This window comes from Rhinolophus sinicus, chromosome 15 (genome assembly GCF_057876585.1).
Source record: "Rhinolophus sinicus isolate RSI-liver-muscle chromosome 15, RSI-T2T, whole genome shotgun sequence".
Taxonomy (NCBI): Eukaryota; Metazoa; Chordata; class Mammalia; order Chiroptera; family Rhinolophidae; genus Rhinolophus; species Rhinolophus sinicus.
The window spans coordinates 78,714,005-78,766,129 of record NC_142515.1 but is presented as its reverse complement, the minus strand read 5'-3'; the positions used below and the strand labels follow the sequence as shown (position 1 = coordinate 78,766,129).

The window sequence follows — 52,125 nt, the reverse complement described above, 5'->3', positions numbered from 1 at the left end:
TTCCCAGTGAGGTGTCCTCTTCCCAAGCAGCAGGCAGGCAGGCACCATCTTTCCTATGTTGAGCCCACCCTTCAGGCCAAATCTGAATCTGATTGACCTGATGAGCTCCACTACTCTGCCCTGTTGACTCAGGTGGGACCCCACCCCACCCAACTCTCACACCACCTGAGGCACTTTCTCCGTGAGCAGCCAGCCCTGCATTGCACTTTCCTTGAAAACTATCGGAGTCCATGGGCCCCCGGCAGGCAGTGACTGGCTCGGTGTGCTCTGAGACTTTTGCTGAGTAGCTCCAGGCTCAGCACTGGCACCAAACCAGAGTCTACATTAACCTGGTGACCACAACTCTTCCCACTCCAATGACTCCCTGAGACCCTGACTCACTTAACTCGCAGACTGAACAATTAGTGGCTGAAACTTAAGGGGGCCGGCAGGTGGCAGCAGGCCTCTGCATGTCCTTGCTTTTTGTGGAGTTACCCCAGGCCTGGTACTTGTGGCAGCCATCCTTGGTTCACAGAGTGACCTCTCCCACTTGCCTCCAGGTTTTAGCACAGGCAGCAAATAACCACAATCACTTTGTAGATCCTATGGGGGCTACACTTTTTAGCCCCTGGCCAGTCACAGGCAGTGGGTGACCTGAGCCTGTACTGGAACCTCTCCCAAGAGGTCCCAGAAACAACATACTTGGAGGTTGGTTTCAGACCACAGCAGAGCACCCCCCACAAGTGGCAAACACAAAGGGTGGGCTCAACAGGCTACAAATGCTAGATTCGTGTGCAGCTCTTATGTTAGCTGTTCTTAATCATTGTCGCTGTGACGTGCTGTGGGAAACACGGGGGTGAGAATGACTGTTTCCTGAGTCGGGGAAAGCCTCCCAGAGTACATGACACGTGCGCTGGACTTAAAAGATGAGCATGAAGTAGCCAGAGAGGTGATGGGAAGTCAGTCCAGCCCTGAGGAAGGACACTGTATTATTCAAAGGTGGATGGCTGGACATGATGTGGCTTCTTTGGGTCACCAGTTGTATTTTGTTGCAGCTTGAAAAGGAGTAACGTGTAGGGTGGGTCTGTGTGTGTGTGTGTGTGTGTGTGTGTGTGTGTGTGTGGCAGGGGTGGGGCACAGGAAGGGAGAGTGGTGTCCATGGTGGGCCTCCGGGACACAGTGAGATTCCAACTTTTTCCTGTGGGTGCTGGGGAGCCATTGAAGGTTTTAAAGGCGGGTCAAGGTATGATTAGAAGCAGGTATCCCCCTCTTTCTCTTCCCCCGAGTCCCAGCGCAGTGAGGTCATTCTCTGTATGAGACAAGGATGCCAATGGCGGCCTCACTTCCGCAGCTGTGGTACTCATTACATAAAGAGCTGCAGCCACCTGTGGTCCCGGAAGGACAAGCCCAGGTGTCCCTGGGGAGCTGAGGGCATCATTGGAGTCCTCAGAGCCTCAGCCACCAGGATAATGTCATGCTCAGTGTGACCTGAGTCCTCCTTCCCCTGGGGACGGCATTCACTGTACCTGTTACCAGTAACTCTCTCCCCAGGCAGAGATCGTGCCCACAGGCAAAGGAAGGCCCAGGCTGGAGAGCTGAGATTCTGGCTGAGACAAAGGCCCCGAGAGGGCTGTGTTGTTTTCTGAACATTAACATGAGGTTGGCAGTGCTTTCCATTCTCTCCATTTCTAGATTAGCTGTTAGAGAAGTGGCAAAGTGACACAATGACAAGCCCTCTGTGCAAGAGCTGTGAGACGGGTCCTATTCCCTTTTGGCCCATTGGGCTCCCCCTTCTATTTCTGTATAGCCTTCCTCTGAGTCCAGGAAGGCCGACCTTAAATTACAACAGGTTGGGTTCTATCAACTCATCTGGGGGATAGTTGTTCCAAACTTGAAACACATAGCCCATAAAGTAATAACAATTTGCTTCCATTACTTTGGAATGTATCCATTTACTGCCTCTGTCCCCAAAAGTTCCCATCTTTGTTTCTCTCTTCCTGGGATGTTTCTGGTATATTCTGGGCTCACAGCCTGCGAGGTTAATCCCCAACACCTGCACATGTGTTGCTGTTGAAATGCACCACCCAGTCCAAGGAAAAGAGGGAGCAGATGGAGACTTCTGACTTCTTTCTTCTCTCCGGACACCTTAAGAAGCACGGTGATGCCCCATGAAGGGGCCTTAGATATGACCCAGCTCAACCCTCTCGTCTTACAGGCTGGGAGCGTGAATCCCCACTTCCTCTCTCTACCCTGGAGAACATCTAGGCCCCCTTCTGCATTGAGTTCGAGGACCAAATTCTTGTGCAACAATTGGGGTTTGCAAGGCCAGTTCATTCCCTGTCATTTATTCATGGCTTTTTCATGCCTTTCCTTAATTCCAGTTTTTGAGACTCGGCCAGGTGCTGAGATCCTTGTAGAGAATAAAAGGCTAATAAGTACTTGTCTGTAAGAAGCTCACAGTCCAGTGGAGAGACAGGTAAGTAAAATATACTGTGAACATTGAGTGTCAACATTCTGCCTGAGGCCAGAGAGGAGTGGGGTGGGATGGGGAAGGCAAGCAGTGTCCCACACTGAGGAAGGAGGGAGCAGCAGGAGAGTGTGGGGATGGAAGGAGGATGGGGTCACACCTGCACTGTCTGGAGTCTAAACTCCTTAAAGGCTTTTGGATTCATGGATTTTGTTGCCATGATATCAACCTACATAGAGTATTTACTCCCAGGTCCAGCACAGCATGGAATCCTAGAACAAGAAAACCTGGGGGGGGGGGGGGCGCTGGATGGCTCAGTGGGTTACAGCGAGCTCTCAACAACATTGCTGGTTCAATTCCCGCATGGGATGGCGGGCTGTGCCCTCTGAAACTAAAGATTGAAAACGGTGACTGGACTTGGAGCTGAGCTGCGCCCTCCACAACTAGCTTGAAGGACAATGACTTGGAGCTGATGGGCCCTGGAGAAACACACTGTTCCCCAATATGCCTCAGTAAAAATTAAATTAAATTAATTTTAAAAAAGAAAACATGGATTCATCATTCAGCTCCTGTAGGTAGCAATGTGACCTTGGCCAAATCAGATAACCTCCCCGAAAGTCAGATAACCTCCCTGAGACTCAGTTTCCTCATCTGTAAAATGGTAATAGTCATTCCCAACATACAGGTTTACTGTGAAAATTAATGAGGTCATCTATGTCAAGAACCTCGCAGAGTCACAGACTCTGTAGGAATCAGAATGCAGCAGCCGATGCTGGTATTGTTTCAGGCTGAGATTCCAGGAAAATAGGGCCAATCACTCCCACATTCTAAAGTGAGGAGTAGGACAGATGCAGGGTATGTGACGCGACTGACAGCCTGTTTTGCAAACCTCAACTGACCTCCCTCTTTCCCGACCTAAAAGAGAACTTGGGAAACCAAGGGCAGGGCTGGGATTAATGGAAAAATTTCTCTGAGGAGTGTTGTTGGGGTACTATGGGTCTCACTTTCCCTCCCAATCCCCCCAGCTCCCCATCTGTGCTTCCACCACCACACGGAATGAAGGCTATGCCATTCTCTTGCCCCATGACTAAGGAAAGGAATTTCACCGGGACCACCTGGAATACTTTCTATGTGACCTCTGGAACTCAGAGGTCACAGTGGCTGGCATCTGACTAGTGTTTGAGGACTCAGACTGGAACATTACCTGCTCTGATGGCAGAGTAGAGACAGGCTGCTGCATAAGGGGCAGCCTGAGCCATAGGTTTGTTGGAAGAAAGGGTGTGAGTGAATCTCCTGAGGACCAGATGTGGCCGCATGACAAGCTGCCTGGAGTTGTCTTAGCTTCTGCCCAAGGGTGCCACCTAGAGGGCAGAGATGCCCCAACCCAACATAAAGAAGCTGGTATGTACCTTCCCTGCCCAGGGGCTGCTAGAGCATGAAGGAATCAGATAGAGAGGAACCCACCCACCCACCGGAACTGCAAGTGAGAAAGGCCAGAAGTGGGGTGTGGGGGGTCTGTTTGAAGAATCTTCCAAAGTGCTCCAAGGGAAAAGTCATCTCTAAAAACCTTTGAGGCCCAGAGGGCAGCAATTCATTGTCAGGACTGAGGCATCCTCAGAAGACCCTACTTTCCCCACTCTCCTCTCCCTTCACCCCCATTCAGTCAGGAGGGGAAGGAAGCAGAACAGAGGGATGGAGAAAGAGCTGACCGTAGCCCCAAACACTCCCCAGGCAGGAGTACGGGGCGAAAGTGGTAAGTGATAACAAAGCTGAAAATGTTGATGACATGTACTAATTACTGATGAGGCTGCTTTGGGAACTGAGAAGAGCGTGAGCAGGAAATCAGGGGATTTGCCAGGCTTTTCATCCATGAACAATTGGTTGCCTCTCACAGGTCTTACGTGTTCAACTTCATGATGATTTTGCTGTGATAGTTCACTGAACACACCACTCAGTCAAGCCAGTGCCTTACACAGGCTCATTTCTCTGCCTTACGTGCCCTTCCCACTCCCGGCCTCCTAGCGAAACCATGTTCTCCCACCCAACAGCAAGCCAACCACTGTCTCCTTCAAGAGTCTCTCTTGAACCTCCTTTGATCTGCTTTCCTTTGTGGAGAGAGAGAGGTGCAATTCCCATCAATGCCTCAGCTTTGGGGGATAGACACTCTTCCCTTATAATTTCTTTTTTCTGCTATTTCCAAGCAGTGGGGTTTTTTTTAAATCAACTTTACTGAGATGCAATTTACCAACAATAAAATAAACTCATTTTAAGTTCAGTGAATTTTGATAAATATATAAACCCACAAAATCACTACCACAATCAAAATCTGGAACATTTCCATCACCCCCCAGTTCCCTGTGCCCCTCCCCAAATGACCCTCTCCCCCACCCAGCCACAGGCAGCCCCTGACCTGCCTGCTATCCCGGCAGAGACGTCTTTCCTAGAGCTTCCTATAAATGGAGTCATACACGACACTGCAAGTTTAATCAACAAAAAGCTGTCTAGATAAGAAGCAGCCAATTTCTTTCCAGAAAACAAGAAAATCCGTTTAAAATGTGAGTTGTGTCCTTCTAACAGGCTAGCCAATATTCATTCTCTCTAGAAAGTAAACACACTGAAATAAAATCTTTTTTGACTATATGTTCTAATTAGCTCAAAATCTCTGCCTCCTCCCTCTTCTTCCATTTATGTTTCCATGTTCCTCTGATGTCTTATTTATTTCACTAGGATGTAAAAATGCTATTGGCATTCTGCTTATGGGCATTTTTAATTTCCTTGGACCTTTGGACACAAATTGATTTTTCATGGGCCAATACAGCTCCAAGATTACTTGGCTTGAATTTGGCTTGTTCATTGATCTAAAATGGTTTTGAAGCCACTGAGCAGAACTAGGCAGATCCTAACCTACGTGGTGAATGAAAATCACTGCAGCTTTTTGTCATTGTGGTGGGATTGTATGTGTTTCTTCCTATTCTGCCCTTCTTTTAAATCTATCTTTACAGTGTTCTAAGTCCCTTAAACCTAAATTCTGCAGGAAAGAGCAAGCTGGCTCTTTCCCCATTGTTCTCTCTGTGTCCCTCTGTGGGGCTAGGAGGGAATGTGCCAGGAGGACTCAAAAGTCATTCCAGCTTCCTGGTTCTAGCGCTGTCCACACACAGAGTAAGATGCAGCAGCAGACAGAGCTCCATGGCTGGCTAGCCATGACCGTGGCTGAGGGGACAGGTGGGCCCCTCATCTCCCAGCCCCCAACACTTCAGACACCCTGTGTTTGAAGCATCACTTGTTAGCTCCCTCTCTGGAAGGTTGGGCCCTTGGAAATTCTGCACTGAAGACAGCTGTAGTACTAGAGGCCAAGATATGCAAATACTTTTCCCATCCCCAGCTTTTCGCTTTTTTGCCTAACCGGATTCAAGTGTTCTGCCGTTGGCAATAACCCTTTCTTCAAAGGCAATGAGCACAGTATTGCTGTGTTATTATTAATCACTAACAACCCTGATGGAGTATCCCGTGGGATGTCTGCTCAGCGCTCCTTACTGGCCACGCCGAGGAAGTACCCTTACTCCAGGCAGATGCTACTTGCTATGCAACCCACCCCCTGGCCAAAATCTTTGCCATCGGACACACACACTGACTGAAATTGGGCCAGATGGGTTCTCTTGCCTGGACATTTGAAATTGGGTTGAAAGAGGGTTAGTCTGTCTCTCTGTCACCCCTAGAAACATGGGATGACCGGTGCTCAGAAAGCAGAGAGTCTGTCATGGAGATGGACGGAAATAGATTTGTGGACAGATGCAGAGGTGGACAGGAGTGGCCACGGGGTGCTAGGGGCTGGGGGCACACCCAATTAAGAGAGGGAGGGGCGTGGGGGAGACAGGAGGGGGAGAGAGAGGCCCAGATTCTGTTGGCTTCCCGCCCAGCTGTCCTTTTGTGTTGGTTTCTATGTGATCTCCCTTGTAAACTTGAATGAACTTCCTCGTTTTGCTTGAGGTAATTTGGAATAGTTTCCTGTTAATTTGCAGCCAAAAGACTTTGAATAACATGCAACCTGCTACTAGGAAATGAAGAGGCAAATAACTGGCCCATTTCTGGGCTTGGGTACAATAAGGATTCCATCTTTCTAGGATGGGGAGGGGGAATGTTTGTGCAACACAGACTGAGACAGCTGGGGAAATTAGTCAGTTACTTTGAGGATTTAGGACATTTTCCTCCTGAGGCTGAGGCTTTAGGATGTCCCACTGTGCTGGCTCCTTCCTGGGGCTTCAGAAAGGTTACAGGAGACAGGGACCAGTCTGAGGCTGCCTGGCTTAAAGTGCATAGGGGAAAACAGGTCAGTTATGCAACTCTGTTCCCGGCATCCCCTTCTGCTTATAGGACAGGAGCTGAGAGCACTTGGAGCTCCTTCTCGAAATGCATCATAGGACTTACTGAGACGCAGCACCCAGCACTGTGCAGCCACCTACATTGAGAACTGAATGTGGCACCAATTATGAGAGGGCGAGGCCTCGCCATTGGTACAAGGACAACACCCGGGGTTTTGGGGACCCTGATCCTTTGATCTGATGCTTTTTCCAAGTCGGTCTCCTGCATCCTCTTCTTGCAGGACAGAGGTGGTGATGCCTGCCACCGGGCCGCACACGTTATGACCAGGTTTGGGATGCCCCACCGGGCGAATGAGGGGAGGCAGGCTCTCCGCTGCCCTCTACGCCCTCAGGTGAAACCCGTTAAGCAGAGAACATGGGCAGGTGTCCTTCTAAGAAACGAAGCCCCTCAGACATGGTCAGCCTCTGGCTGGCCAGCTTAGCGAGCTGTCTAGAAAAGGCTTCCAGCAAATTGACTCTCTCTAAATTAAATTGAAGGGCTGCCCATTAAGGTTTTATAGGACTTATGCTGCCAGAAAAACCTCAAGCCTGGGGAACAGGGTCTACAGAGAGACACAGATCCACACCACGGGCTTCTCAGTCTTTCAGGGGAGCACAGGCCCAAGTTCAGAAGCTGCCAACTCCATTCAGAAGGTATCACATGCCCCACAGCCAATTCCTCCCCAGTTTGCTCCCAGGGGTGGCCCTGGAGGACCCCAACAAGGGCCATGTCCTGGGGCAGAACCTGGAAGCTAAACAAGGAGCTCCTCCCGGAGCCTGCGGAGACACCACCCCACGGCCACAAGCTTTGTCACGTACCCTGCAACCAACACATAGCTGCTATCTTGGAGGTCCCTTCTTCCTTCATTTTTTTGGGAGCTTTGTGGTTATTGTCCAGTCTCTCTCCCAAAGTTCTACATCTGGTGGGATAAAGATGGCAGATATTATCATTCCTCCACAGACTGGACCAGCTGGAGACTGTCTTGGAGGAGAAAGGGGCATGGCATGTGATCAGGGCCTTCGTGGGGGAAGGGGAAGGTGTTTCCAGGGGCAGGCAGGTCTGTGCTGCTGTGTGACCCCCACTGCCACGTGACGAGGCATGGAGTCCTGGCCCAGACAGGGCTGGTTGATTTTGTTTTCCTGGGAATTTTGAGTGGAATCAAGGAGAGAGCTAATGGATTTCTCTGGGTGGCTCAACTGCAAAGGATTCCATCACTGCCAAATGGCAATGGGTTCCTTTGTGGCTGTGAGGCAGCCATGTGCAATGGCACAGCAGAGATGGTGGTCTGCAAAGAGAGAGGAAGGAAGTAGCAAAGAGGTGGAGGGAGGGCAGGGGAGGGGGAAGGGGAGAGAAAGAGAGAGAACATGATTACTTTCTTGGTTTTTGTTTTGGGAGGAGGGGTTTCACTCTGCTTTGGGTTCCATGAAATACCCCTGACACTCCCTCTGCCTTTAAAAATTTTTTTTTAATTTTGAAATAATTATAGATCCAGAGGAAGTTGCAAAGATAGCGCAGAGAGGTCCCATGTACCCTTCGCTGTTTCCCCCATGGTTACCATTTACATAACTCTAGTACAGTATCAAACCAGGAAACTGACACTGGCACAACGTGTGCCATTTTATCATATATGTAGATTTCTGTAACCACCACTGCAATCAAGATATAGAACTACCCCATTCCACAAAGATCTTTTTACTGCTACCCTTATATTTTCACCATTCTTATCACCATTCCTAACCCTTGGCAATTTACAATCTGTTTTTCATTTTTATGATCTTGCCATTTTGAGAATATTCTCTAAGTGGATCATACAGTTTGCGAACTTTTGAGAATGGGTTTTTTTTACTCAGCATAATTTCCTTGAGATCCATTGAAGGTGTCGTGTATATCAATAGTCCATTCACTGTTATTGCTACCTTGTATTCCGTGTATGGAGGTGCCACAGTTTGTTTAACCATCTACCTATCAAGGGACAGACGTTTCAGTTGTTTCCAGTTTGTGACTATTACACATAAAGCTGCTATGAACATTTGTGTGCAGGTTTTTGTGTGAACATGTTTTCATTTCTCTGGGAATAATGCCCAGGAGTGCAATTGCTGGGTTGTATGGTCAGTGTATGTTTTGGTCTTTAAAGAAACTGACAGACTATTTTTCAGAATGGCAGTACCATTTTATATTGACACCAGCTGTGTATGAGTCTTCTAGTTTCTCTGCATCTTCACCAGCATTTGATAGTGTCATTTTTTTTAATTTTTTTTTAAGATTTTATTGGGGAAAGGGAACAGGACTTTATTAGGGAACATTTTGTACTTCCAGGACTTTTTTTTTTTTCCAAGTCAAGTTGTTGTCCTTTCAATCTTAGTTGTGGAGGGTGCCGTTCAGCTTCAAGTTGTTGTCCTTTCAGTCGTAGTTGTGGAGGGCGCAGCTCAGCTCCAGGTCCAGTTGCCGTTGCTAGTTGCAGGGGGCGCAGCCCACCATCCCTTGCGGGACTCAAGGAATTGAACTGGCAGTCTTGTGGTTGAGAGCCCACTGGCCCATGTGGGAATCGAACCGGCAGCCTTCGGAGTTAGGAGCACGGAGCTCCAACCGCCTGAGCCACTGGGCCGGCCCCTGATAGTGTCATTTTTTAATTTTACCTAGTCTAATAGCTATACAGAGATATTTCATTATTTTAAATTACATTTCCTTTATTGTTAGTAATATTAAACATTTTTATGTGTATATATGTTGTCTGTATATCCTCACTGAGAAACTCTCTCTTCATATCTTTTATCCATTTTCTAATTGGTGTGTGTGTGTGTGTTTACTGTTAAGTTTTGATCTAAATTATCATGTTTTGTGAACAACTTTGAAATGGGCTTCTGTTACTTGCAAATCTGTGGATATTCTACTTTTGTCTTTAATGACAATCACAGTAACGATGAGCATTTCCTGAGCATGTACTTTGTGTCAGGCACGTAAGTGCCTTACAGGTCCCCGCTCACCTCATATATGTTGTTTTTATAAACATCATACATTATTGGTCTAAACATTAACAGCCATTACAATTTAGTTTACAAATAATTGTTAGCATAAATAAACAGCTTCAGCAATCCATCATGGCCTAAATTCAAATTTGCTGAGTTTGTGTTTCAGTTGATTGAAAAAATCGAAGCCACTGATGTCACAAGAGTGCACAGGTCATGACAGCTGCTCTTCAAGTGAAATAACAGTTTTAAAAAAATTACATAATTGTGGGGACAGAGCCAGGAGTGCAGTTTCCAGGCTCTCGGCCTCACGTGGAAAGGTGCTGGCTCAGGTAGTAAATGACCATCAGCTGTGGCTAGTTGACCGTCAGCTGTAACCAGTGAGCCATTGGCCACTAATATAACGGCCGTGGCACGGCTAGCAGCAAATGGGGCCTAGCAAGAAGATGGTGGTTGGCAAGCGCGGATTGCATTTAGCACAGTGGATTGCAGCTTGCAAGTGAGGTTGGTTGGCAGAGACAAGTGGACGGCACGTTGCGGATCATGTGGCTCCTGCTTCCTGTGTCTCCAACCCAGCCACCAGCGAAACTATAGTGGCGTGACTGTCCTATCTATGGCTCTATGGGTGTTCCTTTTTGGCCTCACCATGTCCTGCATCCTTATGTGGGGAGCGGGAGCTGAGACCCCGCATGACACCCCGCGTGACAATAATGCACTTGTTTCTATTTGTCTTAAGTAAATACCTGACCATGTTCAGTTCAACATATTCTACAGAAGAAAAAAACAACACTTAAACTTGTCCCCTCCTGAAATAAAGGCAGAAAATACGTGTCCATTTGCTTTATATAGTTAAAAAACAAACAAACAAAACTCGGTCGGTGCAAGCAAAGCAGATCCAATGCAATGATCAGATATTCTGAATTCACGTGTGAGGCTAGGACTCTAATTCCTGAGGTCTGAAAAGATCCAGAGGCTTGTGAGGGGTCCCCAGGGTGACTGTGGCAGTTGGCCCTAGAGCAGAACAACCTCTGCGACAGGCTGGGCCCCTCTGGGGACTGGGCACTCTCCTCCATGTCCCAGGGGCAGTAACTGTGAGTCATTGTGAGTCACCACGTTGAGCAGGGACTGCCCTCACAGGCCTGGCTTCTGGATAATCAATCATCTGTTACTGTGTTTGCTGCTGCTTCTTTCCACACTTTGAAATCACCAGGAGGATGCAGAGTCCCCATTCCCACACACTAGACAGTCGTTCCCAGCCTTGGGAGAGGTAAGTGATGGCATCGCCACAGTGCAACCAGGGAGGACACGGTGATTTGGAGAATGACCACACCCGCCCCACCCCAGTGTCATTGCCACAGCACAACCTGAGCTGTGAAAGGTGGCATCCGCAGGTCTGTGTGTCCCTTTGACTAATGTCCAGCTGCTGCATTTAGATGGATCGATCACAGTCAGGTGGACACCTCACAGCTGTCTCAGCAGGTCCAGAGACAGCCTCTGCTCGCCCACCTTTCTCAGTGAACCTCACTGCAGCTTTGGACATTGAGGTGTGTGAGGCGCGGGCCCATCCGCCTTCCCCCCCATCTGTTCCCTGATCGTGACCCCCTACCCTCTGAACTTCCCAGCTTTGACCTTGCTGATTTCTCTTTTGGTTTGGGTCTCTCCTCACCCTTTACCCTTTGGATTTGCTGCTTGGCACATTTTCCTACACAAACCATGTTTCTTTCTTTGTTCCATCACCATATTTCTTTATTCTCCGAGGTGTCAGGGAAGCCCTGGGACGCTCCCATCTGGTGAGACCCCAGGAGCCATGGCTCCACTTTCTCTCCCTCTTCCCAAGAAGATTTCCCTCCCCTACAAAAGTTCAAATCTAGCCTCACCACTCAACAGCCAGGCTATTTGCAATTTACTTTTCCTATCTGACTCTAGAAATGGGGAGGCGGGTGAAGCCCTTTCTCACAAGACTGTTGTGAGTTTTACTGATTATATATTATCGGGGGTTGTAGACAGAGGGGAAGTGGAGTTATTGTTTAACGGGTACATAGTTTCAGTTTGGGAAGATGAAAAGTTCTGGATGGCAGTGATGGTAGCATATATATGTGTGTGTGCGTGTGTGTGTATATATACACATATATATATTCTCACATCACAGCTTAGTACTCAGATGTTAGCTAGCTAATTCTAGAAATGGGGCAGCCCTCACCATTATCCTTCTCCCCCACCCTGGTCTCTGCTCGCAGGTCATGATATCCTGCCCTGTCTGTTCCAAACCCTCTTGTGCCAGCCCCGCCCTCCTAGCAGTCAGTTAGGGGGATACAGACACAGTGCTCCCCTGCCCTAGCAGCACAGGATCTCTCATTGGCTGCCATCACCATGGCAACTCACATCTCCTCCCCCATCCACTCACTTTCCAGAGCTGGCAGATTTGTGGAGTTCCCGACTTCTTAGGGCTGGGAAGGAAGAGAAAAGCGGGATGGGGGAGGGGAGAGAGGATCCCCTGACTGCAAAGGCAGCCACCTGGTTCAGGTTTGCTTGGATTCCAGCCTGGTGTGCAGGGTGGCCTCTATTGTCTCCCCACGCTGAGAAACCATCCTGATACCCTTAGGCATTCCTGATCCCCTCTGAAATGGGCCAGCTCGGAGGAGGGGCCTGGGGTAGTGGCATGTGGCAGGCATGATAAGCGTATTATTCAAACAGAAGAATGGTTTTCATCCTGCTGTCCTTGCAGCACTACTGGGGGTGACATGAGAGCCCCAGTGGGAGTGAGCTTTGAAACCCCCAAAGGCAGTTGGGGTCATTCGTTATTCTGGCCACCCCTGGGTGTGGTTGGTCAGAGGGGGCAGCGTAATGGGTGCTCTCCCTGCCTGATGTAAAGTGGGGTGCTTGGAGATACAAGTCCACATGGGACCCCTGCAGAACCACACAGGGCACTGGCCAGTGAGATGCCAACCAGTGGGTCTCAGCTGTGGGGTACAGGCCAGGGTCAGTGCCAGGGCCTCAGAACCTACTGCCTCTCCAGCCACCTGCAGAGTGACCACATGGCATGCCTATACATGCATGAACTGTGGTATGCAAATAAATGCTCATTGGTGCTCTTGCAGTTTAAAAGCATCATTTGAAAGCATGGGCTGAATTGAAGGTAAGTTTTTGTCATTATGTGTGTTCCCAGTTAGCAGGGGTGTGATGGCAGAGAGTGAGGGTCCATGAAATTGATTGTAGTTGAGCAAACCCTCCTTTAAAAGGGTGAGGTCATGAAATTCTGATACACGCTATGATGTAGATGAACTTTGAGGATGTTATGTGAAGTGGGGTAGGCCAGAAACAGAAGGAAAAATGTATGATTCCACTTACATGAGGTCAGACATGAGTTAATGAACTTGCCTGTTCTGGACAGGCAAATTCATTGAGACAAACGGAAAGTAGATTAGGGATTGAGGGGGATGTGGGGAGGGCGAACGCGGAGTGAGCGTTTAATGGGGACCGAGTTTCAGTTGGGGAAGATGAAAATGTTCTGGAGATGGATGGTGTGATGGTTATACAACAGTGTGAATGTATCTAATGCCATAGAACTGTACACTTAAAAATGGTTAAAATGGTAAATTTTATGTTATGTATATTTTACTACAATAAAAAATTTATCCCCCCCCTCAAGAAAAAGGGGGTGAGACTAGGCTGGGTGGTGGAGCCGTCTGTACCTGCCACAGGAGTGGAGACTAGAGGACACACCCAGGAAAGCTTTGATAGGGAGAAGCATTCTGGAGAAGAGGGGCTCGCTCGACAGGCGGTCTCCCCCTCAGCTGCCTCCTCCTGCCACCTCCAGCTGCCTGGCTGAAGATAGGCAGATTGAAAAGGTTACAGCAGAGGCTCCCTGCACCCTTTCCCTGAGGGAACTAAAAAGTTGCCTTGGATAACCCATCACCTCCCTTCAAGGTTCCACTTGTTTAGGAGTCTCCGGGGTAGGAGTGACGGCCCTCAGCTGCACTCATGATCTTCCTCCCTCTGGAAGGCCCAGGTGGTCTGGTTGGGTGTGAGGACCAACCAACGCTGGGCCAATAGCCACAGCACAGGTGAGGCCAATGTCACAGCGAAGTGGCCAGAGGGAAGCCCTGCCCCCCTGGGAGCTCTGGCAGCGCCCTCCCCAGCTCCAAGCCCTGGGGTGCGGCAGCCCCTCCTTGCCTTCTGAGTCACTGTTCAAACCCACCAGCCCTTCTGACAGAGCTGGAATCAGGCACCAAGCCCTCCGGGAAGCTATATTTAGGATTCATCTGTGCTTTCTGATTTCTCCCCTAGATCCCATCCTCTCCCACCCCCAGATCTGAAAGAGCTAAAGATGCTGGAAATCATTCATCATCCCCCCTCTCCAGGCGCTCTCTTTCACTGGGTGGCTTAACTTACAAGCTGTGCCTTCACCCCCACCTTTCCGTACCACTCCCTCTTCTTTCTTCATCCCCACTCTCACCCGCTGGTTCCCCAGCTTCACGGGCAGCATGGAAAGCAGGCTATTTGTCTGACATCATCTTCCACTCCCTGGCCTGCGAAGAGTTACTCACTCAGGCAATCCCTGGTCCGCCAGAGGAGACTGTCCAATTGCCAAGCAACCCACTGTTGGCCAATCACAGAGCTCAGAGGTGATGTCATGGCAAGAGCTGATCTGCGGTGCTGATGTGGAGAGAAGCCCAGGGTACTACTAATTGAGGGAGTGAGGAAGGAAGCAGCTCGCTTCTAACCGGACTGCAGGTAAGTAGAAATGATATGCAAATTATTTGAGGTTTTTTAAAGGAAAAAACGAAACAAAACAGCAGCGGCACAGAGGAAAAGCAGCAGGGGTCTGACACCTATTGTGTTGCCTTTTGGTTTCACTCAATCAATTAAACTTTGTCAAATTCTAGGGTAAACGGGGTGAGGAGAAAAGAATGCTTAGCAGAGGGGTGAGGGTGGGCTACAGGCGTTTCTTCCATTCCAGAGCTCAGGAGAGAGAGGACAGGCAGGAATCGTCTGGGTCAGATGTCCACGGTGAGCTTTTTTCTGCCTAAAAATGTTTTGTTGATGAGGGAGAAAGGTTTTGTTCAGAGTCCAGCTTCCCTGCAGCTGGCTCTGACCCCCAGACCCTTTTCCAGCGAGAAGCTGCCCTGTGTTTTACATTTCCTTTCTCAGCCCCGGCTTTTCTCCTCTCCTTTTCCCATTGTATTGTCCTTTTCTTTCTTCTCTATCTATACTGGCTTACTTTTTTCTCTTGGTTCTAAAGATGCAGTGAGATCACCACCTCTTCCTCACCCCGCCCCACCCTGAGGTCAGCCTTATCCTACCTGCGCAGGGTGGCTGGCTGTAAAGCTGCAAACTGCGGGGACCCACAACTGCCACGCCCTGGTCGCTGCCTGTGGCCGAGCCAGGACCCTCTTTGCTCAGCCCGCCACTTTCACCTGGAGTTTAGGCACTGTCCTCTTCTCATGTGGGACCCAGGGATTTGCTGTCCAGTGGCCAGCTCTGTCCCCACATGGTGGTGCTGTCTTTGTTTTATTCCTCCCAGGAAGACACAGGCAGGTGTGGAAGAGTCCCATTGTCCTGAGAAAGGGCAGGCAGGTCTCCTGAACTCCTTGGAAGGCTCCGAAATATTCAGGCTGCTTGTTGGAACACCGGGGCAGGCACGCCCCATGTTTCAAAACCAAAAGAATTGCAGGAAGGATGGCCAGTGGTGGCCTGCTGGAGTCCTGCAGGGACGGTAGGAGGTTTAGCAGGAAGGTGGGGGAAACTGTCTCTGCTGAGGCCCCTCTAGGGGGAATGAAACCTCTCCTATAGGCGGGGAGTCTGGGTGCCAGGGGGATGAGATCATCTGTCAGATGAGGAAATAATCATAGTGCTGGAGCAAGCGATGAGGAGGCAGAGGGGAAAGCTCCAGTCTCCCAGGGACATTGCCCTATCCTCTAGGGCCAGCCCAGCCCCTCTCCTCAGCTTACCCCAAGCTCCCACCTTGCTTTCTGGAACTATGCCTTCGCCCCTCCTTGAAGCCGACTTTCATCACCAGCTCCTGAGCCCCTGTCCGTGGGTCCCAGCCTTTCTGGGACAGGTTTGGAGTGGGTGAAGATCTTTAATTGTTAGATAGAGCCACCATAGAGCATTGTAAGGAGTGAGTTCCCCATCACAGAAGGCATTCAAATCAGAAGTTGGATGACCACACAGCAGGGTAGCTAGAGAAGAGATTTTTGCATTGTGTTAAAGACTGGTCTAGATGAATGCTTTTCAGACTGCTGATTGAGACCCATTAGTGGATTATGAAATCAACTTGTGGATTGTAACTGGTATTTTTTTTTTAATAAGATGGGATAAAATAGTGTAGAAAAAAAAGTCAGAACACATCCCATATAGTAGAGTAAACAATGTTTCCTGTACCATTTTTTAGTTATATATTTATGTTTATGTTTCAGTTACATGTATATTCATGTGTGTGCACGTCTGTCTGCCTGTATGTGTGGGTATCAGTGACCATATACATGTCAGTATCGTGACATATACATACCAGATTATTATATTAAAATGTAGCTCTTTATTGTGGGTTCCAGTAAGAAAAAGGTTTTAGAAACATTGGGGTGAAAAACCTTCCTTTTTCTAACTATAAGACTGGAAATCTATAGATAACACTTCCTGGACCGTGGATGTATTTTTATATTTTTTCATTTTCAGTTGTGATAAAATACACACAATATGCAATTTGCCATTATAACCATTGTTAAGTGTCCAGTTCAGTGGCATTAAGTACATTCACATTGTTGTGTGACCATCATCACAGTCCATCTCCAGGACTGTTCGCCTTTTTCCAAACCCCGTACCCATTAAACAATAACTCCCCTCCCCCCAGCCCCTGGCGGTTACCATTCTGATTGTGTCTCTATGAATTTGACATGTGAGTGGAATCCTGCAGTATTTGTCCTTTTGCGACTGGCTTATTTCACTGAGCATAATGTCCTCAAGTTTCATGTTGTAGAGCATGAACTTCTTGAAATGAGAACTGTCTTGTTCATAGGTGTCCCTATTATCAGGTACAACATAAGTGCCCCAAACCCAAGTATTGTCTTACATGGAAAACTATGTCTCTTTCGGGAGATACTTATTCTAAAGGGCCCATCAAAGAGAGACAAGTGTGGTCCCCTGAGCAGACTGTTGAGCAGACACACAATTGGTGGTGGAGTAGTGGGAGTGTCTTGTAGCTTTGGCTGAATGTCTAGGTTTCATTTGGCTCCAGAAAAGAAATCCAAGAGCCAAGCAAGGTTGGCTGCCCTCTCTCATCCGACCAGGCCGTTTTAACCACATTTGCCCAATAGGACAGAGTGGGCCAACTGATGAGATTTAAAACAGAGTAGCAAAGATTGATGAACAGAGATCCAGAGAGTAAGGCAGTAGAACAGGAACCAGGGATAGAGAGCAAAGAAGGAAGAAGGGAGGAATGGAGGGAGAGAGAGGAGAGAGAAGATAGTATCTACCCTAACCCAACCATGTAGAAAGAAGGGGAAAATGCAGATCTTCCTGATTTTAAACAATTGGATATTTAAAACATCAAGGTCATAAGCAAAGAAAGGCTTAATTTTTCCTGAGCCCTTAAGATCCTCTCCCTAATTTCGCTTGATGTTTTTATATTATTTCCTATTTACCTGGAGATTCCCCTTTGGAGACATAGAATTCCCAGAGATTTTGAAGTCATGGGTGGGTAGAAATGAGACTTTTTTGGGGGGAAGATAGAAATTTTGGAGAAAATTATAAAATATGCAAAATGTAATTTTTATAATGCCCTGTAGGGAACCAAACTCTCTCTCTCTCTCTCTCTCTCTCTCTCTCTCTCTCTCTCTCTCTCTCTCTCTCTCTCAATGGCTTGGGAAATAAACATTCATCATGTACAATTTCGTTTGCTTATTAAGTTAGAATTTGCTATATTTAGAGATGTGATAGTCTGGAAAAGGTTACTTTTTCTGTTTTATTTTTTGGAGAGGAGTAAGGAAAAAAAAAAATCTCTCCTGCCATTTAAAAAGGATTTTTACAGGTTTTTGCATTTTCAGTCTCCACTAGGAAGATAGACAGACACACAGATGTAGTTATATTACACCCCACCTCCCCATACACCCTTCTTCTTCTCCATCAAGCTCACTGGCCTTTTTCATCAATTATAACTGACAGCCAGCAGGGTGTCCACCCCTTAGGGTCCTGCTGTCAGAGGTAGGTGGTGGGAGGCAGGAAGACAGAACGATCAGAAGGGGCAGGAGTCTGGTGGTTGGCCTAATTTATGACAGGGCACAGGCAATCTGAGCATAGACTCTAGGGTGAAAGACCCCGTGGGGGAGGGGAAGGGGGATGGGCCGAACGCAGAGTTCCAGTGGATCATTTGGGTGTTGGTGCCCAGAAATCCAGACCGGGCTGGGAGCAAGATTCAAACTGAGCACAGTAGTCCCCACCCCTCATCGGTGGTTTCGCGTTCCACAGTTTCAGTTACTCTCAGTCAATAGTAGTCTGAAAATATTAAATGGAAAATTCCAGAAATGAAGGGTTCATACATTTTAACGTATGCACTGTTCTGAGTAGCATGCTGAACTCTCACGCCGTCCGCCTCTGTCCTGCGCGGGATGTGGCTCATCCCTTTGTCCAGTGTCTCCACTCTGTGTCCTTGCCCCTCCCACTAGTTACTTAGTGGCTGGCTCGCTTACCACATAGACTGCCGAGGTATCCCAGCTTGTATCCAAGTCACCCTTATTTTCCTTAATAATGGCCCCAAAGCGCAAGGGTAGTGATGCTGGCAGTTCCGATATGCCAAAGAGAAGCCAGAAAGTGCTTCCTTTAAGGGCAAAGGTATGTATGAATAGGAAAAACATTAAAACATTATATATATATATATATATATATATATATATATATATATATATATATATATATATATATATATAGTGTTCGGTGCTATCTACACTTTCAGGCATTGACTGGGGGTCTTCGCGCTTATTCCCCGTGGCTAGGGGAGGACTACTCCACGTGGAAACAAGTGGAAAGGCTCTGTCTGCTGACAGAGCAAACACAACTTGACTAGTGATGCTGGGACAGGTCTGTCTTCTGCACCTGCCACCAAACCGGAATTAAGGACTCGACAAGAGTCCTTCCTAGAAAAACATGACTCCAGGAGTAGTAGTCTAGCTCATACTTTTTTGAAAAAAATTTTTAAATCATATTAGAGAATTCAAGTTCAAAAAGGATATTGATAACAGTCACGAAAAAAGAAAACACTAGAATTTAGAGTCATCTAATCATAATCAACACGTTTACAAAACTAAATGCAATTGTCAAATGACTTCAGACTAGGGAAGATGTCTATTAAATTCATCATTTTCCTTCCTAGCATCTCCCATAGAGCATATAGTAGGCTCTCAATAAATACAGAGGGAGCCAAAAATATATATACACATTTTAAGGAAGGAAAAAACTATTAAAATTGTAATACTCAATATATACTGATAACAAAAGATGAATACAAGTCACGTTTGACTTCTGCAATTACAAGAGGTGGTCAAAGTGGTTACCCTCCGCGTAATTTTAACACAGTTTTTTCCTTGCTTAAAATGTGTATACATTTTTTTGGTACCCTCTGTATTTGTTGAATGAAATGTAAGAAAGAAATCGATAACGGCAATCCAGAACTGAAAATTTAGATCATTGTGACGAAACCAGAAGATTCGTAGGGCAAGGAAGTAAAACTATACTAAATCTCTCATCTCACACAGAGAAAACTGTTAGCTACTGTTTAATTCTTAATATAGTGAAATATAGGTATAAATGATTCTAACTTAAAGATAAAAACAAGATGTAAAACTTACAAAGCATTGGAGAAGAATGAAAGTACAAAGAAAACAAGAGTATTATGTCAAAAGATAAGAGTCTCCCTTTAGGTAGCTAAATGCAGGCCTGGCCACTGGCTGTGTGACTCAGGCTTAATCTTAATAAAGGCACAGAACATAATCAGCCCTCTCTCTCTTCATCTGAAAAAGGGTGGGAACTGAGAATGCTAGAGATCTCTGTGGCTCCACCCATCTGTGGGCAGAGAGGTTGACTCCTGAAAATGTCTGCAGATTCTATTGCTTGTGCTCTGCTGATATGAAAATTATTTCATTTGTTACACTTGGCAGGTCATACATGTGCATTTTAACAGGGGCTTTCTGAGGCAGTGCCTGACACAAAGGAGAGCTAGAGGGTGAGAATTTTAAGCACCATTTTAAGACCACCCGTAGTTGAGAGGCAGATTTGGAATAGATGAGCCTTTGTGTACTCTGCAAACACACGCCCTAAGCAATCATCTATCTTGCTTCCATTTATGCTTGGCCTTGGATTTGAGGAAGTACCATGAGACTTTACTGAAAACATCATGGGCTTTGATGGAAGAAGACTTGGGTTCAAATCTCATTTCCTCATTTTCTACTTGTATGACTTTGGACCAATCAAATCACTTACGTGAATTGACCAGTCGCATAGGTATAACAGTATCTATTTCATAGGAATTTGGGAGAATAAAATGAATATATATATATATATATATATATATATATATATATATATATACCTCCATATTATAAATAATAGGCATAAGAAAAAAACTACAAGGAAATACCAAAATACCAATAGCAAAAAGTAACAAGATGACAGGGATTTCATTTCTTTTCTGTCACATACATGTTCTGAAATATGATGTTAATATGTTTGTAATTAAAACATTACATATACACATAAAATGCACATATGCATATATGTATATGAAAGTGCCTGCTAAACTGTAAAACACTATGAAATATTCCCACTGTTGTGACTAAGAGTAATGTGACACAGGCTTATTCCAGTGCTTCGACCCCAGGACCCCATGCGCTACCTGGGTCACAAAGCCTTGCAATTCCATCCAGTGACACTGAATAGAAGTCTGTGCCCTTGAACTTCCAATATTTTGATTCTTATATATATATATATAGACTCGAAATAAAAATAGCCCAGAAAATGCCATCACTGTGGATTATTTGGGGCTGTCAATTTTCCTGGCTTAATTTTCCTTCTCTGGCTTGCCTCTCAATGTAGCTGTTACCTCAAGGGGCCTCTCAGACTCAGCCCTGCGTTTGACAACAGGGAACCCCTCCTTATTTCCTAGAAGCACAACTGAAGCCTGTTAGGTATTGGCTGGAAGTTGCTCTTGACCTCGGCTCCCGTCAGCTTTTCCTCATGAAGGTTTAGAAGCAAACCAGAGAGGAGTGATTAGACAAGCTCTAGTCCCTCAATGCTAGTGAATCACACGCTGCTCTGCTTTGTCCCGTTTCCCTCTGTGTGTCTCTCTCTAGCCCTCGGCCTGTGATCTAATACCCACCCCTCTCCCTTTATAACATGGTCCCTGTGACTGCCAGGGACTTGCCGAAGGCCCACACAGCACCTGTGAAATTTCCAGAGGCTCCAAATTCCCACCCAGGGGACCTGTTTCACTTTTTCATCATCAAAAAACCCTGTGGTTCTTTGAAAACCTAGCCAAAGGCTTGGCACAGAACTTAATATTCAATAAATATTGTGCAAAGAATGAAAACCACATTCATGAAAAAATAATGTACCTCTTAAAAAAAAAAATCCAAATAAAGACATATGGGTGCTAATCAGAGCCTTCCGGTTGCCATGAAATACCCAGGGTTATTGCACAGAGTTATGATTCCATGACATTTAAGTAGATGGTGCAGCTTATTTCACGTAAAAATATAACTTCAACAGGACTTTTAAAAAGACTGTTAATTGGCATGGACCTAAAGAGTCACCTTCCTGTGCTGCTTGCGGTCAGAGGACGTGGGTCAGACTCATTGCTTTCATGCCCCGGTTCTGTGCAGACTTCCTAGAGTGTCTCTGATCACATTTGGCAGGGATCACGCTATTCAAACGACTTAGATTTGCATTAGCTTCTTAGCCCTCAGAAATAGTCCACATGGGATGCACACATCCTGGTGGCATTATCTGGGCATTTCTTGCAGTGACAAAATGCTTGCTCCCTCGGGCCAACTGTCAGAGGTGCCACAGGAGGTCAGGTATGCACCCAATCAATGGCCATTTAGCATTTGAGAACTGGTTGCATTTCTCTGTCAGCAGCTCATTGACGGCGTTACAGAAAGCCTGGCAGTCTGACTCATTCTCTCTGGTCACAGAAATCCATCCGTCTGCTGTGGTGTCCCTTCTGTAGCCTCCTCTTCTCATTGCTGCTCTGAGGGGGTCCCCTGGAGGGCTGTTCCCTCACACTGTCGTGTGGGGGGGAGAGAAGGGATCAGCATGAAGGCAGAGCACAGACGCTGAAATCCAGAGGCTTGGATTCTGCTCTCATCTCTGCCACCAACTCAGTGTGACCTCAGGAGCTTTGGTCACCGGGGAGGAGGCTATTGGAATTTTGGAAGGGACAGTTGTTGTTGGTTGTGTGCAATGCACGATGCTTAGCCTATCTGGCCCCTGCCCAGCAAATGCCTATAGGATCTCCAGTCCAGTGCCCATCAAAAAGTCCCACGGCTTTTCTGGGAGGGAGGCTGCCCGTAGTTGAGAACCATTGGCTCGTGATTGCTAGTTCTCTCCATCTCTGACATTCTGATGTTCTCGAGGAAACTGAGGGACCCATGAGATCCCTCTTCAGTCAATAGCCTTTAGTCTAGACCAGGGGTGTCCAAACTGCGGCCCGCAGGCCAACTGCAGCCCACAATCCATTTTTAATTGGCCCGCAGCAAATTCCCAAATTATATTTAGTTTACTTAAATAAACCAAGTGAGGCAACACGTACTTCACCTCGAGTGAGTGGCCCGGCTGTTTGTGTATTTTACCTCATATGGCCCTTGATGAAAAACGTTGAAAAAAGTTTGGACACCACTGCTCTAGACCTTTGCTATCAGCCATCCCCACCCCCAATCAAAAGTTACTCATTCTATGTCTTATCTCTTCTTGGTGGGGCTATCGCTAACGAATTAATTTTACTAATTATGCTAATGGATCCATCCATCAGGAAAAATGTGTGATTACTCGCTTTGCCATATACAGACTCTCGGAGGCTGGAGCTGGGGGAAAGAAAGGTATGGAATCGGTTTGCAAACAGGAAAGCAGTCATGGGTGGGCTGCCAACAGTCCATGGTGGGACTCGTTCTAAGCAGGTCCTCATCACTTTCGACCTGGCCTTGGCTTCCAGCCTCCTCCTCCTCATCTTTGCCCCAGCTCATGCTGCCGGATGAGTCTTTTGCACTAGTAGCATAACCTAAAGACAAAGCCAAGCTGTAGGATGGAAATCCCAGCTTGGCCCCTTACTACCTGTCGGATATGGTGTAATTAAGCTCCCATCTCTTCATTATAAAAGAACTTCATAGAATAAATGGAGATAATGTCTGTGGTACAAAGCAAGGGCTCAATGAGTGGTGGCTATTATTATTGCTATTATCTTACCATCACCATTTCCTCTCCCCGTGTTCAAAAGATGTCAGTGGCTTCCTACTGAACAGAAGATAAAGTGCAAACTCTTTCCCTGGTCTAGAGGTCTCTGATCTTCCCGTTCTTATTCCAGCAATCAGTCTCAAAGCACCCTGCATGCAGCCCAGCGCACTCCTCTCTGTCCCACAATAAAACCCAGTCACATGCACAGCGTACAGTCGAGTTTAGAGGCATCGTAAGACGAGAGGCGTTGCAGAATCTAACGTGCGTAAGAACCTATCATACTCTCACCTTTGCCATCTGAAGCTTGAGTTCTCTTACCACCTGCCATGCTGGATCAGTGACTGACAGCACATGCCATGCTGGATCAGTGACTGACAGCGCTGGGCTGCTCAGGGAGGCCCCGCCTGTCGTCTACATCCATCAGAAGTCCTTGGGAGGGAGCACTGGGCAGGAGTCAGGAGACCACGGTCCTGAGCTCCAGCCCTGGTTCTGTGGTTATATCCTGAGTGACTATGATCGACCTTCAGTCGGGGGCCCTTTGGATCTTTGCTCCTGCTGAATGCGATCAGTTTGCTGATCTTCCGTAGGGGCAACCCAAGGCCTGGGATTGGCCTCTGCCGTAACGGAGCACATGCAAGGAGCCTGTGGGAGAGCCAGAGCTTTGCTTCTGCATGGGGTTTTATCCTATGATGCTATGATGTCTGATGCCCTCCCTGGAATCTCCCTCTGATGGGCCTGTCCCCGTGGCCTCAAGCCTACTTTGGCCTCCATTGTCTCTTAACCTTCATCTTTCCTCTGGGAATTCCTGGCATTCTGTTCTCTTGGGCAATAACACCCTTACTGCCCCCTCTCTGGAAGTCCCAGGATAGGCCTGGTGGTCCCGCTGCGTTGTGTGTGTTGCAGGCATGACAACATGACTGAAGCCACCAAGCCATTAACAGGTTTCACAGCACCATGAGAAACATGTAGGGCCCAGGCCTCTAGGACTAGGACTAGTGTGTGGGCCTTAGGGTTGATGGGACATGCCCAGGAAAATGACTTGGGTGGTTGGTGTCCAACATGGGAGAACAGAGACCTAAGAGCTGTTCTGAAGGGCTTCCAGGACATGGGTTAGCGTAACTAGAGCCTCTGAGTGGTGTGACTTCAGTCCAGGTCTAACCCAGAAGACAACATGGAGTTCTCACAGCCAGGCTGAGTGCTGGAGAGGCAGTGTGACCGGCCCTACCCAACACTGATGCCACAGGTCAACGAGCAATAAAGTCAGGCTCCCTGCTGTGGCTGCCACCAGCCAATGGCCTAGGGCCATTTTTGTGTGGCTGGGCCTTCCAGAAGAGTCTTGCCCTCCCCCCTGCTCCCTTACATCCTTTCTCACAATGTTCGATGGGCAGCAACATTTTTTGGGTTTGAGTGCCATAGAAGTGATGTAACTATTGGCCTGAGGATTTATAAGGGCCCCATGTGCCCAAAGGTACACCTATTAATAGTATCTTGAGGAAAACATCAGACTGTATATATAAACACTGGTAGATGAGATCCGGTGAAAGAATCATGGGTTTGAACCCTGGCTCTGTCATTTCCTGAGTGCATTAGTTTCTTATGACTGCTGTAACAAATTACCACACACTTGAGAGGCTTAAAATAACAGAAATTCATTTTCTCACTGTTTTGGTGTCTGAAAGTCCAAAATCCAGGTATCAGCAGGGCCATACTCCCTTCCAAAACTCTGGTGGCTTCTGGTAGCTCCAGGCTTTCTTGCCCTATGGTAGTCTCACTCCAATCTCTGCCTCCATCTTTGCATGGCCTCCTTCTCTCTGTGTGTCTTTCCTCTGTATGTCTCTTATAAGGACGACTGTCATTAGATTTACATGCCAGGTAAGATAAAACGATTTTGTCTCGATATCCTTGACTTAGTTAAATCTGCAAAGACCCTTTCCAAATAAAGTTACATTCACAAGTTGCAGGGGTTAGAACGTGGATATACCTTATGGAGGGGGACACCATTCAACCCGCCACACTGAATGGCCTTGGAAATGTCACTTAGCCTGTCCGAGCCTCAACTCCCACATCTACATGGCAGGGATAGTAATTCCTATGTCACAAAGTTATTATGAAAATTAAAGTGAATACATTTGTCACACAATAGATGCTCTCTAAATACATATTTTTAATTATGCAGATTCCAACCCTGTGAAACTGAGTTTTCTCAGTTACAAATCCCTTGGCCATACATACCTCTGTCCATCTCTAGGATGTCTCCTGTGCCCTGCCCTGGTCTTCCTTCTGTGCCCCTTGGACTTGTGTTCTCTACCTGGTTCCTCCTGCTCCTAAAACTCCTAGCCCAGTATCTTCCAGAGAATTATAGAAAGCACTCATTACATGTTTTAATTAAGTCATATCCTCAGGCCAGATTGCCTTTCCTGGAGTCCCCAGGACCATGGAGGAACCAGCAGTTAACATCTAGTCCCTCCACTGGCCACAGGGAAGAGCTTACAAGTCAGAAGACCTGGCTCCTAGAGCCAGCTCTACCACCAACTAGCTGTGTGACCTTAGCCAAAAATCTTACCTTCTCTGAGCCCCAGGTTCATCTGAAAACAAAGCTGATGATGCCTGTCTTGTCGGCCTAGCCCAGCCTCGTGCAAATGCAGATGACAGGGACTGTCAAGTGCCCTGTGAGTGTAGGGTCTTAATTATTATGCCCAGCTCAGGCTGAGGGGCATGGTCCCTAATGCCACTCCTTTAGAAGAAGCTCAGCTCAGTCTCCCTTCTTTTTCAAGGTGTCCTCTATCTCCCTTCACCTATTTGGACCCCACTTCTACTCCAGTACCTACATTAAAGTCTGAGGCCACTCCCTCTCCTGGCAAGGGCTCCCTCTGGCAGCTGCCTCAGCTATCAGCCTGGTAGTGAGTGGAGACTGTGTAGAATGTGGCCTCCTGACCAGGGACGTCGCACCCAGGCACGCAGGCCCACCTCCCTGTTCAGGGATTCACTGGTACTATCAGGATCAACTTGACTCTGAGGAGAGAGGCCCATTGTGCTGCACTGGGAGGGATGTGGAAGGCGCCTCTGGCTCCAAAGCACAAGGAGAAGACTGAGGAGACGCTGCGGGACAGAGCCCTCTAAGGCCCGCTGACCCGGCTTCAAGTCTCTGCGCTTTCACTTTCTAGCTGCAAGCGCAAAAATCCTCGGAGCCTCCGTTTCCTCATCTGCAAATGGGGACAATAGTCCTTACTTGCAGGGCTGGTGAGAACCAGGGGTAATGACGCTGAAGCAGGCATGTGGTAACTGGTAGCCACCCTGATGAAACAGGCAAAGGAAAGGCACCGAAAGGAACATTTTTATTAAGCACCCCCTTTCTGCTGGAGGCTGTACATAGGCAGCTCTCATTTAATTTATACGACTCGGGGCAGAATTAAGGGGGCTCCGGAATGCAACGTCAGGCCTGTGAATTGACTTGTGACAGCTAGTAAGAGAGATGAAGTGTTTGTCTGACTCCATTCAGGGCGAGCCCTAAAGCTGAGGCTCAGCCCACTGCTCCCATCCCCTCTCCTGCTGTCCCCAGCCAGTAGGAATGCTGGTCCCTGAGGGAAAACATTTCATGTAGGAGGGAAAGGGCTTCTACATCAGCCTCAGGGTCTCTTTGTGTCATGAGGATGCAGGCAGGGAAGCTGTAGGCTCACGCCCCTCTCCACTGGCACAGCGACCACTGAGGTAACTGTTAGTCAGGGTTCTCCAGAGGGACAGAACAAATAGGATAGATAGATATAGACAGATATAGACATAAATATAGCTATAGACATAGATAGATACATTGAGAGAAATGTATTTTGAGGGATTGGCTCCTGCAATGATGCAGGCTGAGAAGGCCCATGAGGAGCCATCTGCAAGCTGGAAGCCCAGGAAAGCTGGTGGTATCATTCCATTCAGTCAGAAGGCCCCGGAACCAGGAGCTTACCCATGTCCGAGGGCAGAAGAATATGGAGGTCCCAGCTCAAGCAGAGAGCAAATTTGCCCTTTCTCTGCCTTTTTGTTATACTCAGGTCCTCAACAGAATGCATGAGGCCCACCCTCACTGGGGAGGGCCATCTTTGCTCAGTCTATCGACTCAAATGTTAATTTCTTTCAGAGACATTCTTACAGACACATGAAAAACAATGTTTTACCAGCTATGTGGGCATCCCTCAGCCCAGTCAAGTTGACACAGAAGTTAACCATCACAGTGGTCAAGGATCAAGTGGTTGTGACAGCCACTCACTGCTATTTCTCACTCCATCGAATGAATAGTAGCCGTCAGTACAGGCCCATTACCTACCATCCGCCAGACACTCTCTGATCTGCTCACTCCTTGCCTCTTGTTTCCACCTGCTTCTCCTTCACACTTTCTGGTCCAGCATCAACCAGCTTGAGATCCTCATAGACACCAAGCCTTCTCAGCCCTGCCCCTTGTATGTACTATTTTTAGCAGAATGCCCTCCCTACTGTCTCCTGCCTAATGTAAGACTCAGTTTAGGTGCTGTTAATACCAGGGAGCCTTCCCTGGCTCCCCCGTCCTCCTGCAGAGTACAGAGTCCCTTCTCTGTACTCCCACGGTCACCCGCACACCAATCACCATATCTGCACTGACCACGTTATGATGACATCATTCCTTAAGACCGTTCATTCTTCTCATTGTCAGAGGCCATCTTACCTGGGAATCAAGGAATGCTTAGGGCAGTGGTTCTTGGAGGGAAGGGAGTGAGAGGGCATATGAAGGGGTATTTGGACATCCTGTGTCCAGTCCCCTCTCACCCATATCGGAATGGGCTGCTGTGGAAGGAAGCTCCGTGTGGGTGTAGGCAGAGATTCACAACACAGTTATTTTGTGAATGTCTCCCATGTAATTTGGATTTAAGATTAATCTCTCACCCTCATCCTTGCTTTGGGCCAGACCAGTGAGCTATGCAGGGAGACAGATGAGCACCCTTTGATTCATACAGTTTGGGGAAACCCATGTCTGCACACTCAGGGGGCTTGAGATTGGGAGCCAATTAAGAAACTATCATTAGCCCATGGAAGCTGAACTTGACTGGGGTGATGTGGGAGAGGTGGCTGGTGTCTGGGAAAGAGAGAGTAGGTGTGGGGATGAGGCATCTCTTGGGGTTCTTGCCCCGCTTGTGTAAAGACTTTCCTTATGGGAATAACCCGTCAGCGGTAAAATACTCTCTTTTTCTCAGACTTATGACAGTGTCCTGAGCTGGTGACAGACCTCATCTGTGGCTTTCAGTTGGATTCAGCTCTCACATTCCAGAAAACATGACCCTGGCTGGTAGGTATAAAACCATGTACGTGACGGGGGCACCAAAGCACAGGGTATTTCTGTACATGCATATAAGTACTTACACACTCACAGAAAAAAAGACGGATGGGAATGACAGCCAAGAGTTAAGATTGGTTATCTCTAGACAGTGGGTGGGACCCCAGCCGAGCTCTCCTTCCTTTTGCTCGTGTGTTTTAAAAGTTTTTACAATACACATGTATTATTCTTGCAGTTAATTATGTTTTTAATTTGGAAAAGAAAATGAGGAGGAGAGTGCCAGGGCAGCGCGCTGAGCGTTAAGCTGAGAGAGCCTGAGTGTGCCTGGGCTTTAAAAATGGTGTGCTGCCCCAAGGCTGTGGGGGAGGTGGGTCCTGCCAGGAGCACAGTGCCAGGGTGGCAGTGGGCTGGCCGTCGACACGTCAGCTCTGATTCGTGACCTTCTGGTTTGCAAATCCTCCCCAGGCACAGGAAGACTAGACAATGGTGGTGGTACCGTTCCATGGTGTCCTCGTGGACACCAGCCCCTCTGGCTGTGACCACTGCACTGGGAAGGTCAGGGAAGGCTCACAGGCTGAGCTCACCACCCAGGGAAGGGTGAGACCAAAAGGATGGGGGTGAGCTTCCTTACCCTTCAGGGAAGCACTGCCAAGTACTTTGAGTAAAATGGAGTGTGGATTTCCTGCCGGCTGAACATCCTAGGCAAGTGTGGGGAGAGAGCTGAGTCCAGGGTGCTAGGCTGGGGTGAAAGCGCTGGTGCTGGGGGTCTTTCTCTGGACATTTTGCATTTCACACTGTGAAGGAAGACGATGCACTGAGGGAAAGATGGTGTCATCTGGGTGCTCTGGAAGGCTCAGGTTCTCATAGGTGACAGAAGCGGGTCCAAATCACACACAGGACTCCTAAAGAGGCTCACTTGGGGCAAAGAGGGGGTCCCCAGCCAAAGGGTAGGTCTGGGTGCCTCTGTGGAACCTGGGGACCCCCAGCTGCTTGGGCATCCAGCCTCACAGGGCTGCTGGCTCTGAGACTAGGAGGAGAGAGCATTTTCACCTCCTGGGTGTTTCCGCAGCCTACAAAGAGAAGATGAAGGAACTCCCGTTGGTGTCCTTGTTCTGCTCCTGCTTCCTGGCCGACCCCCTGAATAAGTCATCCTATAAATATGAAGGTAAGTGAGGGCTGTCGTTGGGAGAGTAATGGCTGGAGAGGTCCCGTGGCTCGCATTCATGAGTACAGCACCCCCTACCTCAATTTCCTGACCGCCTCCTCCTCACAGCACCTTTTCTCTCCCCGAGCCAGTAAAACCACTGCAGCTAACTCTGAGGGTCTAGGCAGCCGGTGATGGCAGGCGTGGGGCTAGGCCTGGGGGAGCAGGCAGCAGGGGAAGGTCTGAATAGAGCTGCTGCAGAGAGCTCTTGATTTTAGCTTTTGTTCATTCACTGAACAATGGGTGCTGAGGAAGATGGAGAAGTGAAGCAGAGCTTATGCTCCCCCGGAACACCTAGACTAGAAGAGGAGGCAAGACAGGTGTAAACTGCTAGATTCCACGGTCGCCAAGTCTCCTGCGCGAATGGTAGAAAACGCTCTGGGAGAGTCCAGAGGTGGGCAGACGACTTGCACCTGCAGCCACCCAGGGACGCTCTGTGATAGCCGTGCTGACAGGTTCCCAGGACACCGTGTCCCAGGATGCGAGCAGGGAGCCCCGGATGACCACGTCCTGATTAGGGGTGCTCGGGGCACAGGCCGCCTCTGAATTTCCTGGGGGTTCAAAGAAAGGGATGGGTTTGGTCTGGAAATGAGAACTGGAGGTGCTCGGGTTACCTGAGACTGTTTTTCTCTGTTGTTTAGGCTGGTGTGGGAGACAGTGTAGGAGAAAAGATCAAAGCCAGCGGAAAGACAGTGCTGACTGGAGAGAAAGAAGAGAGCAGGGTAGGAGGGAGAGGGGGAGAGGTGTCAACAGGCTGAGCCATCAGACTGGTAGTGGGTTGGAGAGTGGACGGGTGGTGGGTGGTGGGTAAATGTACCACTCTCAGCCACCATAGATGACAATTTGAGTAAGAGCTCAACTATGAGAGGAACCTTGTGGCAGAAGCAAAAGCAAAAGCAGCTGCTACAGCCATTATTAGAAAACACATATCCTGGGACTCTAAACTGGCAACCTGAGACGCCACTGTGGCTACCAACCACCAGCCCCATCAGAGCCCACTGACCCCAGGTGTCATGTTCAGGACAGACCTAGAACCCTGGTCATTGGTTTGCCTTGGGGACCCCAGATCTCCTACGTATGTGTGCATGCTTTATGGGTGCCCGTGTAGTCTTCAGGGGGTGAGCAGCCCCTTTTCTGCTCTCTGCAGCAGACACAGTGGACCTGAACTGGTGTGTAATCTCTGACATGGAAGTCATTGAGCTGAACAAGTGCACCTCAGGCCAGTCCTTCGAAGTCATCCTGAAGCCGCCTTCCTTTGATGGGGTGCCCGAGTTCAATGCCTCCCTACCCAGACGGCGAGATCCATCACTGGAAGAGATACAGAAGAAACTAGAAGCAGCTGAGGAGCGAAGAAAGGTAAGTGCTGTGCTTTCTTCTTTCCATTTCAGCAGGAGGGGGAGGGAGCTGGAGAAGATAGGTGGTGGCCCTGAGCTGGGTAAGGTTACCACCAACCCACACATACTTAAAACAGCACCTCCCATGTGCAAGGCAGAGCATGAGGCACCACTGAGCAAAACAAAGAAGTAGAAGTCCCTCATCTCTAGGAGCTTACAGTTTGGTTAGGAGGATAAGGCACTGCATTACATACCTCCAAGAGGTGGCCTTATATGTACAGTGACAAGAGTGAGCCATAGACAAGCACTGAAGATTTAAGGAAAGTCTAGACAATTAAGAAAGGGATCCTGGGGCTGGCCCAGTGGCTCAGGCGGTTAGAGCTCCATGCTCCTAACTCCGAAGGCTGCCGGTTCGATTCCCACATGGGTCACATGGGTCAGTGAGCTCTCAACCACAAGGTTGCCAGTTCAACTCCTCGAGTCCCCCAAGGGATGGTGGGCAGCGCCCCCTACAACTAAGATTGAACACGGCACCTTGAGCTGAGCTGCCGCTGAGCTCCCAGATGGCTCAGTTGGTTGGAGTGAGTCCTCTCAACCACAAGGTTGCCAGTTCGACTCCCACAAGAGATGGCGGGCTGTGCCCCCTGCAACTAGCAAGGGCAACTGGACCTGGAGCTGAGCTGCGCCCTCCACAACTAAGACTGAAAGGACAACAACTTGAAGCTGAACAGCACCCTCCACAACTAAGATTGAAAGGACAACAACTTGACTTGGAAAAAAAAGGCCTGGAAGTACACACTGTTCCCCAATAAAGTCCTGTTCCCCTTCCCCAATAAAATCTTTAAAAAGAAAGGGCTCCTTAGTTGGTGTGCCTGCCATGTTTCCCATTAATTCTGTAGGGCCCAACTCTGACGCCATCTTTGTATAAGCTTTCTTCATCTTTCAAGCAGAAAATAATCTCCTCCCTTGAGTCCCTACAGCACTTCCTCTCTACCTCTTAAGACATACGTCACATGCTAGTCTGGGTTAGAATTACTTATGAATATCTTATCTGTACTATACTTTTTTCTTCCCCAAGTTGTTAGAATAGTGCCTGGCACATGGTATATGGTCACTTAGTATTTGTGAATGAGTGAATGAATGAATGATGGCAATGAGAAAAAGACAACTGAATGTGTGGTGGGAGAACCCAGGAAGTGTCTATGCTTCCTGCTAATGGACCAGAGACGCAGCTGAGGGAGGGGTGTGTTCTGGGTGTGGAGCTTTTAGGTCGTGATGGTAAAAATATCCCTGCTCTGCTCACCTTCAAGGGTCTCTTTCTGCCTTTGTACTTCCCCAGTACCAGGAAGCTGAGCTCCTGAAGCATCTGGCAGAGAAACGAGAACATGAGCGGGAGGTGATCCAAAAAGCCATTGAGGAAAACAACAACTTCATCAAGATGGCCAAGGAAAAACTAGCCCAGAAGATGGAATCTAATAAGGAGAACCGGGAGGCTCACCTTGCTGCCATGTTGGAACGGCTGCAAGAGAAGGTAAGTGGTCTTGGATCAGCGAGGAGACTCCTGGGATACTCTCTTCCTTCTGTGGCAAGTATAACGGATTTATATGTCATTTCAGGGAGCAAGCAGCGTCAGGCAGGAATGGGGGTATTTCTGTCAGGCTGGGTACTTCACGAGTTCCAAGGGATGCTTTGGGGAATCACAGACAAGAAACACAAACTGAGCGCTGGCATTCCCTGGGGGATGTGCTGCACAGCTACACAATTGAAATTTCTTATTATCTTAGGGCAATTAGACCTCTTATCATCTAGAGAAAGCCTGCCTGATGCAAAGGAGGAGGGATAAACAAGCAGTTGTACACTCCTGGCTTCGTCCTTGAATGGACTGGTTCAATTCACTGGAAGATGCTGACTTGAGCTCTTGGCTCTAAGCCAAGGGCATGATGCGCTGAGCTGCCCATTGAGCAGAAAACATAATTTTCTCCAAATCTCTTGACATGGACTGAGGGAGTCACAGGTCTTTCCAAGATGCTGCCTTTTGTCAATAAACTAAACGGTGTCACCTGAATATGAGAAACATGAGAGACTGGGGTTGGTCCCACGTGTCAGCAGAGTAACAGCCCGTTCTGCTGAGAACATGATGGCCTCATTTCCCGAGTCTCAAGGCTGCCCCAGTTTCTCCTGCAGCTCCGGGGAGGGCTCCAGCTCTGTGTTTCATTTCCAGGAGCCGCCTGCTGCGCGGTGACTCCGGGGACCCGATCGGTGGCCTCGTCCCATGGTGAGCAGCGTGGTCCCCGCTCCTCCCTGCCCATCCACCTAGACTCTCAGGCACTTCAAAAGAGCTGCTAGAAAGATCTGGTTTCTTCACGGGGACCTGAATGTTGCATAGACCCTGCAGCTAACCAGCATGGGGCAGCCCCTCCTCTCATAGACTCCATCCTTCTGGGGGCAGCAAGGCCTCCACCACGTGTTAGACGGAAGGGAAGTGATCTGGGTATGATTCAAGGCTTTCCCAGTTATCCAGAGGGATGGTTAGGAGCAAACTCTTATAGGAAAAAAATCTTGGGTTGGGATAGGATGGGGCATGGGCTCTCAGGAAGAACCCAGAGGAAACAATGAAGACTAGAGCCATGACATGGCATTTGAAAGATTGTAAAACACTTCAATTTCACCATACACCTAGCCTCACAACCAGTCCATGAGGTAAGCGGGAGAGGTGTTATCCTTATTTTATCATTGAGGAAACCATGTCAGAGAAGGTCAAATGACTTGCCCAGGGTCACACCGCCACTGAGCAGTGTTACTGGGACTAGAACTCAGTTCTTTGGCTACAAACTGGTGGTTCTTTCCATGCTTGTTTAAGGAAGATCAGCCCATAATCGTCCTGCCAGCCTTTTGTCAGAGAGGTGGCCATTGGAGGCCATGGAAAGGGAGTCCAGAAACCCTGGGTTGTGTCCAGTGAGCTCACCTGGGCATGGAGGTAGATTCCAAAATGGAGAGATTGGGAAGGCTCACGGTCTGGGGTAATAGCTTTGGAGGTCAGGTAAGACTCAAAGAAGCAAGATGTCAGAGCAGAAACTTGAATGGGCATCTCTCCCTGGGCATTTTGACCTCTATTTATCATTCCCCACCTGAAAGCAAAAGGTAAAACAATATAGGTGTGTCGTTTCTGCCCTGCCTCAGGCCAGGTGCATCTTCAACAATACCTCTGTGTCCGTATTTGTGTGGGTCACTGGCCACCTGCAGCAGACTCACCTGGTGTCAAGTTTCACGCTACAGATATCTGACTTCAAAGCCCTATAAGAGGAGGGCCTACTCACCCCAGACCTACTCACGCTGGCTCTCTAGGGATGGTGCCTGAGGACCTTCAGTTTAATACCTTCCTAGGTCCTACTGATACATAGCAAGGCTAAGAACCACTGCCTTTGATGTAACATTCCCCATTCCTTCCCAGAAGCATGGAAAATTCTAGGGTCTCTCCAGGGACAGATTTGTAGTTTAAGGTATATTCTGAGAACCTGGACTGCCTCAGGGGTCCTGCCCAGGCTGAGTTTTCGTGTGATGTGATGCTATTTGGGTGGATGCCAGAGTCTGGCACAGACAATATTTATTAAGCACCTACTATACGCAAGGAGCTATAGAAGGAACTGGGGGTTACCAAGAAGAACAAGGCCTGCTCCCTGCCCACAAGGAAGTCACCACATAGAGTACCTGGATATACATATACACAATGAATAAGTCGTAATGTAAGGCAGACCATGATAAGCCCGACAGGTGAACATTAAAATCGCAGAATTCTAAAGGTAAGAGTCTCCCATGCATGCCCTTCTCTTTCAGGACCAGAGAACTGAGGCCGATCAGTGAAGTTGAGTTGCTCAAGGTCACAGCTGATAGGGCTTTGAAGTCAGATCCCATCTTTTGGCTTGATTACGATGTGAAACAAAAGAGGGTTCTCTTAATACACTTGTAAGAAAGCTCACCGTTTGGAGTTGGACATTTCCAAAAGTTCTTCAGTCCATTTACACTTTCAGAGCCCCCATCTTTCACCAAGGGGCTTAGCTTGGTGCAAGCTAGCTCTCAGAAGGAGATGGGCAAGAAATAAAAGCAGCAGTCAAGTTGCATGTGTGTGTAGGGGACGCTTGCAATGAGGCCTGTCTATTCTGCCTGTTCCTCCAGCGGCCACCCTGAGTGACTCCTTCTATTACATCGAGCAGCACAATTCAGTGCAACCCCCAGGATGGGCAGGTGAGGGAGGGAGAGGCTGGTGGGCCCTGCGCTTGCTGTGAGGTGCGTCTCCCACAGCAGGTTGGCCCCTGTCACTGAGCTCCCTGGAGACAGACCAGCAGGCTTGATGACCTGCCTCCTGCCAGTCTCACCTGCTACCTTCTGCCCCTTCTCAGGACGCCTTGAGACCCTGCTCTTCACTTCCAGTGGCGGCCATTCTTTGGGTTCTCTTGTTCCACCTCCCTTTTTCCTCCCGGGGTGACGTGCCCTTTTCCCTCTCTTCCCTCTCAGGACAAGCACGCAGAAGAGGTGCGGAAAAACAAGGAGCTGAAGGAAGAGGCCTCCAGGTAAAGCCCAGAGGCCAGAGAAGTTTCCAGAACAGCTGGACAACTCCAGCAGCTCCACAGTTCCCGAGGCAGCCTCGCCCGCCGCCGGCTGCTCTCCCAGCACTGGGGTTTGGGGGGAGGGGGGTGGCCAGGGGTGTTTCCTCTGCTTTTGGTGTTTGTACATGTAAAGAATTGACCAGTGAAGCCATCCTATTTGTTTCTGGGGAACAATGATGGGGTGGGAGAGGGGAGAGGAGAGAGGTGGGGAAAGGGAGATGGAGGACTCACGGACATTGCAACCCTGCCTACCGCAAACTCAGGTCAAGTCCTCGGCTTTTGTTTACCATGAGCGTCCAGGCACCGTGTTGAGGGAAGTTGAAAACAGAGCAGTAGAAGACCGAGTGAAGGGCTGAGTCCTGGGGGTGGGACAGGGGTGGGGTGGGTGGGGGTAGTGGCTGCAGCCTGTGGCCAGAGATGCCTAGCAAGGGGGTGGGGACCCACAGGTGTTGCTTCAGCCCTGCAACAGGTGGGATGAGGTCTGAGTGTGTGTGTGTTAACCATCATCTTTTTGATCATCATGACCAATGAAATATTTACTCCAAGTCTCCGCTTCTTTATTTCCTGAATTGGTCTTCGGGTGATTGATAGAGTGTTTTTGATTTGGGCTCCCACCCGCCAGGGCAGATGACCCTTTTGTTCCTTAGTTTGATCATCAGGGCATCTGAAGTGCTGGGCGAGGTGGTTAAAACATGTCAGCCTTTGGCATATCTGGAAAGTTTTCTCCCTCTTCTCCCTCTTCTCCTTCTCCTCCTCCTCCTCCTCCCCCCCTCCTCCTTTTTCCTTTTCCTCCCGCTCCTCCTTCATCATCCTTTATTGAATTGAGTGCACTGGATTGATGAGAAAAAGTCGATCTTCCTTTCTATGGACGGACATTCTGCTATGGTCCCCAAGAAGCACAGTAAGAAGGGGGTCCTCCTCACGCTGGGAGAGCGGGATTGGAGGCGGTCACCAAAGGTGGGTGAGGAACTAAACTGTTAGCAGAAAGCAGAGGGAGTCATTGCAGCCACGACAGTCACTTTATCCAGAACACCAACCATGGTTGGGACAGGGGTGTTTCATTTCCAGGAGCCTCTGTCCCCTGCAAACAGGAGTGGGGGGCAGCCTGTGTGGACAGGGTCCCAGGGCATCTCCCCACCCTGCCACGCACAACATGTAGTTTTGTACGGCTCTATAAATCAACTGTTTGGTATTGCTTCCCCCCCCCACCAGTAGCACTGCAACTTAGCTTCATTTTAGGGAGAACAGGAGAGACAGGGATGACGACGATGATGAGGATGAGGACGGCAGCTAACCCTTAGGCAGCACTTACTAGATGCAATTTTCAGGACTTATATCTTATTATCTCACTTAATCCTCACAACAATCCTACACAGTAGGTACTCTTATTTATAAGAGTGTCGACTCATTTTGTAGACAAGGAAAACAGGTACAGGAAGGTTAAGTAACTTGTTCAAGGTCACACAGATAAAAAGGGAGAGACTAAGACTTTGATTCTGGCAACGTGCTCCCAAGCATCGTGCTGCTTCTCAACACTTCCACGCTGGGCTACGAGTCCTAGGACAGCGTTTCTCACACTGCAAGTTGGGAGTCACTGCATTGTGAAATCAATGGGTATCACCCAACTTTAATTTTTTTTAAAAATGAAATAGGATAGAAAACAAAATATCGCAGTGATTACAGGCAATAACAGAAGTATTGTTTTATGGAATTTTTTTTTCAATTTTATATTTGTGTATGTACGTTCTAGGTCACAGCATAAAATGTAGTTCTTACTGGGGGTTGCAATCAAAAGCCTTTGAAAGTCACTGCCCTAGAATGAACATGGAGCCCAGAGCTAGAGCCCCAGGGGCTTACAGGAAGCTCCTGCGCTTGAGAAAGTGAGAAGCTGTGGCCTTGCCATCAAGAACTGTCTGCTTCTGAGTAAAAAGAGACACAAGTGCCCTCAAGGGTGTAGTCCCACAAATTTATCCCATCAACACCTCCATCCTCCTAATGGATGCCCACGGCATGGAGGAGGGTCCATTCTCACCACTCTCCGTTACCAAACTCCTGCATGCACCATTCATTTTCTGATAAACTATATTGATCTAAACCCTCATTCTTTGCACATGCAGTTCCCTTGCTTGGGTTTCTCTTCTCTGCCTGGTTGAGTTGAATTCATTCTTATGCATTCTTTTAAACGCAGCTCAGAAATTAAGTCCCTTGACTCTGCCAATACTTTTGTACCTCTTATATGCATTGATTATGGTGTAATTATTTGTTTTCCTGTCTCTCTCATCTATTAGACTTGAAGTTCCTTGACAACAGGAACGAGTTTGATTAACCTGTGTGTCCCCGGCAGTGGCTTCTCCAGAATTTCTCCACAGGACGGTATTAGCAAAAGCAACCTGGTTGAAAGAAAGGGAGGGGCACTGATCTTGAAGCTTCATTTGTGTAGCCCTTTCCTGAACCACTGTACATAAGACCCAGAAACACTATCAATGGCACATATCGAAGAACAGAGCTGGCTGAACCAGGCGACTAAGACCCACCACAAAGACACCCCGGGTCCTACTAATCCCCAATGCCGGCCTGAAAACTGAAAACTCCCACTATGTGCTCAGCATGCGACTAGCTTCCAAGCATGAAAAAGAAATTCCTGTGTGTCCCATCTGGTGTGTAAAGGGGGTACACACCAGCTGGGACGCACATGAACTAACCAAGATAATGATTCTTAAATTTTCAATTTCTTTCAAAATCTCTCTGAGAGCTTGTTAAAATGTACATTGTCATGCAGGGTCTCAGCTCCCGCTCCCCACATAAGAACACAGGATACAGTGAGGCCAAAAAGGAACACCCACGGAGCCATAGGTAGGGGAGTCATACCACTATATTCTCGCTGGAGGCTGGGTTGGAGACCAGGAAGCAGGAGCCACACGATCCGCCACCTGCCGTCCGCTTTCTGCCAACCAACCAACCCCACTTGCTAACTGCAATCCGCTCTTGCTAGCTGAACCACCATCTTCTTGGTAGCCCCCATTTTGCTGCTAGCATAGCCACGGCAGTTATATTAGTGGCCAGTGGCTCACTGGTTACAGCTGATGGTCAACTAGCCACAGCTGATGGCCATCCAATCACAGCTGATGGCCATTTACAACCCTAGTGAGCACCTTTCCACATGAGGCCGAGAGCCTGAAAACTGCACTCCTGGCTCTGTCCCCACATACATGGCTTGGCTTTGGGTGTTTGTAAGTGAAAATAATTGACCAGGCTCATGGAAATATTATCTTTTAAGGATGTTGCCTTGGAACCCACATTTTAACAAGCCATTCTCCAGGCTTTTAGGGGCCAGTCTTGACTACAGTTCTGTAGAATTAAGCACTAAACCACAAGCAGTATCTATCTCCAAGGGTAAGAAGGGTAGGTTGCTGCCAACTGGAGTGGTGGGAGAAGCCCTCGTGGAGTGGGCAGCACTTGGGCAGAGCCTTTAAGGATGAGCAGACTCTGAACAGGCAGAGGAAGAGACAGGCACAGGAGGGCAGGGCTGGAGATGGGTTGGGAACCAAGAGTACTGGGCAGTAGCTGCAGACAGAGAAGTGAATGAATTCTTCATCCGGGAAGCGTATACAAAGAAAAGGGCTCTTGGGATTCCCTTGATGATGTGGCAAGATGAGGAATTGGGGCCAAGGAAGGGCAGCATGAAAGAGTGGCACATTTAAATCCTGAAATCCCAAACTGTGGGTTTCAATGGGGGCAATATCGCCCCCTTGAGGGCAGTCTCGAAATGTGCGGCAGCAATTTTGGTTAACAAATGGTGTAGGCTCAGCGGGTCTATAACATGGAAAAGTGAAATGTATTGCAAGGCACAAAAGATGGGAGACACAAAATGGAAGTGTACTATTGTAAGGGTCTTACACTATAGGTGAAGTGGTATGATATTGTCTGAAGACAGGCTGAGATAGGTGACATAATGTAAGCCTCAGGGCCACACCTAAACTAGCAGTAACAACAAAGAACACAACCACAAAGGCAAAGACGTGTAGCTAATAAACCAAGACTGGAGATCAGTGGAATATTTTTTTTAAAAAAAATCCAATCCTAAACAAGACAGGAGAAAAGGAACAAAGCAAAAATGGGACAAATGTAAAACAAAAGCATTTTGTTTTTGTAAAACACTAGAATTTTTGTAAATAGGTATATTTACATCTAACCATATTGATCATTTTCTTTCTAGTTTTACTGAGATATAACTGCCATACAGCCCTGTAAAAGTTTAAACATTATGACTTGATTTACGTACATTATGAAATGATTACAATAAGTTTAGTTAACATCCATCATCTCATATAGATACATATACCATATTGATAATTACATTAAATGTAAATGGTTTAAACACTCCAATCAAAAGGCATAGACTGTCTCACTGGACAAAAAAGTAAGATCTGGTTATTTGCTAGATACAGGAGCCCACTTTAAATATAAATACAATGATAAGTTAAAAGTAAAAGAATGAATAAAGATGTATTATGTGATCACTAATCAAAAGACAGCCAGACTAGCCATATACATATCAGACAAAGTAGATTTCAGAACAAGAATTATTATCAGGCACAAAGGGGGACAATATATAATGATGAAGGAGTCAGTTTATCATGGGAAAACAATTCTAAATGTATGTGCATCTAATCAAAGAGCTTAAAATACATAAAGCAAAACTTGATAAGACTGAAAGGAGAAATAATTGACCGACTTGACCAACTAGAACACTACATTCAAGAGCTGCAGAATATGCATTCTTTTTCAAGTACACATGAAATTCATCAAGATGGACTATATTCTGGGCCGTAAAACAAGTGTCACAAAATTTAAGAGGATGGAAATGATACAAAATAAATTATCTGACCATAATGGAGTTAAACTAGAAATTAGTAGCTGAAAGATATCTGGAAAATCCCCCAGTATTTGGGAATTAAACAACACAAGCTAAATAACCCGTGGGTGAAAGCATAAATCACATACAAAAAAGAAATATTTTGAACTGAATAAAAACAAAAATACAATATATCAAAAACTATAGGATGCAGCTAAAGAAATACTTAGAGAGAAATTTATATCTTTAAATACCTATTGTCGTGCGGGGAGTCCAGCGGGGTCTCTGCTCCCGCTCCCCACAAGAGAATGCAGGATATGGTGAGGCCAAAAAGGAACACCCACGGAGCCATAAGTAGGGGAGTCATATCACTATATTCTCTCTGGCGGCATCCGCCTCTCTGCAATCCGCTCTTGTTAGCTCAGCCACCATCTTCTTGCTAGCCCCCCATTTTTTTTGCTAGCCTAGCCACTGCAGTTATATTAGTGGCCAATGGCTCACTGGTTATAGCTGACGGCCAACTAGCCACAGCTGATGGCCATGCAATCACAGTTGATGGCCATTTACTACCTGAGCCAGCACCTGTCTATGTGAGGCCGAGAGCCTGGAAACTACTCTCCGGGGCTCTGTCCCCACAGATGTTTACAAATTCTCAAATTTGTTTCATTCTGTTATAGATGCTTTCTAGTTGGCCTCTATCTTTATTAAAATGTGGTGCCCATTCTCATGTACTGCTTTTGTAAATCCAAATGGGTTCAACCATGTTAGCAAACCATTTGGCAGTAGGTAACATGACCCTTAAAAATGTCCATATCCACACACTGATTTGGTTACTTTCTTTCTAGGAATTTATTTTAAAGAAATATTCTGAAATACAAAGATTTATGGACAACAGTGTTCACCGAAGTGTTAAATGTAATATAAAAATGCAACTATGATGAATATCTAGCAATAGGGAAATAATTTAAAAAGTATGGGACTGTTCTACAATGGTTATTTAAATTTTTTAAAATATTATAGGAAGCTTGATTCAGCAACCCATTTGAAATAAAAATCGTATTTTACAATTTTAAGTGGAAAAAGAGGATCTCGAATTATATATAATTCAGTAATTCTCAATCATATGAAATTATACAGGCATAAACACACCAAAATGCTAATTGATGTGTTTAGTTTTTCATTCTATTGAGATCTTATTATGTGCTAGGTATCGTGCAAGGTTCTGAGAATACAAATATAAACACAGTAAAAATTCTTATTCTAAAATGTCTTGCAATCTAGATGAGAGTTTTAATATTGTGATAAGTCATATAATGGAAGTATTGTGTTTTAAGGGAGTGAAGCAGAGGGAAGGCCTCAGTTTTCAGTGAGGTGGGAGGAGGGTGAGGGGGAAGAGAAGGTTACTCAGAAGGACGATGTCTGAGCTGACCTTTGGAGGAGCCCTAGGAGAAGGTCAGGCAGGCAGAGGATGGGAAGGAAAGGGTGGGGGAGGGAGAAAAGAGCCTTCCTGACTGAAAGAACAGCAGGTCCAAAGGTGGGAATGCCACGTGGCATTCTGGAAGTGACAAGTGTCTCCTAAAGCAAGGATTTATGGTAACGAGGGGATGTGCCAGAAGCTGGAGGTAGAAGGGTTGGCAGGGTCCAGATTCTTCAGATGTCCAGGAGGGGTGAAAGTTAAGGAGTGTGGGCTTGGTCCTGTGAGTGTTCAGGAGGATGTAAGGATGTAAGCAATACACTTGGAAGTAGGAAGGTCACCCCAAAAGCAGAGAGGAAGGGGCTGATCAGAAGCAGGGAGGTGATAAAGAGGGTACAGAAGGAGACCAGGCACGGTGAGAGTCTGAACTAAGAGTGTGACAGTAAGTGGGTAGAGGGAAGGATTGAAACAGGAAGAATCAACAGAATTTGGTGACTGAATGGAGAGATTTCCAGGTTTCTGGCTTGAGCAGGTGGGCAGAAGGTGGTGCTATCATTAAGATGAGAGTATGGAAGGAGGGGAAATTTCTGAAGGGGAAGATTCAGTTTGGGACACTGAGTTTAAAATGTGATTTCTTTAAATAATATAACTAAGCTGATTTCTTGACTACAATTAAGTTGTAGAACTTGCTTAGGCACTATTTTTCATTAACACCATTAGGGAGCATTGGGTCTCGGTGTTTAATAATCCAAGCTGAGGAGTCCAATCCTGCTAAAAGTAGACATAGGTAATCTCAAAAGTAGTGACTGCAATAATATCCTAATACATGATTGAGTTAAATTTAAGTCTCAGCTATAAAAACATATAAAAATATATGCTTGAATGTAGACTAATTAATGCTAAATTATAGCACATTAATTTGCCTTGAGCATAACTTCAAATTATCATAAATCATTGCGGTTGCAGGGAGTTTCTTTCATGCATACGTGTTTTGTTTATATAATTCAACTTTAGGTAAAGACTCTATACCTCCCAACCTGCCCTATTGCTAGGTGTAGTCAGTGTACTGGTTTCGGGCCAGGAAATGGAAATTGTACCTATGATTTCCAGGAAATTAATTGGAGGAGTGTGATCTTTTTCTTTACCTTCTCATCTCCTGCTGCATTGAATGCGGGTGTGATGGCTGGAGCTGGAGCAACCAGCTTGGATCCTGAGGTGAAGGTGGGAAAATAGGTACGCATAGGGGCAAAATAGGGTGGCAGAACCTGGATCCCTTACGCTATGGTCACCAGACCTACTTCCGGTATATCAGAGAAATAAACTCTTTTTTCAGAATGTTTTTCTGGCAGTCACAATTGGATCTAATCATATTGGATTTGATTTCTGTTTTCATTAGTCACATTTGGATAAAATTTTTGTCCTCCTACCCACATCCTGAGATTATAATGCACTGAAAGCACTGGCATGATGGATATAAATTAAAAACTTGTGCTCTTTTGGGAATAAATTATACACCATCAACCAAAGCAACTGGTGATAGGTTCCATTGTTGTTGTTTGCTGGGGGCGCAGAAGAGGGAGGCATTAGCCCAGGCTGAGTGAGAGTGACATCTAAGCTGAATCCTAGGCATAAGGAAGCTATTGCCAGGTATGGAAGAGGTGTGGAGAGAGGGCGTTTCAAGGATGATACAGCGTCAGTAAAGGCAATGCTTGTACAGCTTCCAGCAGTGCTCTCAGGGAGGCTAGTGCATTTAGGGAACAGTATGTCATCCCGAGGGACCAGAACACCATACTAATGGGATTGCCGGAAGATGAGCCGGGAATGAACAGGCCATTAGTAAGGGCTTGATTATCAAACTGAGGAATTTGGACTTAATCAATGGGTAATTAAGAGCCATCAAATGATCTGCAAAGATAAGAAGTTATTCATACCTTGCCTGACAACGATCACACAGTTTCCTATTCGGAACATCACTCTGTGGCCAACAAAATAGTGAAGGGACTCCCTATAGGAGTATTATGTCATTACAGCTCTTTTCCAAAGGACTGAAACCATTTTGGGGGCTAAGAGGTCAGAGTTGAGGGAAAGAAAGGAGGGAGAGAGGGACACACGCACACACACACACTCAGAAGGAATGTGTATGTGCGAATGTTTAATAAAAGCTCCAGATGGTAGATAAGGAAGCCTGAAGACTTCTATCAGAATAGATTATCAGAATAGATTTCAAAGGAATAGAAGGAAGAATCAAGATGAAATTTGAGAAGTCTAATTAAGACCATGGAACACTTACTGCCTTAGGGAAAGAGAAAACTGTCTCTACCTTGATTTGTAGTGAGAGCTTCACACTTTCTTCCTTGGTCTATTTTTGTGGCTTCTATGCATGCAGGTTCCTGGTACTGAATGTTAAATACTTTTTTGATTCAGTTTCTAGAAATGTTATACGTGGTATTTACTAAATTTCAGATTTACTCTCCATAAATACACACGGGAAATTTTATAATCTATAAAATTATATTTCGTATTGGGGACAAGAGAAGAAAATGGATGTGAAGTGCCTACCATGTGCCTACTACGTGGCTGGCATTTAGCCTGCATTGTGTCATTTGCTTTACTCCTCACTGGAACCCTCTGAGGTAGGCATTAGGCATCTATTTTACAGGGGGAGCTGGGGCCTCCACGATTGAGGATGGTGCCTGGGTTCTTTCTCACTGGCAGAATCAGGATTTGGATTGTAATCAGCTTGACTACAGAACCCATGTGCTTTCCAAAACACCAAAGAACATTCTGTCTCTGCCTTTCACAGTCTGAGAGAATGTGGGCAGGTTGTGAAGGTGAACTATTACGTTGGTGCAAACGTAACTGCGATTTACAAGGATAAAAACAATTGCAAAAACTGCCATTACTTTTGCACCAACCTAGTAACTTACCCTTTGTCACTCCATCATGATGCAGACGTGACTCTCCTAAGTTACATTTTGAATTCCCAAGGAGAGCTTCTGAGAACCTTGAAATAAGACACCTTCGTTATTGTGTGTTAAGTTTCTCATGGGAAGGAAATATAGCACTTGTATATTTCTTTTTCTTGTTGGTAGTTTTATTTGGATGCCTTGAATCTATGCACACACAAAAAAAGATTCTTCTGAAGCCACTTGAAATGCTCTGGCCTCAGAGAGACAGAAGGAATAACAGCAATTCTCAGTCACTTTAAGTCACTGAGTCTCTTTACATGTAAGCCACATGCTTCGATGAAAGGTCAGGAGCGAAGACTCTTGACCCGTATGCGAAGCTTTAAGAACATAGGAACACCTCGTTACTCTGCTATTTTTAGTTTGCATCAGAAGTCTTGAATATCTCAAATCAAACAGGACAGTAATCTGTGTTTTTCTTTTTAACTTTTAAAATTCAAGAAAAATATTTGAACGCTTATAGTAATGTGCATTTAGTTTTCTTCCTTCCTTTCCTCCCTGGGTATTTCATGAAATTGTCATGTACTTGGTATTATGAATAATAATAGTATTACAAGTAATAAAGCTCTATTATCAGATTATGTGACCCTGCATTAGATATAAATAATGGTTGGGAAATGGAACATCTTGCCTTGTGCTACAGCCCAGAATCCCAGAGTTCACACATTCTGGCGTCTATCTTTTCAATCTGAACTTCTAATACTCCTTTTTGCAAAGCAGTTTTGCCTACCAGTATAATGTCCATCACAAAATATGGATTTCCAACTCCGTGCCTTGCTTCCTGCTTGGAATGTGTTCCTCTTTCATCTCCTTGCCTCTGCCCCCCTCTTCTTTCATTGCACAGCTCAAATCTCATCTCTACCAGGAAGCCTTGTGGTTTCTTAAAGTCGGTCCTTCCCTGGGATTTTACAATTCTGCTACTTCATGTTGTTTTTGTAATCCCTTAACTTAATGTATGTGCCCCTATGTAGTTATTTGAGACCAGAGTTGTGTCTTATAAGTCTTTCTATTTTTAGTACCCAGCACTTAGAGGGTGCTGAACAAACGGTTATTGATGATTGACAGGCCCCAGGGCGGCGTAGCTCATGCCCCTGGGAAAGCTAGCCCTTTCAGCTGCATGCTGGGTAAAAGGAAGGTCTCTCAGAACCTCTACCTCATTTCTTTTTTTTTTGTTTTGTTTTTTGTTTTTTAAGAGGAAAAAAAACCTTTTTTTAATTAAAGAAAATTTTTTTTTTTTTTTTTTTATTAATTAGTTTCAGGTGCACAAGACAAAGCAAAACTTAGACATTTATCATTTATATCCCTCACACTGTGTGAACCCCCCTCCCCCCATCCACTATCCCTCTGTACGTTCCCAAAACCTCTCACCTTCCCCTTATCCCCACCCCCCCGCTCCTCTAGCAACCCTCTGTTTTTTCCTCCATGTTTCCAAAACTGTTTCTGATTAGTTCATTCACTTATTCTTTTCTTTAGATTCCGCATATAAGTGAGATCATATGGTATTTGTCTTTCTCTTTCTGACTTATTTCACTTAACATAATGTTCTCTAGGTCCATCCATGTTGTTGCAAATGGTAAGATTTCTTTCTTCTTTATGGCTGCGTAATACTCCATTGTATAAATGTACCACAGTTTCTTAATCCAGTCATCTACCTCATTTCTTTACTGACCCAGCTCTGTTCTCAACCTTCTTGTTTCCGGTTTCTCCCACCCCACTTCCTGAAAGTCTTCTGTTTGCTCCCACGTTGCCAGCTCTCGTCTACCTCCTGATGCTGCTCTCTCAGAGCCTGATGACTCTTGACACCGGACTCCTCCTGTTCCGTTGCTCACAGATACGGCGTGCCCTGGATTTGGTTCTGAAGTACCTGGACGTGCAGTTCTTCTGGTTCTCTGACGACCTGACAATTATTACGATGCTTGTATCTCATCTGCAAAATGGAGATAACAATACTTCATAGCGTCACGAGAAATTACTGATAGTGTCTGAAACTTTATCATGGTATAAGAAATAAAATAAACAGCTAATAAAATGTTAGACCTTCTTATTAGCTTCTCCTATATCCCTATACTCTCCACCACTCACAGTTCATGGCGAGCCTCTTTTTCCTCTCCTGTCTGATCTAAGGGAAAGCATATTTCAGTTCTTTAACAATCTCTTGCCTTCGTCTTCTCACTTTTGTATTTTCTGATGAGAAGTGTGCTGCTCTCCTTATCTTTGTTTGTCTATTCAGTAGTCCCCCCTTATCCTCAGGGGATATGTTCCAAGACCCCCAGTGGATGCCTGACACCACAGATAGTACTGAACTCCACACGTACTATGTTTTTTCCTGTACATTCCTAGGATAAGTTTATTTTATAAATTTGGCACAGTAAGAGGTTAAAAACAATAACTAATAATAGAGCGATTGTAACAATATACTGTGATAAAAGTTATGTGAATGTGGCATTATTAAGTAAAATAAGTGTCATTTGAACACAAGCACTGCGATACTATGACATTCAATCTGATAACCAGGACGGCTACTAAGTGACTAACTGGCTGGGAGTGTCTACAGCGTGGAGATGTTGAAAGGATGCTTCGTGTCCCAGGTGGGACACAGTGAAATGGGGCAAGATTTCTTCATGCTACTCAGAACAGCACATGATTTACAACTTATGAATTGTTTATTTCTGGAATTTTCTGTTTCAGACCAGATAGACTGTGGGTAACTGAAACCGTGGATAAGGGGGGACTATCATATGTGTCTTTCTTCTCTGACTGCTTCTTCTTTATCTGCTTCAGGTTCTCTGAGCGTCTTGAATCTGTGGTTTGATGTTTGCCATTATTTCTAGAAAATTTCCAGTTATTATCTCTTCATCCTGTACGCTGCCTATAAGAAACACACTTTAAATATAAAGACGTAAAAAGGTTTAAAAAGTAAAAAGATGAAAACAGACATATCATGCTAGTGCTAATCCACACAAGGCCAAACTGGTTTTCTTACAGGCAGCACATAACTGAATCCTGCTTTCTACCCAACAGACTACCTCTACCTTTTAATTGGAGTGACTAGATCATTTTATATTTTTAAATCATAGCTTTGCTCTATATGTAATGGGTCTGTTTTCTCTGCTTTTTTTTTTTTTAATTTAAGTTTTTTACTGTGGTAAAAGCACATAACATAGAAATAGTCATCATAACCATTTTTAAGTGTACAGTTCAGTCGTGTAAATATTTTCATATTGTTGAGCAACAGATCCCCAGAACTTCATTTGGCAAAATGGAATCCCTACACCCACTGACCAACTCTCCATTCCCCCACCCCCAGCCCCTGGTAACCACAATTCTATTTTCTATTTCTCTGCATTTGACTACTTTAGATACCTTCTATAAGTGGAATCACTTATGTTCACTTATTTGTCCTTTCGTGAGTGGCTTATTTCACTTAGCATAATGTTTTAAATGTTCATCTATGTTGCAGCATGTGACAGAATTTTCTTCTCTTTTAAGGTTGAATAATATTCCATTGTATTTATATATCACATTTTGTTTATCCATTCATCTGCCAGTGGACCTTTGAAGGGCTTACACCTTTTGGCTATAGTGAATAATGCTGCTATGAACATGAGTGTGAAAGTATCTCTCCGAGACTCTGCTATCAATTTTTCTGCATATATATCCAGAAGTGGGATTACTGGATCATATAGTAGTTCTATTTTTACTTTTTTTTGAAGAGTTGCTGTTTTCCATAGCAGTTGCATTATTTTACAATCCCACCAACAGCGTACAAGGATTCCAATTTTCCACATCTTTGCCAATACTTATTTTCTATATTAGTCATCTATGGGTGTGAAGTGATATCTCATTACGGTTTTGACTTGTGTTTTTCTACTGATTAGTGATGTTAAGTATCTTTTCATATACTTGTTGGCTATTTAGGTGTCAACATGGAAGAAATGTCTGTTCAAGTCCTTTATCCATTTTTTTTCAACTTTTAAGTCAATTTTATTAAGAGGTAATTTACATACAATAAGGCATTTTACTTATTTTAATTATAAAGTTATAAGAAAAGTTCTGATATTATATATATATATATATATATATATATATATATATATATATATATATATATATATATATATCTCCCATTGCTCACAGGAGGTGAAATATAGCATAAGGGAGATAGTCAATGGTATTGTAACTGTGATATAAGATGTCAGAGGGGTAGTAGCTTGGGGTAGGGGGGTTATCACTTTGTGAGGGGTGTAAATGTCTAACTATTTTGTTGCTTTGTACACCTGAAACTAATAAAAATATGAAAAAAATCCTTTTGCAATTGCAACACAAAGAATAAAATACCTAGGAATAAACTTAACAAAGGATGTGAAGGACCTATACACTGAAAACTATAAGACATTATTAAAAGAAATTGAAAAAGATACAAAGAAATGGAAAAATATTCTGTGTTTATAGATTGGAAGAATAAATATAGTTAAAATGGCCATATTACCCAAAGCAATATACAGATTTAATGTAATCTCCAGAAAAATCCCAATGACATTTTTTCAAGAAATACATTTTTTAAATCATCAGATTTGTATGGAATCACAAAAGACCCTGAATAGCCAAAGCAATCTTAAGAAAAAAGAACAGCATTGGAGGTATCACACGCCCTGACTTTAGCTTGTACTACAGGGCTACAATAATCAAAACAGCATGGTATTGGTAGAAAAACATATACACAGACCAGTGGAATAGAATTGAAAACCCAGAAATCACCCCACATATTTATGGGCAGATAATTTTCAACAAAGGAGCCAAAAATATACAATGGAGAAAGGAAAACCTCTTCAATAAATGGTCCTGGGAAAAACTGGAAAGCCACATGCAAAAGAATGAAACTAGACTGCTATCTGTCACCATATACCAAAATTAATTCAAAATGGATCAAAGACTTAAACATAAGACCTGAAACAATAAATTGCGTAGAAGAAAGCATAAGTATTAAGCTTATTGACCTTGGGTTCAGCAAGATTTTATGAATTTGACCTCAAAGGCAAGGGAAGTAAAAGCAAAAATAAATGAATAGGACTATATCAAACTAAAAATCTTCTGCACAGCAAAAGAAACTATCAACTAAGAAGCAACCAACCAAATGGAAGAAGATATTTGAAACAACACCTCTGATAAGGAGCTAATATCCAAAATACAGAGGGAGCCAGAAAAAGGTATACACATTTTAAGAAAGGAAAAAACTGCATTAAAATTGTAATACTCAATATATACTGATACCAAAAGATGAATACAAGTCACGTTTGACTTCTGCAATTACAAGAGGTGCTCAAAGTGATTACCATCAGCGTAATTTTAACTCAGTTTTTTTCCTTTCTTAATATGTGTATACATTTTTTGGCACCCTCTGTATATAAAGAACTTGTACAATTCAACAATAACAAAAAACAAACAATCCAATTAAAAATGGGCAGAGGACCTGAACGATATTTCTCCCAAGAGGACATACAAATGGCCAACAGACATATGAAAAAAATGTTCAACATCACTAATCATCAGTGAAATGCAAATAAAAACCACAAAGAGATATCACCTCACCCCAGTCAGAATGGCTATCATCAACAAGACAAATAGTAACAAGTGTTGGAGAGGCTGTGGAGAAAAAGGAACCCTACACTGTTTCCACCATACACTGTTGGTGGAAATACAAATTGGTAGAGTCACTATGGAAAATAGTAAGGAGGTTCCTCAAAAAATTAAGAACAGAATTATCATATGACCCAGCAATCGCTCTTCTGGGTATCTACCCCCAAAAATCTGAAAACATTTATCCGTAAAGATATGTGTACCCTGATGTTCACTGCAACATTATTCACGGTGGCCAAAACATGAAAATAACCAAAATATCCTTTGATACATATCTGGATAAAGAAGATGTGGTGCATACACACAATAGAATATTACTTAGCTATAAGAAAAGATGAAATACTGCCATTTGTGACCACATGGATGGATCTTTAGATTACCATGCTAAGCGAAATAAGTCAGACAGAAAACGTCAAGAACCATATGATTTTACTCATGTGGAATATAAAACTGGAAGTAACAAAGGAACAAGACAAACAAACAAAGAAGCAAAACTCACAGACACAGAGAACAGTTTAGTGATTACCAGAGGGTAAGGGGGTAGGGGGGATAGAACAAGGTAAAGGGGATCAAATATATGGTGATGGAAGGAGAACTGACTCTGGGTGGTGAACACACAATGCAACATATAGGTGATATATTACAGAATTGAAACCTATATAATTTTACTAACCTATGTGACCCAAATAAATTTCGTAAATAAAAAAATCAAAAACAAAATTGGTCACTATTAGTTGCCAATATGATTATCTCCTTAGAACACAAAAGAAAGTCAACTTAAACACAGTTGTAACTAATCAGTGTAATCAGCTTTTTTATGTCTCTGCAAACAATCATTAGGAAAGATAACAGGGAAGAAAGGTCCATTCACAATTGTAATGACGGCGCACGGATAATACCTGGCACATAGTGGGTATCCAGTACATATTTGTTGAATCAAAGAGCATATATAACCTTGTATAAAGCAAATGATGATGGGGCTGGGGTGGAGAAGCGGGGACTTTGCAGGAGCAGAGGTTCTCCAATGATAGCATGCATCAGAATCATCTGGAGGGCTTGTTAAAGCAGATTGTTGGGTCCCATCCCCAGAGTTTCTGTCAGCAGGTCTTGAGTGGGGCCTGAGAATCTGCATTTCCAACAAGTTCCCCGGGGGTCCTGATGCTGCTGCTCCCGGAACCACACTTTAGAGAACTACCATACTAGAGAAGGATAAAGAAGCTGTTAGCAGGTGGGTTGGAAACTCTTTACACTTAATGGAATGCCAATTCCTATTGACACTGAGGAAGTCACTAGTTGCAGAATGAGGTCACTAGTTTCCATCAGAGCTGGAGGTGACAGAAAATAGCTGCAGTGGAATCTAAAAAGACATAAATAACCCGAGAAATAAATTCTAGAGATTAAACAAAAAGAATTGTCATGAAACATTATCAACAGTGTTACTTCTTTCCCCCACCACTTTTTAAATCCTTCTTTTCATACACAGCACTCACTAAGACAGGTGATTCACTCTACTGGCGTTGCTTAAAGAAATATTTGTACAACCTCTTTTTCCTCTGAGTGTTGGATGCTGGAGACAGACTGTCCCAGGGAATGGTGGGGAGATGGAACCTGTCATA

At 45.7% G+C, this 52,125-nt stretch overlaps 1 protein-coding gene across 4 annotated transcripts; it reads left to right on the top strand.

Moving 5' to 3' along the window:
• The first annotated feature begins 14,366 nt into the window (after nucleotides 1-14,366).
• STMN4 (stathmin 4) lies at nucleotides 14,367-36,182 on the top strand. Of its 4 annotated transcripts, XM_074337773.2 has the most exons (8): nucleotides 14,367-14,505; nucleotides 28,416-28,507; nucleotides 29,565-29,660; nucleotides 30,341-30,421; nucleotides 30,847-31,055; nucleotides 32,373-32,564; nucleotides 33,255-33,308; nucleotides 35,546-36,182. In XM_074337773.2, exons 2-7 carry the CDS (start codon nucleotides 28,495-28,497, stop codon nucleotides 33,273-33,275), a joined length of 612 nt encoding a protein of 203 aa, XP_074193874.1. In that variant the 5' UTR covers nucleotides 14,367-14,505; nucleotides 28,416-28,494; the 3' UTR covers nucleotides 33,276-33,308; nucleotides 35,546-36,182. The 4 variants fall into 4 exon arrangements, with proteins under 4 accessions (XP_074193874.1, XP_074193875.1, XP_019571008.1 ...); XM_074337774.2 differs by lacking the exon at nucleotides 30,341-30,421; XM_019715449.3 differs by lacking the exon at nucleotides 33,255-33,308.
• Nucleotides 36,183-52,125: the final 15,943 nt, after the last annotated feature.

What these genes read in the sequence shown, in the direction of transcription:
- STMN4 (XM_019715449.3), top strand. An exon ending in GTCATCCTATAAATATGAAG is followed by an intron (nt 29,661 to 30,340) that starts GTAAGTGAGGGC and finishes TCTGTTGTTTAG; the next exon opens with GCTGGTGTGGGAGACAGTGT. An exon ending in GAGAGAAAGAAGAGAGCAGG is followed by an intron (nt 30,422 to 30,846) that starts GTAGGAGGGAGA and finishes TGCTCTCTGCAG; the next exon opens with CAGACACAGTGGACCTGAAC.